The following is a 72089-nucleotide window of genomic DNA, read 5'->3' on the forward strand; positions in this document are numbered from 1 at the left end:
GGCGGATTTCTGAGTTCGAGGCCAGCCTGATCTACAAAGTGAGTTCCAGGACAGCCAGGGCTACACAGAGAACCCCTGTCTCGAACACCCGCCCCCTAAAAAATAAGTTTTTACAATTTTAAATTTAATTTTTTTACTTCAGGGCACAGGGTTCATGTACCAACGTGTTTCTGGGGAGATTAGTAGACAACCTTTAGGAGTTAATTTTCTCCTTCCATCCTGTGGGTCCCGGTTTTCCTCATAAGGCTTCTTAACAAACACCTTTGCAAATCACTGAGCTATCTGGAAGCCCAGAAATTATTTCTATTAGTAAAAAATGATTAAAAGAAATTATTAATTGGAAATAGCAGCAGGGTAGCATACATTGGTATAAAACTGGTTTTCTGTATTAATAAGTAATACTGTTAATGGAGAAGATTGACAACCTCTAAAAACCTTTGGAGGTTTTACTCTGATGAACCATCCCATTGACTAATTCTCTAATTTGGATTCAGGGGTTATCGAAAAATTATTTCTATGAGCAAAGTAAGTAATACAATGGGTGAGAAATTTGCTTTCAACAAACAACTAGGGAGGGAGAATAAAGAAGATGAATCCCAACACGGAAAGATGTATACAAGGTTTAGTAGTTAGCCAGCATCATAATTAGCCTTGCTTTATTTTTTCTTACCCTTTTGTTCTCATTGTTGTGATGAAGTATCTGAGAAAAGCAACTTCAGAAAGGAAGGAGTTGTTTTGTGCCACAGTTTGAGGGTTGTCTTTTGCTGTGATAGGCACCATTACCATAAATCATAACTTAGGGATACATGGTTTATTTCAGCTCACAACTTGAAGCTCCATTAATAAGGGGAGTCGAGGTAGGAACTCAAACAGTGCAGGAACCTGGCGTCAGAGCTGATAGAGAGGTTGTGCAGGAGTGCTGCTTACTGGCTTCTACCCCATGGCTTGCTCATTTTGCTTTCTTACAGTACTGAGGCACACCATCCCAGGGATAGCACCACTCATGAGGAGCTGGGTCTACCTATACTGAACAGCGTTCAAGAAAATGCAGCACAGGCTTGCCCACAGGCCGGTCTGGTGGGCACGTTTCACAGTTGAATTTCTCTGCAAATGGTTGTGCCTTGTGTAGTTGACAAAGCGAGCCAGCACAAGGGCATAATGCATCTTAGCAGGAGAAGTATGTCAGAAAGAACCTGAGGGAGCTGGTCGCATCCCGTTAGTCCATAGTCCAGGAAGCAGGGAGGTGAATACAGATGTTCAGTTAAGTGTGTTCTTTTTATTTAGTCTGAGACCCCAGTTCATGGTATACCCTACATTCAGGATGATTTTCTCCTCAGGCAACCTGCCTGCCAACATCCTCACGAGCCAACCCAAGCATGTGTTCTCCATCTGACTTCAAATGCAGGCAAAACAATTAACTACCATCCTACTCTACATCAGTTTTTCACCTACAAATCAACCCCAGGAATAACAGGTACTTATGTATCACAGGGGAGAATGGGGTAATATCATTCCGTGAGGACCACATACTAAACAGCCAACAATATGGCAATAATCAGATCACTAATTGAGAGGAAGAAGTGAAATTCAGAATGGCAACTCCTCTGTTGTAAACTGTCTACCAGACTGCAGCACATCTGATTCTGTCTCCACCTCCCTCAATTGTGGGTTCAAAGATGAAGCCCAGGTTGGCAGAAAAAAAAAATCTCTCTTTTCAGTTTTCTTTAAATGAGCTCCAGAGGGCTTTATTTCCCCCTGACCATGATTATTTATTCTGGCACTAAGAGTCAGCAGCAAGAACTATGAGCAAAAACCTCCAAATCACATGGATATCAAAAGAACAGAGCCTTCCAAACTTCCCTATGCTGCTTCTGCCTCCAATCCAGAAACATGCCCTGACCTCCTTTTAACACTGACTGATGACGATGCAGATCTTCCGGGCTGCAACCATTTGCTCACTACAGCCTGTCTGGGTTTGTTTTGCCCCAGGACTATTTTTGCTCACATGGTTGTTCTCAGCCGCAGACATTCAGTGGAAACCAGAGAGATCCAAATACTTGGGAGGAACCCATAAACAAATGCAGGAAGAAGTATCCAGTCTGACCATGGCGCCCGCAAAAGCTTCTGAGACAGAATTGAAGGGGTTGGGAATCTGATCCCTACTACTTGAGAACTTGTCTAAATCTTTCTTTAGCTGGTTTACAATATTCCCATGGGATAGTAAGATGGATACCTAGAACAGGAGGTTTGAGAAGAGTTTATTAGTAGTGTTTGCCTAAATATCTACATAGCTAAGGGGTTTTCTTTCTAGAGTCTATGCAAATCATCACCTCCTGCCATGATGCTTGGAGAAATGACAAATTATATTTTTGGTTTTTCTACTTTAAAGATCAAGCGAAAAGAAAAGAAAAGAGGTCCTCAGTTTAGAAACTACAGGAAACTATCAACCCAACTTAACGTATATGGTAATCAAGAAAGAAAGTGTGTGTGCATTTATGTCTATTTACATGTATATAGATTCAAGACACCTGTGCATGTGCCCATGGAGGCTAGAAGTCAATGTAGAGTGTCTTACTCAATTCTTTCCATCTTATTTTTTTGAAACAGTGTTATTCATTGATCACCAGTAGCTCCCCAGTTCATCTAGACTATCTAGACAGACAGCCCCAAGGAGTCTCTTGTTTCAATGTCCCCAGTGCTGGGATTAAAGATGCTGTCTACCACACCCAGCCTTTTATATGCATACTGGGAATTAAAACAGAGTCCCCGTGTTTGTGAGGTAAGCATTTTATAAACTGAGGTGTTTTCTCAGGCCAGAACATGGCTTTTCCAAATATCTCTACACTGCATGTGCTAGTACAGGCCTGTAATTTCACCACTGGGGACACTGAGGCAGGGAAATATCCAGGTCAATACCAGCCTGGGGTGGATAGTATGACACTGTCTAAAACAAATTAAACCAAAATTATAAATATTACATAATTAGCATCTATTGGAAGATCGATGAATAGTCCAAACTCCAGCTTATAATATCCAAACACTAATTATAGAATTAAATTTATAGATTGCAGAAACAGGAGAGTAGGCATGGTGGAGCCATCCATTTATCTCTTTTCTCTCCTAAAGTATTGATTTTTCTCTTTTTTTCTTCCCCACTCTAAAGCTCTCTAAACAAGAATAGCTAAAACAAGTGGAGATATCAAATAAAAGAAGTAGTGAATACAAAAACCAGAGTGTTAAAAGTCTTTCTGGAAATATAAAGTGAAGTTCTCACTAGCTTCATTCATTCCAACTCTGGCTCATTATCTTTGAAGGATGTCCAGCCGTAACCCTCCAATTCTTGCAGCTTAAAAAGAAAATCCCAGTGGTGAAATTGGGCAATCTCCTTTCCCTCCCTTAATGAGAAAGCAGAGTAACAAAAGTGTAATCAAGTAATTTTTTTTTAAAGGTGAGAAAACTAAAAGAAATCGTCACTGTTGCAAAGTCAAATCTTTAGATGTGTGCCTATTCAGTATACCTTTTACGGTGATGAGAAAATAGCAGAACAAAATCAAGTTATAGAACATTGTCACCTTTTCGCCTTCCACGGATGACTTGTTTCCCCATCTGAACAATCACCTCATTGTTTGCCCTGAAGTACAGTACATGACTCGTCATGCTAGGAAGTGGATGGATTGTTGTGCTGTCAACTTAATTTTTTCCCACATACCCATTATATCTAAGAATTCCTTCCAAAGTTAGAAACTAAAGAAAATTCACATCACTTTTATTTGCTTTCATTACAGAGTTCGGATGGCACTGAGACCAGGAATATTTAGTAATGCGAAATTATTATATCCCTTTTATTTTCCAAAGTGTTTGAACCTTTGGCAAAAATTAAAAAAAAATATGATCTGTTATACGTTGGAGGTTATATTTGAGGGTCTGTAACAGTTGAGAATATTTGCTTGTTTAAAAGTGTGTGAAGAAATCAGAAATCTTTAAGCCTGAAATGAAATATTTGCAAGTCTTCCTCTTCTTTACCTTCCTCACAGTTCTTAGCTTCTCAGGGACAAAGGGAGCGACCAGACACCAGATATATTTTATCTACAATAACGTTTTTTAAAAATGTAAACTTGAATAAACAAAAAGAAATCGGACAACTTAATTATAAATTAGGGTCGATTCATGTCCATTTGGCAACAATGGACCTGAAGTGATGATTGTGTATTCTGTCAAGTATGGCACAGAGACATTCTTGTGTTCTGTTCATCGATGACCACATAGAACACATAACAGTGAGAGAATGTAGGAGTGCAAACCCAATCCAAGCCTTGGCCAAGACCATGCCCACATACCAACACCTTGATACTCTCACAGACTCAACCTCAGTGCTTACAGAACTCTCTCCCTGTGGACAACCCACGTAGCCTTCAACCTAGGCTTTCTGTATCACCGTTTCTCTTTAGTTTCTTTGAATTTTTAAGGGATAAGGCAACATAAAAATAAAACCTATCTTTAGGTCTTTGGATTGCTTACAATTATAAAGCCAGATTAGATTTTTGTTAAGTCTGCCACGTACACGTATAAATATGTCTTCTTGAGCTGTTGCCAATATCTATACATACATAATGAGTAAGGATTCTTGGAGGGAAATAAAAACCTGTCAATCTGATTATTTCTTCTCCTACGTGAGAGACAGGAATGCACAGAGGTTGAGTGTTCTTCTCCACCTCATTCATTCCAGGCTAGCCAGGGCATGTTCTCAAAGCAGAGGCAGGGTTGTATCATTAGAAATGGAAATACACAGGCAGAGTTGGTTTTCAGCATCTCATTGGCCAGTATTAGTCTGAATGACTACTGTCAGAATCAAGAAACCAATACTCAGCTTCATTACCTTATATGTCAAAGGATATAGACACAGAGAAGGCAAAGATTTAGGGACACTAATCTGCTACTAATCAGCTTGCTAAAGGCTCTTTTACTCTATCTGAATAGAAATCATATGTAGGCAAGAAATCCATCAAATTGTGAACTGGGGCAGTTCTTGTTTTCTGATTGCTTGGCAGCTGCAAGCAGTAGATGCAGAGTGCTATAGTCCTCATGTAGGTAGGCCTTGGATAAGTGGACCTTGGCTTTACCAGGCTATCAGTCTCTGTGTAGGTCTTATGTAATAAGACATTTGGCTTTTGGCCTTTGACATCACTTCTTTGGCCTCTTATACTTTCAATCACCTCTCTGCTTTCTTCTTGTCTTTGTTTTGCTGTTTCCTCCCAGAGCTGTTGTGCTTCGTCAACTGGGTGGTGGTACCTCCGAATCAATCACACACAGGTGTTTGCTGCAGGTTGGCATGCCAGAAGATAGGATTTCTACAAGTTGGGCAACTCACAACCTCCCAGGTGTTAATGAGTGATCAATGGCTACTTGGAAATTCAGGATCAGCAGCCAAGTGGCACCGGATGCAGACATTGCTGGGCATTATTTGACCCCTGTAATGCCCACAGTATCTTCACATGTCAAGTTTCACCTCAAAGCTTTCCCTTATATAATTGCCAATATTTCTTGTCCTTGGGATCCTTCTGTTGCCTGTTAAATCTCCAGTGCTGAAAGCAAGCATGAATGTCTCCTTGAGAAAAGGTTTCCTTTGACTAACTGTTGCACAGGAGACTATTTCCAACCTGACTCCTTCATAGAGTCTAAGGACCCTGTGTGTCTAGGAGGAGGTGGCTTTGGAGCATTCAGCTATTATCTGAACCAATCACAGTCCTTTGGTTTGTCCAACCACAACCATTTGATTAGGACAATCATTCATTTTCTTTACCCATAGCACCAATCAAAACTATTAAATGTTTGTATTTTTTTAAGCCAATCACATCTGTGACCCTTAGCACTCGTCATAGTAGTTCCATAAAAATGAAAAAGGTAATAATCTCCTTTCTAGGCATGGTGGACACAGGCATCCAGGCTTGTGATGGGAAAAAAAAGTCAGCTATAAATTGCTTCAAACAGCCCAGTTTAGGACTGTGCCTGCTGGACCTAAGCTATAATGTTTACATAGTGTCTCAAGAAGTCCTTGGAGTGTTTAAGATGACTTCTGCTCGCCTGAGGGCAGTTCAGCTGTCTGTCTGATAGAACTTTGGCTCAGACAAGTTCAGGTAGTAAGAGATAGTCCAATAGCTACCAAGTAAGGAGTTAGATTACCCTATGCCTAGTGGTTTCACTTACTTGTAGAAAAATTAGTGTTATATTAAGCTTAACAGAGTCCATCCTAAATAGAAATAATGACTTTAGCAGTACCTTAGCACTGCAGCATACCTGACCAGTACGGGAGGAGTTCCTATGGTAAGTCTTGAATGCGGTGAATGCCAGTCACAGACGTACATTCAGTCACAGATGATAACACTGAGAATCAGCAATAGTACTGAAGATAAAATTAGACCACAGGTCTCCAGATATATAGTTAAATCCTTTCGTATGATATCTGCGGCATTTATTTGACTAAAGACTAATGAAGTGACTGATAAGGTAGTCAAAGACCTATTTTGGGATTGCAAAATATAACCTTTACTCTATAAAACAGGATCCAAGAATACTACATAAAATACATTTGGACAGCTTTGAACCTAACATGAAAAACTTGATTCTCTTCAGATGTTTTAAGAGTTAAGATTTTATGGTATTAAAGAATCGAATGCAGGCCAGGCAAGGTCTGGAAGGAGAGAGGCATAAACTGTAATATCTAGGCATTCAACGTGGCCAGATTTAGCAAATAAAAACACAAGATACCCAATTAAATCTGGATTTTAAAACCAAAGACTAAATATTTGATGTAAGCCTGCCCTGTGCCTTTAGGGGAATACATTTATATAATAACTCATAATGTGTCAAAATTTAATTATATCCTTTATTTTATCTGGCAACCCTGAATCTGCTAGGATATTTAAGATGCTCACAAATCATTACTAACAAAGAGTGACTTGTGTAAATATGTGTAAAAATAATAATGAGAACACATTACAAATGATGATTTCCAGAGAATTGCTGTATTAAGAAAAGTTATCAGTCGTTATATGAATAGTAAGTATATTAATACCTTCAAAAAAACTTTCCCACAGTGTTACATAAAAATGGAAATACAGTAGAAATTTCCTTGATATGCATAGTAGGCAATTAATTATTTCGCTGACTAGGATTTGAATTTGTAAATGTCAGTGGAATAACTCAAATTCTGCAACTTTTATGAGCATCCATACATTTGGAAAGTGACCATGGAATTAAAACTCAGTTTCTCATAGCTCTCATGGCTGCCTTATATTCAGAGTGTGACAGAGACCTACAGACTGTGGTCTCAACCATTTCTTCTCAATTCTTTTAGAATGTTATACTGGCAAGAAAAGGATACTTAGTAAATTCAGTTTTATGAACTCTCTGGGACCTCTAGCTAAGACTCTGAGGACTCCTATATCTGAGCCTGGTATTAGAAGGCAAAATGAATGACTGAATGAATAGATGGATGAATGGATGAATGAATTCATTAATTGTGAATATAATTTAAAGTTACATTAACAATTGTTGTAAGTTGAATTGCAGACAAGATAAAGAGTTAATGTTTATATGGTTCTGTCGACAGCTATCAGTTCACAAAAAAAAAAAAAAAAAAAAAAGCAAAGCATTAGCAACAAAAAACACTTCCTCTTAAATCTGGCCAAGCTATTTGTTAAAGCTGGTTCGCATTAAATGTTTGTTAATTCAATTTATAAAAGTCAAAGCGCAATGGCCACTGTCTGCTGCACACAAAGAGGGCTATATATGCACAGGCGGGCACACAGCCAGCATGCAGTGGCATATACACTGGTATCTTGTATATAAACATTGTTTGAGTCTCTAATAATCAAAAAAAAATTTTAAACTCTTTATGGTTCTAATATCCTTACAATGCAAAACAAATATTGAATTTCCTGTGTTCAGTTCCTGTGTTCGGGCTGTGGGCCCTCTTGTTGGCAACCAGCTGGATAAGAGTGGGGTTTGGTTTAACATTTTCTGAAGGTCAAAGTTTCCACTTGCACTAGGAACAGAGAAGAAGTTCCCTGTGAAGTAGAAGGAGAAATTTTATGTTGTAATTTCTCTTCTAAATGATTAGGATGCTGCATTTCATACAGTTTCTCAGTTAGATGCTTATTTCTAATTTGAAAATACATATGTACAAGTGAAACAAATATGTCTCATGAATACTTTGAATGACTTTTCACTCATAATATAATTTTATGCAAAGAGTAATAAATCAAAATAATGTTAAAATATTCGGGATCAGTTATATCCCAAGGCAGATATCACTTGATATATGTATTAACATATGGTATAAGAAAAGTCACTAAAGGGGAGAAGATGAGAAAAAATCTTCTTTTGTTCTTATGGTTTCTGTTTATTTGTGAAATTCTACTGTACAATCTTGTTACCATTCCTTGTACATAAGTCTTCAGGAAAATGATATAAATTTATGTTAACCTTCTCACATACCCCTGTCAGAGAGTCTTTATGTGTATCTTCCAGACATCCTACTCTATGATATGGAAAGTGAGCAATAAATAATATTTGCAAAGTCGTCATCAGACGACAGTCCACAGATCATGCATACATAACGGTTTTTCCATGGTTTTAACCATTTGAAAAAAGAAAAAGAGAGCATTCTACTGAACAATGGTCAGTAGTCAGTATATGTCTAAAGGTGGTCTAGATGAAAGCTACTCTTCCTTTTCTTCAAGAATCATTTAACAGGTATTTATTTTATGGATATCCTACAGCAATTTTTGGTGTGTGTGTGTGTGTGTGTGTGTGTGTATGACAGACAGACAGACAGACAGACAGACAGACAGACAGAAAAACACAGACAGACAGAGAGACAGACAGAGAGACAGAGACAGACTGTAGATTATAATGTCAATTTAACTTAAATAGATCCCACTGGAATGTCACTCTAAATGGCCCACAACTTGGCACTTATTCAAAAAAACAGAAGAGGACAATTAAGAGATTAAAAATCAAAGTAGATGTCTGATATAATGTGATACAAAGAGCAGGTTAATGGACTGTTTGCTGCTGGTGATGGTTCCACTGTGTTATTTTCCATTGTTAACTGGGTTGCCATAATATTCTATGAATGTCATTTAGTTTTCAGTCCAGAACGTCACTTAGGCATGGGAAGAATGTGTTTTGTTGATGAAAAACTTATCTGTATGTAATACTCATATGGACTTCATTGCTATTAAACTAAGATGCTTTATTTAGCCAACAATCTGGAATTAAAAAAAAAAATTCCTTTGCACTAAACGCATCCCTGTATCTCATGTTAAGACCAACCCAAATATCTTAGAACAAAGGAGAAGCATTCAATCAGTGCTTTGGCAACCTCTGACATGTTGTTTTCTTAAAATAAGCATGTTTTTCTTTGCTTTCTTATGCCTACCTTTCATGTACTTTTATTTGAACAAGTACTTTTCCATTTGAACAGACAGCAGAGCCACAAGCTGTGATAAACTTCATACCTCTCTTATATCTTCCAGTGATCAAAAGATGAGGACCAGATTTCACAGAGGGGGGAGTGGGCATTGTGGATTTGGTCATCTGAAGATCACATTTTAGAGCCAGATTCACTTCTGCCTTGATTCACACTGGGCAAGCCATTAGATGTCTTTGGCCTCAGTTTTCAGTCTTTAAGGTGAAGAGAGTTTGGATCTTAGATTATCCTGAGGAAGGTGGAAACAACAAGCATCTGCAGCAAGACAATCACTGCCAGAAAACTTAGATAAAGCATCTCAGAGTCCATGACATGGGGAGAATTTCACAAGAGTCTCAGGAAGATGAACTCTCAGAGAGAGTTATTCAAACGCAATAATGTCTGAGTGTATTTCCAATTTAAAAAAAATCCTAAGAGGGTATCAATGGTTAAAAGTATTTAGATCACAAATGAAAATCAGCAATGTATATACTCTACTAATTTTAGTAATATAAGGTTCTTTGTTTTAAATCATATACATAATAAGAAATTAATTTGAAAACTGAAATTAAATGGAATAGGAAATGTGGAAATACTAGCATATGTGCTGAACAATGAGACTAATACAGGTCACTATGTTTCAGCATTTAATTTTGTTCTAATATCAACAATCATGCTAAAATTTTAATAATAAAATAATGTAATTTCTATTATAAAATACCTCAATACAAAAATTCTGTAAGAAATCTTTTTTTTTTCTGTATAAAGTTATAAAGGGGGTTTCCTCTTTATTTGGAAGATCATAATCAAGAGATAAGGCTATTTTTCTCAAGCCACAGAATAACTATCCCCAGGAGAATGATAATAAGTCAACATGTACATAAGTCACTGATGACTTAAAAGATTGAGTTAACCATTTCTTGAAATTTTTACATATGTTTACATGTTTATATTGACGCCACACATATATTATGAAATATCAAATATGTGTTTACTCTTATAGTAAACCATGTTAGGAAATATTCTATTCTGATAAGCCTAGACCTGGAATTACAGGAGCAAAGTTTTACTTCTCTGCCAATAAGTTCCTGTAGAGTGTTTTCTGTTCTGACTAATGACAATATTTTCAATAACATTAGAAGCAAAAATACTGACTTTCCCATGCAACCATATATATTCTTCATTCACGACTGGAATAGAATACTAAAATAGGACTTGAAAATACAGATTTAGAAAGCCAAGTCGTTGGCTGTTACATTACCCTAAAACAAAATTCATTCTCAAATATGGACCTTGGAACACCTGCCTTGTTAAGTCCCGAGAATGCTTATTAGAATAAAGACACTTGCTTACAATTCAAAGAGTGGTCACTTCTGAAATGGAATCTTCATGAGAACTCATTAAAGAATTGTTACATGGACATGTTACCATAGTGAATGTAGCCAATAATTTAGGATGGTTGAGGAGTCTGTATTCCTACACAGCATATTTATAAAGAGCTATTTTATTCTTTAAGAATTTCACACAATGTGTTTGGGCCATATTCCCCTGCAGTGCTTCCATACATGCCACTTTTAATGGAAGCCTAGTTATGACTAAACTACTAAGGAAGTTTAGATCCAATTGATGTTCGCAGTATGTTTGGAATATAGAAGAGCCTGGTGGATGTACTGTCCTAACAGGACTGTTGAGCATTCTACTTAGAATCTTGGTCATCTGGAAAATGTGAGACATTCTGGGTTGCTAGAATCACTATAAAGAGGGTCAAACATGTTTCCAAAAACACTTCTTATGTCTGCTTAAACATGTGAATCGCTTTTTGACTGGACACAAAACATTGTCCTGTTCACTCATGAGAAATCAAAATTCCCAGGCTTTAAGGGATGGCATATTGTATGACCTTTTCATATTAAACCAGCCTCCATCATACAAAGCCTTCCAAGATTGTCAACTTATTCAAAAGTAGGATTTCAAATGGGAAGATAAAATGCAGATGTAATTTAAAATTATGTTTTCCTTAGGCATAAAGGCCCAGAGAATGCCTATCTTAGATAGCATCTTAGGCGACAAGCTTCTGCACCTCCTGGTCTAAAGTATTCAGTGATCAAGACTGACAAGAATCTTCAACCTCCTAAGAGCACAACACAAAGAAAAAAAAATCAGCATCAAGTCCAGCCTCAAGGAGGAGTCTACATTCAGTGTAACAAATCCCCCAGGTGATTCGTATGCATGGTAACATCTTATAAGCAATGCTGTAAAATACATTTTGAAAACCAGAGCCAAGAACAGTGACAGGAATAATTTTAACCTGGAAAATTTCAAGTATCAGTCTTACAGTTCAATCACCTTGACCCATGAAAGACTTCAGTGGTTCTCCCCTCTGCCCCCAAGAACATCTGCTCTGGGTCAGGATTTATTTTCTCAAGAAAACCTCACATCTGAAAACGGTATGTAAAACAGTACATTTTTGAATCGAGAAGAAGCAGAGATCAGTGTTGCAGTTTGTAGCTTTCTTGTCCCATGAATAAATTTTATTTATACTAAACCTGTCCCACAGAATCAGAACTTTGTCTGCCATTTTAATGGACTCTCCCACAGAGGACTAGCCTATTTCCCAGCTCCACCAGGAAATGCATCATCTCATCTTAGCTGACAAAGAGTCAGAGACTTCCCAAATTACTATTCCCAAGCCACTCAGAGACCCAAGCACAGATTCTGAATCAGGTGCGTGTGAACCACGAGCAGGGCTTGTGTTGTGAAGGAAAAGATGAATCCCAAGCCTCTACAAGCAAAATCCTCAAGTTAATAAAAGCCATGCACAGCCTCAAGTCCATGTAAGGTAGGGATCAGCCCGCAGGAACAGGGTTCCCATCGGAACCTTCCCAGCACAGTCATGACTCATGCCCAGAGCCATCTTGTCCCTGCAAGAAAAGCATAAATCATCGCCCATTCTGAAAAATGATGCCAAAAGTGCATTTTATTCAAATGCATTCCTTAAAATAATTGCTGAGAAAAGAATACAAGTGTATTCGACCGACAGCCGACTCTTCAGCCTGTGCATCTGGAGGGAAAATATGTCATGCAGTAACTAAGTGGATTCTAGAGATGTTGGGAATTCCTCTGTGTACTAAAGTCCAGGAACTATGGAGCCTGCTTCATTCTTTTTAAGAAAAACAACAACAAAAAAAAACCCTTTTGCTCTTTCTGTACATCCAGAAAGTACTTTCTGAGTATTCTACTGTAAACCCTACTATATTTCCTTCATATTTATTATTTATTTTCCTTTTAACCAACAGCTCTGAAAATTACATAAATAAGATTTCTATTTAAAAAATCTTTTTTCCTTTTACTCTCCTAAATCTTCCATCAGCATGAACAGAGCTCCAGTATATTTCATAAATTCATAACACTGCTCTCCTCCTGATACCCCTCATTAGCTAATCCTCTTTAAATGCACATTTATTGCCTCACATTACCTAAGCTCTTATATATTTCTTGTTACCCAGAAGCAGCCGCTGAGGCAAGGACACAAAGGTGAGTGACTGTTCTAAGGGATTCTGTGAAATGCTAAGGGACCTGTGCTAAGGACGAGCAGAAAGTTCGTGAGAAGTCTATTAGCAAACAAGTCCATCCCTCTGATGTAAGATCCTAAATTTTGTTCTGTCGGCTGAGAGCCAAGCATCTGGGGTATTCAGTTATCAAATCCCTGACAGCCATTATTTGAGGGCTAGTTCTGGGAACACTTTCTTATTGTGGCTTGACCTGTGCTTAGACTGAGTGTGGTAAAAACATTAAAAAAAATAATCCCACAACAAAACAATAAAATCCTTTTGAGGAACAGTTACTCATAATGATCATTCTTAGGGATATGAACACAGCAGTCAAAGGGAAAAGAGCAAGAAATCCATAGCATCTTCTCCATCTCAGTTTCAGTTCACCAATCCAGCCCCAAAAGGAGCTCCTACTGAGCACTGATACAGCCAACACTTAGTCGTCTCTAGAAATTGCTGTATGGTTTTGTTCGAAGGCTATTAGCCATGACTTGCCTCCTACATGAACTCTTCTCTTTCAGGCTTTGATGACAATAAATCCTGCGGGCCTACTCCTTTTTCTGCTTGCCACTCCTTTTCATTGTGCTGGGGCATCTTCCTGCAGCCAACCTAGAAAGGTTAGAATCCTCCATTGTACAGAGTCGGTGCTAGATGAGCTCATCTGTTGTTATAGCTCAAGTTACTTTCTAACCATATCAAACCATGTACGAACTTGTGTCTCCAAGGGCCCAGATCTCTTGACAAGTGAGGTAGATGGCTCATGTGACACAGGTTATCACATAATTGCTTCAAATTCACCTAGTGGAGCTAAATATGAATTTCTTCTCATAGAATTAAAAAATGGCTTAATGTTACCTATCTCTATGAATAACATCACATTCCATTCAGTTAGTCAGACTAAAAAACTGTAGTCAACCTTGACATAATCTCCTTATTTCCTGCCTCCATATTTTCCATCTTAATTGAACTTTATCAATTGTGTCCTATCAGTAACCTTTCTTTAGTAGACCTTTCTTTAGTCCAAATTCCTTTCCATTGTCCATATTTTCCTATATGATTTCTTTAAATGAGTTTTTCTCCATCATTTAGAATGAAATTGAGCTCTAAGGATATCACCTTCTGCAACATTTGTCCCTTCTTGGCTTCTGCCTCATCAACACTACTCTCTTACTCTCTGCCTTACTTTCTCTACTCTGCCTGCACTTCCCTCTTCCTGGTTCTGGAAAGTATAGTCATCCTTGGGCCTTTGGATCTTAATATCTTCTATCTAGTTTACATCAATTACTTCTCTTAGCACAAGCCTCACTTCACTATCTTCTAACTCATCTTTTTGAAGGAAGTTTAGTATAATTTTCTCAAGGAAGATCTCCCTGGTTTCTTTTTTGATCCCTTAAACTAAAGAATACATTCTCCTTGATTCCTATTTAAGACATGAACATATTCTCTTAGCTCCTACTGTAATTAATTGTTTGGGTAATTAGTTGCCTGCTTCCGTGTAAGCTCCCTGAGAACAGGCAGTATGTCAATTTAATTCCCTTCTAAATACTCAGCAATTCCTGGCACCTGGTAAGATTCCTTCCTGTATTGTGCAAATGCAACAATTCCCAACATGCAAGATTACAATAGTTACTCAATGGTTTTTTTTCTAAGCTCATTCACAATTCCAAAAATCTAATTTTGCTTAGATTAGGTTATATGTCTTCTTCCTTTTATATTCTACTATGTTTCCAGAACATAGGAAGTATAGAGCATCATCCTAATAAGAATAGAATCTGTAGTAATTTGTTAGTTTGATTCAACAAAAGCCAACAGATTTGAGTCGCTTAAGCAACAGAAATTGTCTCATAATTTAGGGGCCATGAGTCTGAAATCAAGGTACTTGTAAGACTCATTCCTTCTAAGAGACAGAAAAGAAAGATATGCTACTCTGCAGGGAGTACTCTTAGAGGCTTGCCTTCTTTATTTTCACATGGCATTCTCCTAAAATATGTCTCTATGTTTGAAACTTTCTTTTTATGAGATCAGTCATATTGGATTGGGTCCTGTATTAAGGATCTCCTCTCATTAAACATATCTATAATGACTTAATTGGAAAGTAAGTTACTGAGGGTAAAGTATTTTGATATAGGAATTTGGGGAACATAGTTCAATCATAAGAGGAGCCAATGATTTTTTAAGTAGGTGATGGATAGAGTGTGTTGGATCAAGGCTGAAGAAAATACTGGCAGAATAAAGAATGAGGGTGTAGAAAACTATCAGCTCTTCTAATGGTCAGGGCAGTGCCAGTGAATGCAGTTAGTCAGACTAAAAAATTGTAGTCAACCTTGACATAATCTCCTTATTTCCTGCCTCCATATTTTCCATCTTAATTGAACTTTATCAATTTTGTCCTATCAGTAGACCTTTCTTTAGTAGACCTTTCTTGTCAAGAGTCAAAACTTGGCTCTGTTGAATTTCAAGAAGCATGAAGTTCACTCCATGGGGGTCATTTCTTCTCATTGATAGGATGGCATATTTTTAGAATCAAGAAATATATAATACCGGAAGAAAGATCCAAAACTAATTTATCTGTTGTCTAATTATAAACTTGTATCCTCCCCATTCTCAGTATCTCATCATACTATTCAGAAGTAGAGAGCAAGACTTGTCCAAGTGTTGAGAGAAATTCATCGACAAAATGAATTACTATATAATTTTGTTCTAAGAATGTTTTTACATAATAATTAACATAGGTATTATTCCATATTTACTTCTTGCTAAAGTATAGGCATTTTAAGCATCATATAGGGAAGTCAAGCAGAAAAAGAGATTCTCCATCTTTATAAATATGAGGAGTGTATATTGCAGGAGCCATCAAAGAGTCATCACATTTAGCTTACTATCTTTTCCACGTCTGTTCTACTTCACTCCATCTTTCTCCTTTTAATTGTATGCCCACCCAGTTCTCATCACTCCAGACCACGTAACTCTGGGCTTCATCCCAAGAGGAAAGTTGTCCAATTTATTTTTTCCCTCCCTCCCAGCCCTTGGCAAGTCTGTTGGGTGACCCACTCAGACACCTCAGAGGGCGGCGGCACCTCCCACCCCCTTAAGCCACAAGCAACAAAGCCTTAGTCATTTCATGCTCTTGGCTTTGTCATCATTTTGATTTCTTGAACATTGCTTTAGCATTAACTCATTTCACTTATGTAAGAACAGGCAGAGATAGTTAAGGGTGTCTCTTGCTCAGGAACAACAACAATATAAAAGCTAGCATTGCAATTTCCCAATGTCCACAAGACAATGGTCACTTTGCCAAAGTAATTGTGAATCAAAGGACTATTTGATTAGTTACTAAACATATCTTTTCTGTGCTTAAGTGTATGTAGTAAGCCAAATCAAATCATTCTTTAATCTAATATTTTAATAATTTTAACGCTCAACTATCACCTATCATCTAGAAAAAAAGAGAAGATAGATTATTAACAAATGAAAAAGGCATACCAGAAAGAGCTGGGATAAAGAACAAGCTCCACATTAAGTGTTAATCACCCACATAACCACTTTCACTTTCCACCAGTCTGATAAAAAAAATGTATATCTCTAAACTTGTACACATAAATATTAATGAGATTCACATGCTGCATTTTTAGCTTTAATCTATTTATTTCTGAGGTTACCCCACACACACAAAAGAGGTTATATTTTAATTAGGCATTTCTCTCTTCCTTTTCCTCCCTCCAAACCCTCTCACCATACCCTTTTCGGTCCTTCTTCCAATTCATGGCCTTTTAAAAAATTAATTGCCAATGTATGCATACATGTTCTCAAATATAATCTGTTCAGTCTGTATAATGTTATGTTGTATGCATATTTTCAAGGCTGACCATTTGGCACTGGGCAACTCATTGGTGTGCCCTTCCCTGAGGAAGGTCTCTTTTTTCCTGCTCCCAGCTTTCCTCAGTTGCCTATATCACTTCGTGTAGAGTTGAGGCCTGTGGGCTTTCCCTCTCATCCAGTTTTTCATGTTCTGTATTCCTTGCTCAACTCACCTTTGGGCAATCATGTTAGTGAGATGTTAGGGGTGTAGCTTCCGGCATCACTGGTACGCACAATATCACAGCAAACTCCCTGATTTCAGAGGTCTTAAAAATTCTTATGGTGCTGTTTCCACAATATTCCCCAACCTTATATGGGGGAGTGTTTTGTAGATTATCCACTGGGAAAAGTATCCACAGCTCAGTGTTTTGACTGGCTGTGGATTTCTATAATGGTCTCCATCTGTTTCAAAGAAAAGTTTCCTTGACAAGGGGTAAAGATTACACTTATTTGCGGGTGTAAGTATAAGTGTTTACGTTTTTACAGATTGTTGTTAGGAATTATGCTGGTTTAGTAAATTAGTGGTTGTAGATTCTTCCCCAATAACTATGACTCACTAGCACTAAGTAGTTAACCAGATTTCCGGTACCACGGATTATCTCCCTCTTCTTGAGTAGGTCTTAAGCCCAATTAGAAAGTGGTTGGTTATCACCAAGGCATGTGTTCTGCTGTTGAATCCTAACAGTCATTGTACCAAGTTGGTTATTGGTGTGGTTCACAGGTGTCATAGATGGGTAAGATAGTTGCCCACTCCCCCCCTTCTTTAGAAGCTTGGACGATAGCTTCTGGTTCTATGAAATATTCTTCAGTGAGGGGAATCCTGTGGTGAATTTTTATGAGAATTACTTCACATTTTACATATTCAGATCTAAGTAGCAGCATGAAAAATGGGATAGCTACATCATAGGTATGCTAAAGAGAAAAGAAGTATAATAACACAATTTCATTAGAGTTGGGAAAGATTATTCTGCCATATAAAGGAATAGAAGAGAACTCTTCCTCCTCCAGAGAAGGTTCATTTTATCAATGGCAAATATTTGTCTAGAAGGACATATTCTCACTCTACTACAAGGCAGATGACTATGAAGGACTGACGGATAGGGGGAGTACAAAGAAGCCAGCATCTTAGGGTAAGAGTAACTCTGGAGTGTAACTCACTCTCTAGATGTCTTCATGGGATTATGCACGGTTGTGTCCATAGTAAGGGAGCATCCTAACCTCACCCTGCTCCCTCTACTTATTGCACTCCTATTACGTTTGAGATCTCTCTTCCAATAAATCTCATTTATATGAATTTCTTTCTCAGGTCCAACTCCTAGGGCCAAGTACCATATGTTTTAGCTACACACACACACACACACACACACACACACAGAGTGTATATTATTAATGGAGAGAACTACCCCATTGGAGAAGCCATAAAATTACAAGTAGCAGAGAGTGGGACTGAACCTAGGGTCTTTATTTAAATTACATTTACCTGCAATGTACTATACAAAACTATTTCCTTACCTTGAGATGTTTGCTTACATTTTATATTTTTCCTATTAGTCCTTGGCAGTAATCTGCCCTGGAGTAGGGAGAAAATATGACCTAATGGGCAAATTTCTCCCATCAAGCCAAAGAAAGTTCTCTGGAGAAACAAACAAACAAGCAAAAAAAAAAAAAAAGTCATTTGCATAATACTTTCAACACATGTCACTGATCATGATAATAAATCAGTTATAAAGGAGATGTGCTACAGTGTGTTCTTAACATAAAATACAGTTTTCTATTGGGATTAAAGAAAGAGAAGGAAATAATATGAGAAAGGAAAAACAGGAAGAAAAAATAAGAAGGAGTACAAAAGAATGGTAATGGGGGGGTCAGAACCAAAAAGGTTTCAACAGATTTTTGTTTTAGTAGGATTTGGTCTTCTAGGTGACCTCTAGTTTTGCACCCTGGCTGGTCATTTTTCCTTGCTAATTCCTTTCAGTGTGGAACAGTTGGAAATGTTTTAATCATGGGCTGAGCCTCATTGCTGGAGTTGGCTGAAAAATGACTTTTCTCCTCAGAAGTCTGAGCAGTTTCCAGGGAGGGCTTGTAAACTAAGTTATCTCTGGTGATGACCACATCTGTGTGCACATCTGTGGTGCAGAAACAAGCCATGTAATAAAGCGTATCTTGTGCTCCATGACTTTCTGCCATGTGGGCTGGCCTTTCCCACCACATTCAACCCACCCTTCTGTTATAAAAAAGAATTTGAATATAGAGGAGCAACACCCCACCCACGGGGTGAGAAGGAATCTTTTCTGTTTTTCATTTTGTGTTCACACAAGGCAAACATCACAGAATTCATTTAATATTTCTAAAAGGAGTCCTCCCTTAAGAGATGTAGCTTGTCTACTGTATGCCAGCCCTGACTGAATGTTTGTATCATGTAAGTGGATTCTTAGAGGAAACACTGGGCCAGGCCTCTTACTGCCCATTCCACAGGTGGGGAAACTTAATTAGTAGGGTAATATGATTTTTCAAAATCAGAGACAAATATTCAAAATTATGTCTGAAGGACTTCCAAGTTTAGGTCTGACAGACTAGTGGTGAGACACTTAGATTCTCAAATTCTTAACCCCATCTAAGTAAGAAAACACTCTGCTTCTCAAAGAAATGGTTTACACAGAAGACCCTTGCCCTTGAAGGAGCCCTTTGTCCCTTTCATCCAAATCTGAAACAACAGAGTGTTCAGTGTGTCTTAGTAAATACTCCAAACAATAAGGCTGGGACTTTTTTTTTAATTGGGTGTTTATTTCATTTACATTTCCAATGCTATCCCAAAATTCCCCCAAATGCTCCCCAACCCACTCCCCTACCCACCCACTCTGACTTCTTGGCCCTGGCGTTCCCCTGTACTGAGGCATATAAAGTTTGCACGACCGATGGGCCTCTCTTTCCACTGACGGCTGACTAGGCCATCTTCTGATTCATATGCAGCTAGAGACACGAGTTCGGGGGTGGGGGGGTTGGTTAGTTCATATTGTTGTTCCATCTATAGGATTGCAGATCCCTTCAGCTCCTTGGGTACTTTCTCTAGCTCCTCCATTGGGGGCCCTGTGATATATCCAATAGCTGACTGTGAGCATCCACTTATGTGTTTGCCAGGCCCCGACATAGTCTCACAAGAGACAGCTATATCTGGGTACTTTCAGCAAAATCTTGCTAGTGTATGCAATGGTGTCAGCGTTTGGAAGCTGATTATTCAATGGATCCCCGGATATGGCAGTCTCTAGATGGTCCATCCTTTCGTCTCAACTCCAAGGCTGGGACTTTTTAATCTCAAGCAATTTTATATATTGAGGAAAGAAAAGAAAAGAAGAGAAGAGAAGGGAAGGGAAGGGAAGGGAAGGGAAGGGAAGGGAAGGGAAGGGAAGGGAAGGGAAGGGAAGGGAAGGGAAGGGAAGGGAAGGGAAGGGAAGGGAAGGGAAGGGAAGGGAAGGGAAGGGAAGGGAAGGGAAGGGAAGGGAAGGGAAGGGAAGGGAAGGGAAGGGAAGGGAAGGGAAGGGAAGGGAAGGGAAGGGAAGGGAAGGGAAGGGAAGGGAAGGGAAGGGAAGGGAAGGGAAGGGAAGGGAAGGGAAGGGAAGGGAAGGGAAGGGAAGGGAAGGGAAGGGAAGGGAAGGGAAGGGAAGGGAAGGGAAGGGAAGGGAAGGGAAGGGAAGGGAAGAGAAGAGAAGAGAAGAGAAGAGAAGAGAAGAGAAGAGAAGAGAAGAGAAGAGAAGAGAAGAGAAGAGAAGAGAAGAGAAGAGAAGAGAAGAGAAGAGAAGAGAAGAGAAGAGAAGAGAAGAGAAGAGAAGAGAAGAGAAAAAAAAGCATGAAGACTGACCCAATCTCAGGGTTTCTGAGGAGAACTATGTGTAAAAGACAGTTTTTTCCTGAAGCAAAGGAACTGGAAATGAGTGTGATCGTTCCTGTGGAATTTGGATCCCAAAGTTGTGCTTGGTATCATTGGTCATTTGATATCTACAAGCATCTATCCAAAGTTGACCTTGAACTTTGACTTTACTATTGGTTTTAGTCAATATAAGAAAATGACTTAAGGGGACTGGAGCAATGGCTCAGTGGGTAAGAGCACTGTCTGCTCTTCCAGAGGACCTGAGTTCAATTCCCAGCAACCACATGGTGGCTCACAACCATCTGTAATGGGATCCGATGCCCTCTTCTGGTGTGTCTGATGACAGCTACAGTGTACTCATATAAATAATAATAAAATCTTAAAAAAAAAAAAGAAAATGACTTAAAAGAAATTGAAAAAAATCCCTGTTTATAAAACAGCAGAAAGCACATCAACCAACCAACTAAATATGAATATATTTTGAACTTATCTGAAAATACTCAAACATCAGGATTTTTGCCCATGTAGACTAATAAATGTGCCAAATAGACAATATCCGATTGTACAAGGCTGCCAATATTGGCAAACAAATTTGATGGCCATCTACACATAGAATGTTGGCTTGTTCTTTTATGCTAGTTTTTGGAAAATAGGGTTTTTTTTAATTACCTGAAAATAATTTTCTTTTAAGTAACCCATCTTCTAGAACAAAATGTGATACATGATTGATGGGCCAAAATTCCCTAGAAAATATGTTAATGGAAATAAAAAGCAGTGAATAAAAACGGTTTCAAGATGTTTAAAACTAGTATTGTAACTCTTGCAAAGCTGAGAGATGGTCATATTGTCTGTGTTGGCTTAAAATCCTCCAATCTTGGCAACTACTAATGCCAGAAGACTGAACATTGAACATGTGTCCCCTGCTACATTCTGGTAGCAGATGACTTGTCTGATACTGGAATGCCAATATGCCATGCCTGCTATTCAAAATAAAAAACTAAACTAAATTAAACTAAAAACTAAAGAACAGAAGGAAGGAAGGAAGGAAGGAAGGAAGGAAGGAAGGAAGGAAGGAAGGAAGGAAGGAAGGAAGGAAGGAAGGAAAAGAAACAGACAAAGAAAGTTGCAAGATCTCTTGGTCCTTGGCTTCCTGGCTCTAAGTCCAATTCCTAATTTTAAGTAGTGGAGAAATACTTACATTTATTTAATATCCAAAACCTCTCTCCATCGGTCAGAATGACAGAAAAATTTACACTTGAAATGTTAGCAGCTACTTGTGAACTCTGGCTTAATCTCATGACTAACATCTATGAACTGTCACAAATGCCACTAAAATAAAGGATATGAAGCTTGGGGACAATAGACTGCATCTTCAAGAGAAATTTCTAAGGTTTTCCTTGGCTTTTTTCTGAGACCATCCTTGACACTACAAATACACCACTAGGCTTCGAAGTACATAGTAGGGTTGCAGCTTTCACAGCTGCTGCCAAGAAAATACTAGTATTTTCTCTGTTTTGCTGAGAGGGGATTAAGACACAAAAGTACTAGTGTTTTAACCTATGATGAAAAGGTAGTGAGCTGACATAACTATGATTTGAGTCAACCTGTATAACTTCATAGCTTACAATTTATAGACTTGAGCATTTCCAAGATATTGTATGCAACTTATGTGGAATGTCAGGGAGTAAAGCATCTTCTTATTGAATGACATCATTTGTTCACTACAGGAAAGATTTTCAGTTTCTCCTGTAAAGGACACTTTAAGATTCTAGCCAGACCAAATTGAATCAGTGTTCAAAGGAGAGTTCAAAGCGCCTTCTTTCCAACATATTCAGGACAACTAGTATGAACCACATTCAAAAAAAAAAAGATGAATATTTTGAAGATGCTTGCATCTTTTTGAAACTATATGCTTGTATTACTCAGTAATACAAAGGAAGATGGTTACAACTCGATTCAGAGGTGACAATCAGTACCTTTAGATAAAATTGCAAAAGCCAAAATATCATTGGGAATGATTTTTTTCTTTTTTATCAGGATGTCATTTGTATCAGTTGAGAAAGAGAAGATAAGTAAGTTTCCTCATCACCACTGCTTCCAACTGGGCACTGGTTAGCATCATCTCCATGGCACAGTTCTTACAGCATCAGGAGGAAAGATGTAAGGATATTAGCTGTTGAACTTGAGGCATTGATACTAGGGGGAAAACTTAACTCTGTTGATAAGACTTAGGTGGAGTGTTTCTATAATGAAAGTTTCTAGTTTTCTCCATGAAAACTGAGTGTTGAATTATTACACATATAAAATTACTATAGATCCAGTGTGTCTGCCCTGTCCCTTGTCAATCTATTTACTCATTCATTTAGAAGAATCAGTAAAATAATCTTAGGGTAGAAAAACGATAGGGGTATTCCTCTAGTTCTCTCACTGCCTTTACCCTTACTTCTGCATATCAGAGAAGAGACCTGGCATCAATATAAAACATGAAATGCTGAAACTGCTATACGGCAAGGGAGGAAATGTGCTATAATCATAACCACAGATAAACACTTTATTAACTGGAATCTGATAGCTCTGGAAACAAAACAGATAATTGACAAATGTGCATTTATGAAACTAAAAAGTTTCTGTTTAGCAAAAGAAACATCCAGTGTGTAAAGAGGTAGTCTAAATAATAGGAAAAATATTTTACAAATATATATCAAACAGATTAATATTTAGAATATACAAAGGACAAAAAAAAACCTCAAACATAAAAAACCCTGAAAACTCAATACAAAAAATAAAGCTACAGATATGAATAGATAGTTCCAAAAATAAGAAGTATAAATGGCTAATAAAAATTATTTTTAAAGTCACCACTGCCATTAGTATCAGGACACTAAAATTTAAAACTACTTTTCTATCCCGTCTCACCCCAAATCAAAGGGCAATCATCAAAAACTCAAATGACAACAAACATAAACAGGAGGGTGGGGATTGGTGAACCCTAATTTCTGCTGATGGAAGTGAAAAATGGTATAGTCATCATGGACATCAGTGTGAAGCTTCCCCAAAAGGTAAAACCAGAATTATTGTATGTTCAAGCTATTCTGCTTCTCACTACAAAGATATCTGCCTATCCATATTTATTCGTGCTATATTCACAATAATTAAGAAATAGGGTCAGCTGGAGCCATGGGTCCCTCCATGTGTACTCTTTGGTAGTTTAGGCCTTGGGAGCTCTGGGGTTCTGGTTGGTTGACATTGTTGTTCTTCCTATGGGGTTGCAAACCCTTTCAGCTCCTTCACTCTTTTCTCTAACTCCTCCATTGGGGTTCCTGTGGGAGTGGTGGGGGAGCACCCTCATAGCTGCAGGGGGGAGGGAATACAGGATAGGTGGTTTGTGGAGCAGAAACCATGAACGGGGATAACATTTAAATGAAATAAATAAAATAACCAATAAAAAAGAAGGCAGCAAGAAAAAAAAAGAAATAGCATAAGCATGAATGTTATTCAACAATGGAACTTATTAAATGCTAAAGAAAAATAAAGCTGATAGGAAAATGAATGAAACTTGAAAACTTTATACAGAGTGAGATAGCACAGGCACAGAAAAACTTGTATCAAATGTTCTCCTGTATATGTGGATTTTAATATCACATGTTCAACTTAGAGTTTCTATAGAGTTTCTAAATCTAGAACCCAGACATTCAGAGGGTGAAGAGATCTCAGGTAGTACAGAAAGGATGGACACTGTAGGAGAAAGTTTAGGCAGGTGAATAGGAGGAAAAAAGTGAAAAAGTTCTGGGAGGGTTAACCAACATGAAGATAACATGAAGAAACCTTATGGAAACTACCAATCATGTAACACGTTTGTTTTAAGTTGGGAGGGGGCTGCTTTACATGACTGGAAAAGTGTCTTCTTGAAACCATAGTTTATTGAACTAAAACTCTAGTGTCTAACATGGGTAACCCCCTCTCCCACAATGAGTGTTCGTCAGGAGTATCTTAAAGACACTCTAAATAATGTAGACTCTTGGCATTCTTCTTGGTACCAGAACTAAATGAGAAGCCTTGTTTCTAAAGACACCACAGAACATCATTACGTGATGCAGAGAAATGAATCTGAAACAGAACTGAAAGGCTCCTCATCTGTGAACTTGCATTACACTGGAAGCTGTGGCACTGGCTTCTGAAAGAGAAAAAAGTATTAGTGGTTTTATCCAGTAATAAACCTTACAAATTATGACACTAAGCTGCCTGAGATGATAAGCCCACTTCATTAATAGTTAATTAATAGTGACTTTTAGGGGAGTATCCAACTACTCAATGATTGCATTTCAGGTTCATTCCACAGGAAGGGAAACAATACCTGGTAAAGTTAACCAACTCAAAATCCCCTGATGAGATAAGTCATGGACTCTTTAGGGGAACTTAATTATGTTTTCAGAAATAATATTGACCTTCCTTCTAAATATATATTTATGCCCATAGACAATTACCAACCTCATCTTTAATCAGAGAATCTCTTTTGTCAATAATAATAATAATAATAATAATAATAATAATAATAATAATTGTGGTTGCTCACAATTCTGAGAATAGGTGGTAGCAGAATGTTCAGCCCTAAACAAAATGTTTATGAAATATTCTCCAAAGCTCAAGGAACACCATAGAACAGTTACCAGCAAGATTTTAACATCTGGGTGAGATGAAAGAAGGCTAGAAAAATGTCATTTTTCTTGGCAATATACAGCCACTGCAAAAATGAGCTTTCAACAACTAGAATAATTGCACTGGATGTGTCCTAGTGAACCCACCAACAGTCAGTTAAGGGTAGAAGGAATTGGGGACCCCTCCCCTTCACTGCTGACCTATTTCTTGTGGCCAGGAAAGGGTTGGGGGAGAGGAGCTGATACAGGCTTTAGTTCTGTGCCCTGGTGACTTTACCAGGCTCCAGTGGATAGTACTATCCAACCCTCAAACAGATAGCCCAGTTAAAGTGGGTTCACACAACTAAACAAACAAACAAAAAATCTTCAGTTGGAAAACAGACTCATAGGGAGGAGGCAAAGTCCAAAGAAATAGGAGGAAGTTAAAAGAACCTATGGAAAGAGAGTAACTGGGATGCTTTATAAACATATGTAATATTGCCAAAAATCCTAACTTATTCTTTAAAAAAAGAAAAATTCATCACCTTTAAAAAAAAAAAAACAAGAATTCTGAAAATGCTATCCAAACACCAAAGTACAAAATTTTATTTTCTTATTAATAATAACCTATTCCTTCTTTGTATTTCCTTCTTTCCCTCATTCTCTTCTTCTCGGTCTGGTCTTCATTTTCTTATTTTTGTTTGAATTTTTCAAATCAGAACACTTATATAACCAGTTAAAAAAAATCCACACTCATTGTCTCTCAGGTTCAACTTCCTTATACATAAATAACAAAATAACAAAAATCTCACAGGGATGGGAATAATTCCATTATCTCCAAACAATTTCACTGTGGTATTATTACACTTTTCTTTTCTTTTTTTTAATATATTTTATTACGTATTTTCCTCAATTACATTTCCAATGCTATCCCAAAAGTTCCCCATACCCTCCTCCCTCTCCCCCATTTCCCTACCCATCCATTCCCATTTTTTTTTATTTTTATTTTTATTTTTTTATTTTTTTGCCCTGGCGTTCCCCTGTACTGGGGCATATAAAGTTTGTGTTTCCAATGGGCCTTTCTTTTCAGTGATGGCCGACTAGGCCATCTTTTGATACATATGCAGCTAGAGTCAAGAGCTCCAGGGTACTGGTTAGTTCATAATGTTGTACCACCTATATGGTTGCAGGTCCCTTTAGCTCCTTGGGTACTTTCTCCAGCTCCTCCATTGGGAGCCCTGTGATCCATCCACTAGCTGACTGTGAGCATCCACTTATGTGTTTGCTAGGCCCCAGCATAGTCTCACAAGAGACAGCTATATCAGGGTCCTTTCAGCAAAATCTTGCTAGTGTATGCAATGGTGTCAGCGTTTGGAAGCTGATTATTCAATGGATCCCCGGATATGGCAGTCTCTAGATGGTCCATCCTTTCATCACAGCTCCAATCTTTGTTTCTGTAACTCCTTCCATGGATGTTTTGTTCCCAATTCTAAGAAGGGGTACAGTGACCCCACTTTGGTCTTCATTCTTCTTGAGTTTCATGTGCTTAGCAGATTGTATTATATATCTTGGGTATCCTAAGTTTTGGGCTAATATCCACTTATCAGTGAGTATATATTGTGTGAGTTCCTTTGTGATTGTGTTACCTCACTCAGGATGATGCCCTCCAGGTCCATCCATTTGCCTAGGAATTTCATAAATTCATTCTTTTTAATAGCTGAGTAGTACTCCATTGTGTAAATGTACCACATTTTCTGTATCCATTCCTCTGTTGAGGGGCATCTGGGTTCTTTCCAGCTTCTGGCTATTATAAATAAGGCTGCTATGAACATAGTGGAGCATGTGTCCTTCTTACCGGTTGGAACATCTTCTGGATATATGCCCAGGAGAGGTATTGCTGGATCCTCCAGTAGTTCTATGTCCAATTTTCTAAGGAACCGCCAGACTGATTTCCAGAGTGGTTGTACAAGCTTTAATCCCACCAACAATGGAGGAGCGTTCCTCTTTCTCCACATCCTCGCCAGCATCTGCTGTCACCTGAATTTTTGATCTTAGCCATTCTGACTGGTGTGAGGTGGAATCTCAGGGTTGTTTTGATTTGCATTTCCCTGATGATTAAGGATGTTGAACATTTTTTCAGGTGCTTCTCAGCCATTCGGTATTCCTCAGGTGAGAATTCTTTGTTCAGTTCTGAGCCCCATTTTTTAATGGGGTTATTTGATTTTCTGGAGTCCACCTTCTTGAGTTCTTTATATATATATTGGATATTAGTCCCCTATCTGATTACAGTTTTCAAAGGTCCAGAAGTTATCTGTCAATGGGCAACTGTATAGTTAGAATTCTTTAGTTGTCTGCATTAATGTACTTTTTTTCTCTTTGCCCCATTTTCTAAACAGTTGATTTAGAGAACACAGAATCCATCAAGTCTTTACTCATCACATATGTCAGCAAAGAAATAGTGTTTCCTAGCTTCTTTCATCCTTCACTGACTAGTAAGCTTGTGGATTATTAAAATTTGTAATTAGTGTTGTTGCCATTATAGGTTTTCTTATGTTTTTTATTATCACTTCCTATTTAGGTTGTCTGTATTTGTTGATCCATTTTATAGATGACATTTAAATGTTTGACAATGACAGAAGGTGGCAGTAATTTGAATTGTCCAGTTCATATCAAAGTATAGACACTACTCACAGAAGCTAATAAAGTGTGTTCCATAATTCATTACTTTGTACATAAAACAAATCAACCTTCAAATCCACTAATAATGATCACTGGTCCCCGAGGATCCATTCTCATTGTACTGAAAAATGTTATGAAATAATACAAGCAAAGGGTTTACTAGTTTTCCTAGAGTATCATATGGTTTTCTTGCAGGTTAAAAAAACACTGCCAAAAGTGTAATACAATTAATTTCCATACATTTACCCACTGAGCTAAGGCTTCCACATTGTTTTTCAATTATGAAATAAAAACTTACACTAATATTCCTCAAATTGTTCTAGGAATAGAAATGGAAGGAACATTTCCAAATTACTTTTATGAATCTTGTATTAACTTGATGTCAAGTAAGACTAAGATTTAAGCAGAAAATTATAGGGCAATATCTTTTGATGAACATGGACTCAAAAATTCTCAATAAAATACCTGCAAACACAATTCAAGAAGACATCAAAAATGTTATTAAGCATCAATTTTGGTATGTCCAAGAAATGTAGAATATACAAAAATCAACAAATATAACCTACCTTATAAAGAGATTCAAGGACAGAAACTTCATGATTGTGTCATTGTGAAAATTCCAGAGAATCTAGAAACATGGAGAACATATCTCAACATAATAAGTACAAGATACTGCAAGCCCATAGTCAATATCTTGCTATATGAAGAAATATTCACAACATTTCAACTCAGATCAGTAACAAGGTAAGATGTCCACTCTCTTCCCTCCTGTTCAATATTTGAAATTTTATAGAAAGCAATAATACAGATGAAGCAGCTAGAGCAGACTAAAATAAAAAGGAAAAGAAGACATCCACAAAGTATCTTTAGTTGAAGATGAATAATTCTATACAAAAAACACACTAATGACTCCACCAGAAAACTCTTACAGTTGATTAAACTCCTTCATCAAAGAAATAGGCTACAAAATTAACACACAAAAATCAGTAGCCTTCCTATATACACTCTATGCACATACTGAGAAATAAATCAGGGTAGTGATACTACTCACATAGCCATATATGTATGCTCATGGACTGGTAGGAACAATAGCCTGAAAATGGCTAAAGTAATCTACAGATTCAACGTCATCCCCATTAAAAACTTGAACTCAATTCTTCATAAAAATTGAAACCATGATCTTAGATTTTAGAAGAGATTTGGGATATCCAAATCCATGCTAAATAATAAAAATCCGCTGGAACTATAGTAGTAAAATAGCATGATATTGGCATAAAAGCCAGCATCTTGATCAATGAGGTAGAATTGAAGACCCACATATAAGCTCCTAGAGCCTCCTGATTTTTAGCAAAGAGGCTAAAAGATACATTGGATAAAAAAAGAATATCTTCAATAAAGGATACTAGTCAAATTGGATACATATGTAAAGAAGAACGAAATGCATCTAAATCTCTCATCCTGAATAAAACTCAACTCCAAATGGATTAGGCACTTTAGCCTAAGACCTAATGATAAATAAAAACTGGAGAAAACATTTAAACTCACTGACATAGAAAATCAGTTTGTGAACACCACCTTGATAGCACAGGCATTGGGGCCAACAACTAACAAAAGAAAAATGTTTCTGTACAGCATAGGACAGCACAGCTCTGGTGAAGAGGCAGTCTAAAGGATGGGATAAAGATTGAGTAGCTATACATTTGACACAAGATCAATATCTGGAATATACACATAACTCAAAAATGTAAAATCCTTAAACATCAAGAAAATAATCCCATTAGAAACAGGGCATGGTATTAAATAGAGATTTCTCAAAAGATGAAATACAAATGGCTTAGAAGTGCTTAGAAAAATGTTCAACATCCTTAGTCATCAAGGAAATGCAAATTAAAATTCCTCTGAGAGTTCATGTTACATCTGTCAGAATGGCTAAATTTTGAGGCCCGTGCAAGAGGAACAGCAAATGGCTTTAGAACTCATGGAATGCAGCCCACCAGTTAGCACAACCACATTGGCTGTGCCTTGGAGAGGCAGAGCCTGAGGACTTTGTGCTATTATGGAGCATCGTTCTGCTTGTTTTTCTTGCAGTCCCCATGTCCTTCCTAATCTGTGTGCTGTGTAAAAGCTCTGTAGGGGTTTCCAGGCCCTCACTGAGCAGTATCATTGGCACCATAATAACAGGACTTGATCTTTTTCATGTATTGCTGCTGGTGCAGATTAATGATACATCCACCACCCTTGGACTCTACTTAGAGATGCAGATTGTTAGCAATGACCACCACCCTTCCTTACAAAGAATCTGGAGATGTAGATTGTTAGTAAAGTTAGACTAAGATGTTTTTGCTAGTGGCTTTGGCATAGAAAATCCTAGGGAACAATTTGTGGCTCAGAAAGGCACACTCTTAATAGCTGAGCTAGTGATTTTCTTTTAAGGCCAGGGAACAAGAACAATGATAGCCCCACCAGCACTGTTGATGTGCTTTTCTTGCAGAAGTTGGGCTTTTGATTTCTTGTGCCCTTCTTTGCCCTCAGCTTCTAATATGATTTAATGAAAAATTGTTAATGAGTCAATATAAACCCTGAGGATTTATAGTAAAAATGACTGATTGTGTTTTTATATAAAAGCAGATTAATGAGTCACCCACCACCCTTAGATTTTAATATTTTTATAAGATTACTTTTTAACATAAATAATAAAATAATTGATCCTTTTTTGTAACCACAAATTTCAGCCTGTCAGCAAGAGAAACTGGCTGAGAAATTTACCTTGTGTGCTTACACTTGGTTAATCAATAAAAAGTTGCTTAGTTACAAATGTGAGCTCTTAGGAATAATTTTTTTATTTATACTAAATAAAGCATTTGATCATGTGAGAGTATTGAGGAACATGTTTTTTTCTAATGTATATTCATTGTATTCATTCATTTAAAGAAAAATAGAATGTAATCATACTGCCATTTTTATATGGCTTGAAAATTTTTGGTGGGATAGTTAATCTGTGGGAGAAAAAAATTAAAGTCATTGGAATTTGCTTGTGAGAGCTGTGCATGTATGTGTATGCATGTAGAGTGAATGGAGCTTCACTGCATCCACCCAATGTATGAATGTGTGTGTGTGTGTGTGTGTGTGTGTGTGTGTACCTATGTATTTATGTATATAGATATCTATATGTGGGAAGTTGTTGGAGCTAGCTTCATCCATGTGTGATTGTATGCCTGCTTTACACTGTCGCCAACCTCACATCCCCTCTTTGGATCTCTGAGCACATTATCAGAGAGGGTTTACAACAGCTGATCTTTTAAAAATAAAGACAAATGCTGGCATGAATATGAAGGAAGGAGAAGAATTATTCATTTCTAGTAAGAATGTAACCATTATGCAAATCTGTGTGGAGGTTTCTCAAAAAGCTAGATGCAGATCTTTCACATTATCCATCTATGTCACATCTGCGTACACACTTAAAGACTTGTCTAATCTATGATAGAGATACCTTGATATTCATGTTCATTCCCTTGCTGCTTTGTCCACAATATTCAAGAAAGGGGAACTGCCTAGATGTCCATCAACTCGAAGATAATAAAAATGTGATATATTTCTACAACTGAATATTATTCAGCTCTAAAAAAACAGTATTATAAATTTCAAAAGTATATGAATGGAGCTAGAAAAATAAGTCCTTCTGAGTGAGGTCACCCAGATCCAGAAAGATAACTGCCATGTGTTTTCCTTCATTTGTGGATATTAGCTTCAGATCTTCAGGTATGTGCTTTGTGGGAAGCCACATGTGCCATTGCAGGGTGGTGCTGGCTACCACTGGCCACCATGCATACATAGGCAGTAAAGTTTTTTTTTTTGCCAAGATGAGGTTTTGAGAATTAACCAATCAGATGAGAGACAAGTTAACCAATCAGATGAGAGACAAGTTAACCAATCAGATATGAGACATGCAAATTAGGTGGTAAGCATAACCCATGCACAACCAATCTGGGTGTGAGACATGCCTCTCCTAGGCCTATATAAGCAGCACCAGTTCTGGGCTTGGGGTCTCTTTGCCTCTGCAATCAAGCTCTCTCAATAAACGTGTGCAGAAGGATCCTGTTGCAGCGTCATTCTTACTGGTGAGCCAGGGCGCTCACAAGAGTGCTTCATTTAGATTGTCCACAGAGATCACAAGATTAGCAAGGAATTATGGCTGTGGTAAAGGGGCCAGTCAAGAGAAGGTACATACAACATGGTAGTATAAAAAATTAAATGGGAATAATGGAAAGGGAAGGGTTAAATTGGGTGAGAAGGCAGGACAGAGAAGGGATTATGAGAAGGGAAAAATAACACTACAATACTCAAGTTTTTGTTTTGTTTTGTTTTGTTTTGTTTTGTTTTGTTTTGTTTTGAAGTCATATGGAGCACTGGCCACAGGATCTCCATGACTCACAGCAGCAGCAGGATATCCAAGAGGAGTCTTGCTGAGGGTTCAGTATTGATCATGTAGCAGAAGCCTGAGACCTTGAACCAGACGTTGACTCATTGCAATGAACATTTGCAAGTAAAGCTATTTGGTCAAAAGGGTAAACTGTGTGACAAACTGTGGCTTCCAGTGCCACTATGGCAAAAAAGTATATGATGGGAAGGCAGGAAAGACCCAGGAGTGGATTGGGACAAGTATGGCAAGACACAACAGCTGTGACTGGTTCAAGAGAAAGCTGAGATGGATAGAGGAGCAGGTTGTTTGCCCAGAAGGGCCAGTGACATGTTTTGTTTTGTTTTTTTCTTTTAAATTTTTTTTGTTTTCTTTTAGGGGGAAGTTACAGGGGTGGAGAGCAGATATGGAGGGAGTGAGAAATGAGTGTTATTCGGGTACATGGTGTGAAGTTTCCAAAGAATCAATTAAAAAATGTTTAAAAAGTCATTTGTAAACTTATTACTATGAAAGTATCAATAAATGATAGATAGATAGATAGATAGATGATAGATAGATAGATGATAGATAGATATATAGATAGATAGATAGATAGATAGATAGATAGATAGATAGATAGATAGATTTTCATATTGCTAAAATATGCTATGTACACTGTGTAATAATCAAAAAAGTAATCATCAAAAATCTCACCCACCTGTGAACCCTATATGTACAGTTAAGAATTAACGTGACAAGACACTCACACTGATTCAGTAGTGGTTAAGCATCATGAGAGTAACAAACAACTTCTTTTTTTGTTGTTGTTGGGTTTTTTTTTTTTTGTTTGTTTGTTTGGTTTTTTTTGTTTTTGTTTTTGTTTTTGTTTTTTGGTTTTTCGAGACAGGGTTCCTCTGTATAGCCCTGGCTGTCCTAGAACTCACTCTGTAGACTAGGCTGGCCTCAAACTCAAAAATCTTCCTGCCTCTGCCTCCCGAGTGCTGGGATTAAAGGCTTGCGCCACCACGCCTGGCAACTTTTTTATTGTATGTGAGGTATACTCCACAGGATGAAACCCAAACCAGACACTATTTTTGAATCAAGAACCAACAGCTGTATATGTTATAGATCCTAGCAGAGAATCTCCTATTATCATTGTGATAAGTGGTAGTAAAGGTCTTTCTGTCAACAGGGCTCCTCCTAACATTGAGTACTTCCAACAATGGTTATAGATTCCTTTTCATGCTATTCAGACTTCTATTAGATTATTTATGATCATCTTGTCCAAAACTCAATTTACTGATATCCCATTCAGTTAGTTTTTCAAGGAAAAAAGTATCTTCTAGCTGCCTGGATGTGAGATCGCTCTTGAGGACAGAAATGGCAAAATTGTCCAAAGCTCTAGGAATAGAATGTCTGTAAAGTGAACAAGGAAGGAAAGAAAAGTCCAACTTTCTGATTATAGCTAAAAGCCCTGGGATTCGTGGACATACTAAGTTCATCACCTGCTTGAAATTCTAGGGCACCATTGTAAGTTCAAACAACATGATTTACAACATGATCTGAACATTTTCACTCAAGTTGGATATGGCCCTTCTAGATCATACCACTGTAGAATCTCTAATCTGTTTTATTCATGCCATCATTCATACAAAATCGAGAGGATTAAAAGGAAGTGAAATATATTTTATGACTAACCTTCCTCTCTCCTGAGGTATCTCCTTAAAGTAGTCCCCTGTTACCAGCATGCAATTTCCGGACGCCCTGAGTAGAAGCATGTCATGTGTCTTATTTCCACCTCGTCTCCGGAAGCACAGTCACAGTCACTTGGCTCACACCAAATCCTGCTGGAAATCCCCAGGTACACCTTTTGCAAAACTAAAAATATAAAGAGGAAATCAAGATGATTTTATTTCACGATAAATAACATCATTGTTTTGCTTTGTTGTCACAGGTTGTATCAAACTCTACCTACCTCTGATCATTCATACAGCTCAACCGCCCTGTCCCCTAAAAAGTCTGTAAGCAGGGTTAGTGATGCTTTCCTGAGGCACCCCCTATCAAATGTCTCTAGTACTCCCACTGTCTTACTATGAAACTATCAGGTTTTCATCGAATAACAACAGTCATATAGATAGACTGTAAGTTTTTTCCATAAAATACTCCTATCCAAGTCTTTTTCCTATAAGGCTTGTAAGTTTTTAAATTTTTGATATATATAAACAGAGTTATGAGACCTTAATGGATATTATTTCCTTTTTCTGCAAAGTATAGAGTCCCCTCATTATATAGTACTGGGGATTGAAACTAGGACATGGTGTTTCTCTTCCACCGAGAAATAACCAACACTTAGTTTTTTTATTTATTTTACTAATTTCAAGAGAAGGCATCATCAAGTTTCCCAGGCTGCCTCGAACTTGTGATTCTCTTGCCTCATTCTCATAAGTCCCTGAGAAATACAGGCTTCTATCACCAAGATCAGCTTCCCTGACTCTTTTAAGGAAATAGAATTTTGTGTAAATTAATCTTGGTCCTCATCTTACTCCATGAACCTTTAAGAAGAAATTTGTCTTATGTCTTGACAATTAGCATCACCCACACAAACCACCCTAAACTAGCTCAGGAAAATGTGGCTGAGGTTAGTTCCACTACAGTGAGTCTCTCACTAGTTTTGTTGAGAATTCCCAAGGTATGGGGAGAAGCACTCTATGAGCTTGATTAAAGCATGAGATAGCAGAGATGTTAGCATCCATTTGCCGCTACGGAAGACTAGTCTTTGAGAGAATGGAACCACCAGAGAAGAAAACAGAAGCGCAGGGGGAGACTGAACATTGCTGCCTTTGCTTCATACCTCAGCTCCAGCCATGTCTGGAGCCAAACTTCCTGAGATCATTTAAGTTCTAAACTGGTACATCCTTTTTCTTGACTTCAATGTTTTGAATTACAATTTCAGCCACTCTAGATATCCTGTCATTTGCCACCAACTTCATCCTGTTTAAAAAGCTCTCACTAGGTGCCAAAGCATCCCTCCATCCAATCTTTATCAGGAGTGTTCTCACCATGTCACTTAAGAAAAGTCTCCCTGTAAACCAGGTGATAGTAATGAGAGTGGCTTACACCCCAGGGATTCATTGCTATTTGAATTTGAGCTTCCAACAAGTACAGAGAGTTGGCTCACAATCAAAACACAACGAAAAGCATTTCCAATGTGAATAATAATCTCTGGGACAACTTCATTCTTCTTCACTCTGGAGACAGACAAGAGTCTCTTCTCATTTGCTCTGATGGATTAGCCAAAATTCAACAAAAAAAGACTATGTGGTTGAGACTACTACAGAAAATAATTCCAGTCTATGAGTAGAACAATAAATTAATATTTTCTGGATCTCTGCAAATCACTCCTTGAGTGTTTATTAAGTGTTGGAGTTAAGTTTGATTATAATGTGCAAAGAATTTCCATGCGGTAAAAAGTGAGTCTAGGGTAGCCAAGGGGCAGTTGGAAGTCACACAGGGCTGATCTTGGCTTTCCGATGGATGTGGAAAGAAAAGACAGAACTAAAAACACAATTGGAACCCTGGCCCAGTTCCTAAATATTAACATAAAGGAGTGTGTAATCAGGATAAAGGGGTGTCATCAAGTACTGATAATAATAACAATAATAATAATAATAAACAACTTGGGAAAGAAATGAGGATGGGAAATTAGGTCCTTTCCCTGTAGTCCTCTCCAGTGTCAGGGTTGGCTGAAGACCAAGAACGATCCTCTAAGAATGCTTCAATTTCTTGGACTCCAGCCATTTATTCAGAGCAGATGTGAAATGTTTAGTATGATCAGGAAATATTTTACATGTGAGAATGTGGATGCTATAGTACTCAACGCAGCCAAGACGATTTAATAAATGGAGAGATTTTACATTGTTAGGGAGGAGCAACATATTTTTTTTAAAGTGTTGGTTAAAATAAACACAGAATTCCCAAAGAAAGACTGAACTCTGATGATGTGCAGCCCAGATCATTTTATTACTGTGGAAAAATGGACTCAGACAGCACAGCCCACGTCATCCTTTTGTTAATGTTCTCATCTCCCATTATAAAAGGCATGTGTGCTCTCACCCTCCACTATCTCCCTTTTCTTCTGATGAGTCAAAAGCTGACAAACAAGATGTTTCTTTGTTAATATATAGGAAATGGAGAAATGACTTTAAGTCACTCAAAAACTGACAACCCTTTTATTTTACAAATGAAATTATGTGCAAATTGGTTAGATGGTGTTTATTATAACTAGCTAGAATATTATAACAATATTCTTTCATTCTCTGTATCATGATAGCTAGTTGTCTGACCCTCAATGACTATTTCTGTGGCTACCATTCACTTGTAAAAGAAACAGAGAATTGTATTGAACTTGCACTTCTGAGACATTCACCACAGATATTATCTGTTACATATTAGCAAATTAGGTGATTAAAGCAAAGATAGGAATTCATCGAGGAATCCAGAAAACTAAAGGCACTTTAAGATTGAAGACATACTGTGTATGAAAACAGATGTGTGAAAACCTATAAAGTAATCAGTTCAACAAATACTACTTGCCTACTTTCTGTGTGCCCAGACCCTACCTGTTCTAAGTTGGAGATTCAAAAGTAAGTAGAGGAGAAAATAAAGATTCCTCTGAAGAGCTTCTGTTTCTTCAGGGTAGGCCTGTGATTAAATAAGAAATTAAAATGAGGTAAAGTATTATGAACATTATGAGAAATAGTAAAGATTCCTCAGGGTATGAGAGTAAGAGGCAAATGTATCCTGGGGGAAGAACTTCTATCTAAACCAAATCCCAAGGTGAGGTAGATGTGATTTATACAAGCAATAAAGAATGAACACTCAGATAAAATGATCAGTATGTATAAAAGCATGCAGGCAGGAAAGAGAGAGAGAGAGAGAGAGAGAGAGAGAGAGAGAGAGAGAGAGAGAGAGAGAGAGAGAGAGAGAGAGAGAGAGAGAGAGAGACCTTGAAGACATTCACCTTGAAATGGCAAAGAAAGAAAGAGGAAGAACATGGGCTTTGGGGAGGAAATGTCCATGAAGTACCATGATGGTCAGTGATGCTGAACAATGGATACTCGTTCAACTTCATCCCCACAGCAGCAGCAGTTAATCAGTTTTAAGCAGCTGAGCGAAATGGACATCTGTAATTTTCAGGGGACAGTGGTAGTGATAACATTTTATTATATAGTATCAAAATTATGAGATCACACTAATTGAGAAACTCCTGTCTTCCCGGTGTAAAGAAAGTGGGGAGTTCATGAAATTAGATGAGGCAGCATTGAAAGTATTATTCCTAGTTAGATGTAGGTTATGAGCAGAATGCAGAATCCTAGCTGGCAGCATGCACATCAGCCTGAGTCATCAGGTGGATGATGGTTCCAGCAGTTACAGAAAGACTAAAGGGACAGAGAGAAGGAGACAGACCAAAGTGAAAAAATGAAGTCTCGGTCTTTTTGTGGCATAATTACCTTTTAAAACACATTGAACATTTAAATTAAAGTATTTGAGTGCATAGTTTGAAATATGGGGAGGATACTCTCCAGACCTGTATAGAATAAAATATAGGCATGAAGCTGAAGCTAACACTGAGGGAGCAAGGAGACGAAATAATGAAGTCTAGAAAGAAGAAATGCCCATAGAGGTATTGTTAGTGATGGTAATCTATGGATGATATTACAGAGCTGCTCAAATGAGATAGACAAAATTACATGTTAATCAAAGTGAGCTACAGTCCCATGCAGCTGTTGTGACAATGGAAAGAAACCACTATCTAAACTCTACTCTCTGAGATACGGAAACTATTTCCTATCTCTTAGAACTCCACTGAAGTTTGTGGTGAAAATAATCTTAATGCCTTTTTAAAGAAGAAAAAAATTAACTCTTTAAAAATATTAGCTTTATAAAAGTAGCCTTAAAAGTAGATTTGTATGATGTGTATGTCAGGTAACGGTGAACACATTTTCCACCTTTTTAATGTTTTGTGATATTAAAAGATAATTACATTATTTTATGCTTCCCTTACTCTTTTTTAATAAATTCACAGATTCTTTGTATTATATATATAATTATTGTATAATATATTATGAATTTTATATAAATACATAAATGTGCATATATATGTTTTAAAAACCTGCTTTATCTGAATAATGTTGCTTGTATGTTTTTAAGACTGATTGGTATTGGATAAGCAGTTAGTATGTTTTTCTCTGGAAAAGACTATTTTTCTCACTCTCAGAATTCCTTAGTTGCCAAAAGTTCTTTGTTTAGGGTTGGGGGTCTCCTGAGCTTTCCCCTGTCCACGTTAGCATATTAATTGCTAATGTGCTTGTTCAGCTAATGCTTAGGCAGCCATATTGGTGAAATGTTTTGTGTGTAGCTTGTCACATTACTAGAAGACACATAACAGTCTCACAGCAAACTCTCTAATCCCCTGACTTATAATCTTTCTACTCTTTCTTCCACAATATTTCCTAAGTCTTAGATGTAAAGATGTTTTATAGATATAACCATTGAGACTGGGGTTCTACAACTTGGCATTATGATTGGTTGTAGTTTTCTATGTGGCATCTATCTCTTTCAAAGAGAAGTTTCCTTGATGAGGAGTAAAGCCTATCCTTATGTATGGGCATATGGACAAAAGCTTGGATTGTTGTTAGGAATGTTGCTGTTCTGGTAAAGTGATGGTTGTGGGTTCTCCTCCAAGATCCCTGAATTCACTAGTTCTGAATAGTAGGCAAGGTTTCCAGTACCAGTCATGGCTTTGCTCTTATTGAGGGGATTTTAAGTCCAACTAGAGAGCTGTAGGCCACTGCCAAGGAATGTGTGCCATTAGTGTACCCTTAGAGTTAGTGTGCCATACTAGTTATCCTTGTGGTTCATAGATATAGCTGTGTAGGTAATTGCAATTGGCTGTGTATTTGGGGATTCTCTTAGGCAACCCTGACAAACAGCTCAAAAGAGCCTCTCAAGTCTGGTTTTGGAGATTTTGTTAAGTGCTCTTTAGCACTTGGAGGGAGCATTGTCCTTTCAGAAGAGAAGATTTCCCTTAAACTATATGTATATACATAAAATTATATGTATCTATATTTAGTGGTCTGGTTTCTTATGACTTTTTCAACACCCTTACTGTTATTTTACCTTCTACCAACCATGTCTTTCTTAAAGATTATTTTGTTTCAAATTCTTGATTGCAATGACAGACATGGGCAGCACATTTTTATATTTGTGATAAGTATCCATATCTTATTTCTGTCACTATAGGACAAGTGAATAGTTAGATCACCTTCAAACTCTCCTACCCCATTCTGCAGAAATCTAATTACACATGCCTCTTGTCCACAGACAGTCATCCTTCTCTGCTATAACCTAGTCCCTTTACCAGTTGGATCTATGAAAAACCTGGAAGCTAAACGAACAACTAAAGAACTGAGTAAAATAATATCAGTTAACTGGAATAACAAGCCAATGCATCTTGAAAGCGAATAACACATGTAAGAGAACTGAAGTGGTGTTCTTTAGTGGAACTGAGCACACACATTTAGTTTTAAAGGAGCTGCTAGAGTGAGGTTCTGACTTGGGAAACCATGATGCCCTTAGTCCAGCTGAGTCTCTGACTAAGCTGCAGTCTTCTGGAGTTGATTTCATCAGTGGCTGCTGAAGCATGACTCTGTTTTTATTATAAGCTTTTCTTCTTAAAACAACATTTTGATGAGCTAAGCATAAATTAATCAGAAACATATGGGTTAAATTGACTTCAAAATACATATGAGTCTAAAAAACAAGAAAAGAACTTGGGGGAAAAAACACACTTAGGGTTTTATAAGCCCAATATGTTTAAGGAAAAAAAAAAAACTGTAGCAAGCAAATTCTAAAATGTGACCTCTCTTTATCTCTCTCCTGGTCAGCAAAACGTTTTTTCTATCTTCTCACAGAAAAAGGAAGTAAAAAATCAGATGAGTGCTGTGAGTCTGCTGGCCTTCATGATACACAATCATTGTGCCAGACATTGTGGTTTCAGTCTGTCTCCATGCTGAGTTGGGAGGAGGGGGCAGTTCTCAGCTCCCAGGATAGTGGTGCCAATCACCACATTTCTAGCATCATCTTCTTTGAAGATCAAATTGCCCCATTTTCCACTTCTTACAGTGCAATTCTACTCTGGTCCAAGTTTCTTCTCCTCACAAGCCAACAGGTAAATGTGGCAGAGGCATGGCATCTATTCTTCTCCACCTACCAGTTTTCGAGGAATAAAACCTCAGGACATGCTTGACTCATTTGTCCTTCTAATACTTTATATCCTGTCATTATCAATTCCTGACCAGCTGTCTCTGAAATTCATACCTGGTTCATACCTGTCCTGGTTGTCATCAGCCTAGGCTAGCCCAGGTCACATCATACCTGGATCACAGAGCAGGCTCTAAGATGACCTTACCAGTCCAAGCATTCATCCTAAACTTAAGGCTACCCCACATACTAACAGCTAATCTTCTTTAACCTGTGCTTCCATCTTGTTACTTTTTCTTACCCCATCTATAGGTTAAATTTTAACATGTGCCTCCGCTCAAGTCCCTTAAGGAGTTAACTGTACCAGCCCTCTCTCAAGATGACTTGCCCTGTTGTTAGCTATTGGCTCCTCCCACACCAAATCAGGACTGTCTTCAGAGCTATGTTTACTCCAACTCATACCCTCCCCAAAGTACTACTTGCCTACTAATTTCCCTCAATTTTCTTCTGTATTTCTATGCCAGGATATTAATAGGACACAATGTGAGAAATTTGAATAATGTCTTATTTAGGTGACTACCATAAGGGCAAAAGTGACTCAGCTCAGGAGAAAAGAACAGAAAGAAGAACGGCTTCTAGAGACAGACTCCAACGTATCGTATGTGAGGAGGATCCCCTATAAGAAATTGTAAAGAAATAAATCATATTTAAGAAAAGAAGCATGGCCATGGCGGCTGGCAGTGGAGCAAATAAGTCCACTGAATTAGTATGGACCAGATGAATTAGTACATATCACCAATCCCAATGTCGGTGACATGAAAACGAGAGCACGGAATGTTTAAATCCAGAATGGGCTAAACGGCAAGATCTTGTCTCCAAAACAAAACAATTAAGCACACAGCAAAAGGAATAACAGCATAGGGTCAGGGATGGTGGCACAAGCGTGAAATCTCATCTGCTCCACAGGCTAGGTAGTATGATAGTAAATGTGAGACCTGTCGGGGAAATTAGGAAGATCCTGCCCCTAATACGAGTATAAGGCTAGGTGGCAGAGTTTTTAGTTAGCACAAGGCCCAACCTTGAGCATTGAAAGAAATAAAATAAATCCAATAAGCAAAAGGAAGAAAAATTAAAAACAACAACAACAAAATATGTGCTTGGTATGAGAAAAAGTTGAACAACAACCTAAGCCTAGATCAAGGAAACTCCTGAAATCCAGGCTAAGGAATAGATTTCATTGTGATTTTGAATTGGAATTATTCCCTGGAAACTCACAGATGATAAATAATGTCACCCTACCAATCTCCTAGAATTTCAATCAACTTTGAGCTGAATTTATATTACCGAAATCTGGTAAAGTGCCTAACACATAGTGAGCTTTGATTTCTTGCAGAGTCAACCTCATATATCAGTGAGCAGAGAATGTAAGTTGAGGAGCCTTAAAGACAGCCAATATGAACTCAAAACAAAAAAATCTAAAATCAAATTATGTTTTAACATGTAATGTCATTACAGATTTTACCAAATATTGAACAAAACAAAACTAATCACATTTTCACTGCCAGAAGTAATAAGTATATTATCCCATACTGAGCTAACTGACCTTGAAGTTCATGGTCTGCCAACTTATGAGATAGGTTACTATAGTTTTACTTAAACTGTTGAGAATTCTTTCAAACCCTGATTTTTTTTCAGAGCCAGCATGCATTTTTAACTTGAGATTGACTGCCATTATTTCTATCTCCACCCAGACTCATGAGCCAGCTCTTTCCATAGTTACCAAAAAGAGACATGGAAAGATGTGAAATAGTCCATAAAACTTAACACAATTAGATACATGAACAAGAATAAAATTGGCAATAGAAGGATTAGCATACATTTCAATAGCACGTCTTTTGGATGGCTTGCACTGCTCTACCATAGCCTTGCCGCTTGTGGATGATGTAGTCAGTGCTGGGCTGTGGCTTTTCAATAGGCTTCATAGCGCCCAAGTACCATCCGAGGTTTTATATTTACCTTACACTTGCCAACAACCCATGTTCTCGCATTTTCTGTGCAAAAGAGCTCCATGTGAGTCAGATTTAATTTAATGCAGAAATACTACTTGTCACTTCCAATAAAAGGGAAAAAAAGAAATAGAGATTTACACACTAGCATATCAAGGATGGCTGCTCATTCTGTCATTTGGAATAGTTGGGAGGTATTGTTTTGCTTACTGGACTGTCACATTCAAAGCAAGGTGAACTTGCTAGATTGAAATGATGGCCTTATAGTCCTATATTTTTTTTTCAAATAGAAAACATATGCTCCTATAAGCTTGTCCATAACATCTCCGAGTGAATCTGAAAACAGCTTGACTTTAAGAAAGAGAAAGCAGTATGCAGTCTTTTCTTACACATATTATTCTGAACGAAATCCCATAGAAATGTCTGATGGCCAAGGTAAAACACATACCAAAAGGGACTACAGACTTTTATCTAATATTCCTGACAATGAGAGCCTTGTATATCACCATGGTCAATCCCCCATAGATTCCTCTAGATGTAGATTCTGATGCCTACAAAGATTATGTGATTAGAATGAACATCACACAGCAAATCCATGTCCAAGCGAAAGCACTGATTCTGGCCTCCTGATTCATGCTTCAGCTCTCCATATTACATCATACTGGATATCAGAATACACTTTCAAACTGCATTTGGAGAAGACACAAGGGAAAAATAAACCATCAAACTCAAGAGTAATAAGATTGGGACAGTGTATAGAGAAGTAATTTTCTACTCAACTGAGAGAAAAATCCTTATATGTGAGTCAAATTAATATTTTTTCTATGATTCATATAAGGCTCCAGGTGCAGGTAACAACTTGCCTCTGGTTTCCCATTAGAGCACTTTCATTCTTTTCCATGTAAGCATGTGGGGAGTGATTTAAAATTAACTGAATTGTTTTAGCTAACTGTGGAATTATCACCTTATATAAGTATTACTGTAAATACTAAAATATGAAATAAAATAGCTTGCTATTGTTTGCATTTTGAATGAAATGAACTTACACAAAATGATAGTTCTTTCTTTTTTTGTTTTTGTTTTGTTTGTTTTGTTTTGTTTTGTTTTGTTTTTTCGAGAGACAGGGTTTCTCTGTATAGCTCTGACTGTCCTGAAACTCACTCTGTAGACCAGGCTGGCCTCGAACTCGGAAATCTGCCTCCCTCTGCCCCACAAGTGCTAGGATTAAAGACATGTGCCACGATTGCCCGGCTATGATAGTGCTTTCTTTATGAGATGTGGAGTTTTGTATAATAAACAATAATGTGAAGAAGTTTAAATGTTTTAATCCTAAAAAAAAAGGTATTCAACTCTAGGCATTAGAAACTTAGAAATTGTGTGCTACCTTCACTGCTGTGAGACTCCTTCTAGCCCATATCCTTATAAGAATAAAAAGGACCCAAATACCTCTCTCTCTCTAGATCTGTGAAACTTTTGTAGTATGCTGACAAATATGTTAAGATTCTTTTTATTGTATCATTATTTTAAAATTGAGGGCCAAGAAGACATTTGAAATAAAGATTTGTTGCTACAAACAGTCTCCTTCCTTATTCTGAGTAATGTTTGCCTCTCTTCAGCTCAGCAGCTCAGAGTAATAGACAAAGACATGCCAGATGAGAAACATCACACTTTGAAAGTATACCCAACCAATGGGACCCAGAAATAGCTTCACCCAAAGTTTAGCTTCCAAAAATTTGAAAAGAGGGAAAATTATTTAATTTCAAAAATTTTCTCTCATTTTAAAATTTGTATAAAAACACTTTTATTTCAAAAAATACTTATAAATTCATCAATATTTGACTTGTTTAGCATAGGCAGCCTGGGCTCTCCCCAGTTCAGATCCTGCAGAGATTAGAGTTGACTCAAAAGCCAACTTTCCTTGGTACTTCCCTGACTGGCTTCAGTCTTTGTCTCTGCCAGTACCCCCTAGCCCACACTAATGACCTCACAGTGAGTCATGCCTAGGCTGTACCTACATCGCTCAGACACAATAATGATGCTGCTGATGACAGCAGCATTGTAATACTAGGAAGTGTTACCTAGCTCTGTACTTTAATCCTAAAAGGTATTTGTTTCTTCCTTCCAGCAAACCATCTAGAACTAGAACCCGTGGGCTTTCAGTTTCTTTGTTCCAACTCTTTTTATACATTCCTGGCAATGTTGGATAAGAACATCTGTGGGTGGCCGGGCAGCACTTGGGAGGCAGAGACAGGTTGATTTTTGAGTTCGAGGCAAGCCTGGTCTACAAAGTGAGTTCCAGGACAGCTAGGGCTACACAGAAAAACCCTGTCTAAAAAACAAAAACAAAAACAAACACACAAACAATAATGTCTGTGAGTATCTTCTAACCTTTGACTGCTTTCTTTTGACTAACTGAACATGCCTGGGGCATACATAGCTTCTGTTTGCTTCAGTCTGTTTCCCCTCTAGGCAGCAAGGATGGCAAGAGATAAGCAAACCCTATCTTGAAAAGGCTTCAGTCCTCAATGTGTACTAAATTTATGTTTAACTTTCCCTAATAATCCCAATGCTACAACGTTTTGTTGAGAAACTCCAGAAAGTGTTTATGATGTCTCCATTTTGCATGCTCACCTACCTCCAATTTTTAAACGACACTGATATTTTCTAAAACTCTGCTGCTGAATGGATAGAGGGTGACATATGGTGCTTGCCAAAACTCTAATGCAGCAATATTGCACTAACTAAATGCAAAAGCACAACTTATTCTTGAAAGCATAGTAGGAAAACAAAGCATTCAAGTACATCCAATCAACTCATGTCTGTGTCTGCTGAAAAGTCAAGTCGGTGACTAACATAAAGCAAGTCACCAGAATTGCCTTGGGAGTCAGCTGATATCAGCCGTCAAAGCTCTGTAGCTGGGTCTCAGTTCATAGACCTCATTATTCAGAAGAACTAATACTGCTATAATAAAAATAGGTAAACTTCATGTATTTTGGCATATATAATAATTGATAAATATATACATGTATATGTATATATTTATCAATTACATATATACATGTATATATGTAATTTCAAAATGTAAGGCTTGAAAAGTTTAATCAGTTCAAAAAATTGAAAATGTCAAATAATGCTAAGAGGCATAAAAACATTCATCTTTATTGATCTTTAAAAATGTGTCTACCTGTATTATACACACACACACACATATCACTCTGATAAGCATATATAATAAAATAAACCACCCACTAAATCTACATGTTTGTTATTGTGGGCTGAAGAAAGAAAATGAAGTGATATAAATTATTATATGAATTATTTATTAAAACAATGTAAGAGAATCCTTTCCTTTTCTGGTATTTAGAAAGAGTGATTATCATGTGGGAATATGTGGGTGACATGCAAGGCATGTGTGGGCTTCATGTGACCTCTGAAGATGTCTTCAAAGTAAAGATAAGTAAAGAGATAACTGTAATATAAAACATTAAGAATTTTCAACTTTGATTTTTAAGCAAAATCCTCCATAGGGAGATCAAGACAGAGTTGCAGAAAAATAATCTCTGATCCTAGCCTTTAACAGCCTTTAGCCCTCTATCCATTCAGCAGCAGAGTTTTAGAAAATATCAGTATCGTTTAAAAATTGGAGGTAGGTGAGCATGCAAAATGGAGACATCATAAACACTTTCTGAAGTTTCTCAGCAAAACCTTATAGGAGAAAACTTACAAGTTCATAACTGAGTGTTTGGAAGTCTGGGGGATGGGGCAAAGCTCAGACAGAGGAAAAAGCAAAGGGATTTAACAGCCATCAAAGGACATGCTTGCTATCAATTGTTTTAGGACAAAAAGGAACATAAAGAAATGACCCTTGTTATGGTCACCTCTGGAGGCAGTTTTGAGGACAGAATGCCTCATGAGGAAGATGAAAGAGGTACCAGTAGGAAAGCACAGAGCAACAAGGATAAGAAGCTTGACTTTGGCAGTCAGAAAGGATGGAAAGGATGCAGAAATTGGCCGTGCATGGCCATGGAAACATCAATTAAGCTTCAAGTAGCCAATGAAATGTGGGAGGTAAAAATAATAAGGAATCAAATTCAGTAGGTTTTGGATTTAGACATAAATTAATAATATTTTCAGTAACTAGGACAGACAATATAGCAAGAAAAATGGAATCATGGGGAGTGTATAATTAATTCCATTCAGGACATCTGGTCTTCAGATGCTATCAAAACAAGCAACATGGAGGCTGACACTGACAAGTAGTAAATATCCCTGTTTACACAGAACAAAAACGTGAATCACAGACATCTTAAAGACTTCTGTTATGTGTAAAATATCAGAAAGGGTTTTGTGGGGTGGATTAAGGAGGATAGGTTCTCCCAACACAGGACTTGACACTCTAGATAAAAGTGCAACATAAATACATGGTGATAAACTACAGTTGTTTAAATAAGTGATGTGGGAGGAAAACAAACGAAACTAAGGTCTGAAGGATAGACAGGATCAAAGAGGAGACCAGAGAAGAGTTTCTAATGAAACACCCGGAGGGGTCATTGAAAAAGATGCTTCATGCGGCCAGGCCTGGGAGGACTGACTGAAACCTTAAACATGAGATGGAATCCGCACTGGCTACTGAGGTAATAATATCTGAGAGTTTTCAGTGTTACACATTCAGGGTTGCCTGGATTTGAATGAAGTAGCAGAAAGAATCCTTTGAAGAGTTCCTAACTATAAATAAATGGAGTGGGCTCAGTTCGACACTCATTCTGCCTCTCTATTCTCCAAACAGACATGTTTCATGAGTGACTATGGAATATAGGGTGATGGGGACAAATTCAAAACACGATGAAAATTCGTACTCATCCAAGACATCACATGGGAGTAAGAAATCATGTCACATCAGAGAGATGCAGAGGAGTTTGGGATGAAATAAATTGTTCTTTGTACTCAAACTCTTGTCATTTTATAGCAACAAAACTGTCAGGAATTGATTTTGTTGTTGTTGTTATTTTTTTATTAGATATTTTCTTTATTCACATTTTAAATGTTATCCCCTTTCCTGGTTTCCCCTCTGAAAACCTCCTATCCTCCTGCTCACCAACCCACCCACTCGCGCTTCCTGGTCCTGGCCACAACTTTCATTAATCCCTTTCTGAAATGGATATTGACAAATTTCTGCATACCTTGGTTTGTCTTTTTTTTTCCCCTCAGAAAATAATTATTGAATTTTCCTTTATGATAAAATCAGGTAGCATTTTATGTTATGCTCCTCTCTGTTTGGACTTTTTATGTTTATGTCAAACTTGCAATAAAGGCCCTTGTTCATTTACCTCTATTCTGTAATATTCCTTCCTATGTATGTATTTATAGAGCCCAAAGTCTTAGACATTGTAATGCTATTTTAAATAAAGTTCTTCTTTTCATTTTGTCAGCTTTTTTTTTTTTTTTCTAAAACCCTGAAATAACTCCCAGGCTTCTCCCAAGCAGAAGTCCTCATGTGGATAATGTTATAACACCCTGGAGAGGATGTTAAAATACACTTTCCTAGATGTCATCTCTAGAAAGCTCTAATGTGCTCAACTCCATTCAGTGATAAAGCAATTTTCATTATGGGCAGTGGAAAAGATAAGAGTCATCTTGTGCTTTTATTTGAATGGTGTTAACTACTAGTAACTGCCATTCTAGGGGTTTGTGGGTCTCTTCATCTTGTTTCACACACTTTTTTTCTACTTAATTTTACCATATAGCTCTTATTTTGCTCTGAGTTTAGTTTTCCACAGAACATCCATGCTTCTCTAGACCTACTCATACGTACAAAAAGGTGATGGTTAGTCAACTTTCCTACCAGAAGGGAATTTCTCCAAAATTACCACTTCAGACAGAGAAAAGGCAAAGAGTCTAGAAATGAGTTTCAAACCTTGAAAATGGATCATGTTTTGCTTTATCTTTGGAGCCATGTAAGAACATGTAAGTTTAAATGGTGTGGGTCAAGGTCCCCTATCGTTATGATGCCCCCCATTGCATAAAATGGTCATTATATAACAAGAACATAATTTATATTTGGAAGCTTTCAGGAGTTGATTGCACAAAGGTCCAGTCACTGAGCGCAGAAGTGTCCAAACGTCTGGGGAATTGTGGTCAGTATGACATTCACTTGCCAGTATTTCCTTAAAATGCTTATATTTTGAGACAGATTGCTAAGCTCCACAGTCACACTCCTGGTATAGAAGTGTCCATATTCTGTGTAGGTCTGTATTTACTTTCAAAAATCTGGGAATGAATTTAAGGTCGCATAGGAAAATACTTCAAGATAAATGCTTACAAACAGTAGTAGACTGAAACAAATAAAAATACTATTTAATTGTTCCTTTCTGAGCTGGAGTCTGTTTCCACACTTTGACTCGCAGTTCATCTTTGTCAGTTGTCTTTGGTAATACAAAAGAAATAGTGTAGCTCAATTATCACAGCAATAGCAAGAGGCCAGGAGCTTCGATAGGATGATGAAGCTATTTGCTGAAGCATGGGTTTGCGGAGAAATGTCTGTTGCCCTATAGGACAGACGTCCAAGTCCAGAAACACAGCTACCTTACAAAATGACCACAACTAAGTGAGCCCAGGCAAGATCAACAGGTTTGTCCAATTATGCCAATCAAATTACTGACCTTACTATGTTGAGTTAATCTAATAGTCACTACTAAGCCTATATTTAAGTCAATTAAGCATAAAGTTTAATGCAGTTTCTCATGTAACAAGAGCTAACTGATATGCAAGTGTATGTACACATACACACACACACACACACACACACACACGCACACAACCCAACAACTCAGAGAAAACTAGATTGTTGGGTACTATGGAAAATTAAAAAACCTTAAATAAATCTTAAATCAATAAACCAGCTTGAAGAAACTCTATGTCCCTATGTCCCACTTGAACTATCACGGGAAGCTGCTTACTAGGCGACTGTTTGCCTGCTGAACCACCCAGTCCTCTCATGAGTACAAGGAGGAGATTGGTCCAGAGAGTGATTCTGCACTGGCTTTCTTAATTGATGCCAAACCAGAAATAGGGCAGTGCCTTCTGATGCCTATATGAGACTTTTTATTCAACAACAGCCTGGCATTTTCTACCTGAAACAGGCAGCACTTGGAGACCAGGAAAGACAGACAAAAGATAAGATTGGAAATGTTTGTTTTTTTTTAATTGGGGAGTCTGCAAAAATTCTCCAGGGCAATTGCTTCAGTGGACAAGAATGAATCTTATGATTTAATTTTGACAACAAATATATATTCTTAGAAATGTTTTATTTTCAGTCTAAAATTCTGTCCAGTGTACACATTGCCCATGCTCATTAATTATATTTTCTGTACATTCTGGAACCCAGAGAGAATAATGAAGTTCCAAAAGTCTTAAAACAGAGGGAAAAATGGCCCTGTTTCATAACTCTCTGAGAAATTAACTCCTGTTGAGTTATGTAAGAGGATAATGAAACCCATATTTTAGGTCCTCTGAACACTTAATGCCACCTTTTATAGATGTGCAAATTACTAGCTTTAAAAAAAATGGGTTTCATCACTGATGATATCCACCATTTTATACAGGATAAACAGATGTTTTGACAGGTATCAGGCCTTCATTCAGACACACAAGAAAAATGTGTTACAGAGTCAATTTTCATTCAGTCCTGTTTCTGTGATGTTAATGTAGACCAAGTGATTTCTTACGCTTTGTGTTTACGTGGCCTCTCTATATGGAAGTTTACATATAATAAAAGTCTGTTTATAAAAGCCCATCAAATGACAAGATAGTATTATGCTCAATACAACAGAGTCAAACAATTAATATAAAAAATGTAAAATTCATTGTGATGCTACTATCCCAGGAGCTTTGCATCCACACATTGCTGAAATATTTACAGATGCCTTTTGGAAGTCAAGTGTAAGCAGCAGCACACCTATGTGCATGCCGGTAACCTGGGCAGAGCTGTGAAGGAAAAAATGGGGTGGCAGCCATGCGGCAGAGAAAGGGAACACAATCCAATTCCCATTACTTAATAGAACATTGTGAGGCCAGAGCCTCGTGGGAGCCAATCACCAGCTGACAAAATTAGATTCTGAATCATGCTTTGTAATTCTTTCTAATGCCAGCCAGAGATGAGAGGCTTGCCTGGGAACAAGTCCCTCCCAGGACCTGCCTCCCCACCCGGCATTCCTTATCAGTCCCCAGCCAGCCGCCAACTCTTAAGGTTGCTAGTCAGAGCATTTCATTCTCAAGGTTGTGAATTAATATTCAAATTCCTTCTTATCCAGAGACTGGGAGTTAAGCCTGAACCTTTATTTTCCATCCCCACCCTCTTTCCTGCATGAATTTCCTTCCATAGATTTGTTTTAACACAGAACCCTTTGAATTGAGCAGAATTTAAAAGGAGCGCCGTTTATCAAAAGTGTCCTCAGTTCTGCAGCAAGGATGCATTTTCAGATCTATGCCCCTGACTCTTAACTACAGAACACGTCTTATTTTACACTTTTAAAAAAAGATATTTTCACCAAGTCTTTTCCCACCCTGAACTGATGTTTCCAGTTGTTGGCACAGCAACTGGAATTTCTCACAGTGGAAATAGTTATCAGAATGCAGCCAGATGCCTCATGTTGCTTAGGATGGCCCTGGTTTTCACATGGCTGCCTTGAACAATATAAAGATTAAGGGATTTACCAAGAGAATTTTCTCCAAAGATGTCTCCAATGGAAACATACCTGTGTGCTCCTTAAGACCATACAACTGAAAAAAATGTGCATTGTGAGAAGACATAGGAAAGGAGCCCATGTGATTTCATGGCGGAAGGAAAGCAGTTTAGACCAAGCCATCAGACTCACTGAGTGGAAACATGGTGAAGTTTTAGTTTGCTCTTGGTTAACACTAGTGCTTCTTACTGTGTGAAGAATCATAATGGTCCACTTCCATTTGCCTTTGTCAGACAAATCACACAAGCCCAACAATGAAATTCCTCTAACTGGTGGCTGTAAATGCATTTCTGGAATAAACTTTATGTTCAAAAATCCAAAGATATAAGGAGATTACTGCATTCATGAATCTTGTTATAGTCAGGAGGATGATTTTCTAAATTTATGCCTAGATGATTCACTAGTTTTATGGGTTTTAGTAAGTTATTTAAACTTCCTATGACTCGGTTTCCTCATGTAAAAAGCATTTACTTCAAATGGTATTGTAAGACTTAAAAAAAAAAAAAAAGACCCAAACCAGTATAACTACAGAAATGCCACCATGCTGTCTCAATGCAACAAGCAAAAAATAAATGAACTTTATCTCATTAGCTATTTTGGTAGAGAAAGAAATATGTCTTCTAGAAAACTACATTACACCAGATACTAGAGCTACAGCAGCTCTTAGACATAGAACAAAGCTAATATGCAGCGTCTTCTGCTTGCCCACACATGTCTTTAAATAGATCTTTTTTCTTGACTAAGAGCTGAAACCCAGACGACCATGTCTTCTGGGAAACAGATCCCAACATTGCATACTGTGGGAAACACATTCATATCCATTTATTTATCTATTTATTTAATCAAAACTCACATGACATATGTGCCAGACCTGTTTGCTGATTGATAACCCAAGTGATGACAGCTACTGCTACTAACGATAAAGAACTGCTGTTGGGTTACATATATATAAAGTCAGGAAATGGGACAGGGGACATCCAGAGCTTCCAAATCGCTTCCTTTCAAGGAGACTGCAGAACATGTATAAGGCAACCATTGAGAAGTAAGCTTTGCATTGCCTGTGCCAACATTAGTGCATACAACTGTAGAGTCTCTTTTCTTCTTCTGTGTTCTTAAGAATAAACATGTGGAAAACAAAATTTAAAATTATGTTTTAAAGAGATTATTTTAACATAAACTACGTTTAGAATATAATTAAGAACACATACACATCCTCACACTCATGGTAGATATGAAGGAGTTCTTTATCTTTCTTGGTCACAAAGCAGATATGGCAGATATGGGTTCTGAAGACTGAAGTGCTCCCTTGCCATGAAAATGTTTCACCAAACAAAGTCATCTATGCTAAGACAAGGACAATATTGTATAAGGATATTTTTTTAGATATAGATGAGGCTAAGACCGTTGATAGTCCCAATTCCGTTAAAATTTCATACCAAAACAGGCAACTGAGTAAACAAAAATATCTACAATATTCCTGAAAATGTTACAAAAGTATGCAACTATCAAATCATATGAAATACAGAGATGTATTCCAATACAGATGCTTAATTCATATCTGGATTGTCACAACAACAACAAATGGGTGTCAATGAAAAATATCAGACTGTTAAATATAAAGTATCCATTGCAGTAATTTGACATGATATTTAGTATCTGGTATGTAGTTTTAGCAAGGTAAATATTTCATTCCCTTTCCTACCAAGATAGGAATCTTTGTCCCAAGGCTAAGAAAACCTTCATATTCTTTAAAATGAGAGTCAAAATTTTTCAACTGATGTCTACTTATTCCAATGAGACAAACAATATTTGGGACATTTCTTTGGCTTTTAGAGGCAAAATATAGAACATTTAAATGTGCAGTGTTGTACCATTTACTCATATAGCCAATTTCCAATGGACTTAAAGCACAAGGAAAAATTATGTAAATAATTAAGGCTTTGGATAAACTTCTGTTCTACTGAAGCATATGTCACAGCAAAAAATTGACTAGCCTGTGGAAGAGTTGCTGAGCCTAAGGGTGCTAGAGTACAGATATGTATTCTTTTTCTGACACCAACTTCTACTTAAATGTTATAGCTAGATGATAGATAGCTGCATTTGGAAGACATAAAGGCCATGATTTTTTCCCCCAAAGCATACCTGTATACTTTCATGCTAAGCATGGTCAACCACCAAACTCTAATGTCCCACTATGTTCTAAACTATTGGCACCTGCTACAAGAAAAACAACATCAGTGGAATGGACATATATTCAAGACGCTGACTTGCTTTGTCTGCCTTTCAGAACTGCACCCACTAGTATTTATGGAATTGCTATGTGGCATATCTGTTTCCATGACATTATGAAAAATATTTCCCTCAATGAGACACTCATCTTGCAGCAAAGATAATAAGACAATGTGTTCACTTCCATGAAATCAACAGATGGCCTGTCACATGAGGTAGTCAGCTTTATGAAAGCAGGAGCTGGACAGCTGAAAGAATAACAATTTTTTAAAAACAGTTGAAATCAATACCTTGAATTTTTAATGCTATATCATAGTCGAAGTATGTCTTGGGCATCTAAACAACACATTTTGCAATTTATTTAAACTTAGTTCTAATATATATATTATATATATATGTATGTATATATATTTGTAATATATATGTGTGTGTATAGATATATATGTGTGTATAGTATATATATTAGTTCTAATATATATTATATATATGTATGTATATATATTTGTAATATATATATGTATATATATTTGTAATCACAATTGTCTCTCCTCTGCTTATTTCTCTTGCACTTGGATAACACCATAAATTAGTGGTTTTTATTGCATATTATTACATAGAATGATATATATATATATATACTGAGTTGAAAATATTTCTTCTAGTTCCTCATAACCTAAGGCTCAGTAAGTTTAGAAGTCCTGCTGTTTAGAGAATGCATCCAAGAAAGGCTGGACCAAGGATGCAGTGAATTACAAACTGAAATTGCATCCTGGTCTGTTGTGGATAGCCCTTGAGCTAATTATATTTGATGTTAATTCTGTTCTCCTGTGAGCGGTTGTGAACAAGGAATGAGTCAGCACTCAGGTGATTTCCTGTAAACTTGCCTCCCACCTTAATTTGTAAAATAAAGGAGAGCTGATGATTGGGCAGATTAAAGGGAAGGTGGAGCAGAAGGTGGGAGAGAGAAGAAGGAGAAAATGGAAGAGGGAGAAGGCTCAGAGGAGGAGGAAAAAGGAGAAAAGCGGAGCAGAAGCACATGGCCTGGAGAAACAGCAAGTTCTAAGGGGTCTCATAAGCTGTGGAAGATGGTAGTGTAACGGTAGATCTGCCCAATCTAGGCGCACAGCATGTAATCATATTAACTGAGTTATGCTTTCATTGCCCTGGCATATTTGGGTTGGAGAGATTTACCACAACACTGGCCAGTTGAGTCTTTACATCAGTGAGCCAATAAGCAGAGAATGGAGACCCTCCAGTATCCACGGTGATTAGACTATACCTAATCACAGGAAAGGAAATAAGATGTTACTATACAATGGGCACAATAGGATTGCCTTAAGAACATATGCATCTACTGGAGTACATGTTAGTATATCACTGACCTAATATCATTAAGCAGTGCAAAACTGTGGCAAACTTCAGAACACAAAACCACCTTAGGTCCACATCTACCACAAGGAAAGTTTAGTATCTATATAATAATGAACACCTAACTTGTGGTGTTAGCCAAGTGTAAGGGAAATAAGCAGAGGCAATTGTGATTATAAATCTCAGTACATGTTAGAAACAGAAGCAAAGACTGCCTTATCTGTGCTGTATTGTTGGGCCCTATTTTGGCCTTGGTTTGGGCCTTGAGGACAAACTCAAGCCTGGTTCAAGTTTCTGTGGTCTTGTAGGAAAGCCTAAACCTGGCTTGAGTTTTGTGACCTATCTCAGGTGACTCAGCAAGACCTATTTGGCCCTGCCTCTGAGAGAGAGGCCCCACTGTTGCTGATGTAGAGCTTTGCCATTGGCCCTGTCAGTCATTCCATACCCTCTGTCACCCTTCCTTGCCTCCTATATCCCCGTATCCCACTAAAAATCCCCCACCCTATGTTCCAAATTTATTTAAGTGAGAGGCTGAAGCCATGAAGTTGAGTTCCTGCTTTGACAGACTCTCAGCCCCGGTGTGTTTCTTTTGGTCTATTGACACTCACCATCCCACTCAGCCCTGGAGAGACCCCAGCAGGACTGGGACCTCTCTCCTCTCTTGTCTGGACCTGCTGGCAAGGAGCAGACACTGTAAGATGTAGGTCTTTATTTACATCTAAACTTTTTCTGTTTGATTTTTTTATTTTCATTTTCCCCTCCTTCAATTCCTCCCACAGCCTCCCTATCTCCCTATCTACCCATGTTTATATTATCTGTTTCTCTCAATAAAAAGTCCAAGAAAAAAACAAAAAAATGAAATTAAAACAAGGAACCACAAGAAAATCAAGAAGACCAACTCTTGGATACTTCATTCCTCCCTAGAATAGGGAATAAAATATCCAAAGAAGGAGTTGCAGAGACAAAGTTTGGAGCTAAGAGGAAAGGATGGACCATCCAGAGACTGCCCTACCTGGGGGTCCATCCCATAATCAGCCACTAAACACAGACACTATTGCATATGCCAGCAAGATTTTGCTTAAAGGACCCTGATATAGCTGTCTCCTGTGAGGCTTTGTCAGTGCCTGGCAAACACAGAAGTGGATGCTCACAGTCAGCTATTGGATGGAACACAGGGTCCCCAATGTAGGAGCTAGAGAAAGTACCCAAGAGCTGAAGGGGTCTGTAACCCTGTAGGTGGAACAACAATATGAACTAATCAGTACCCCCAGAGCTTGTGTCTCTAGCTGCATTTTTAGCAGAAGATGTCCTAGTTGGCCATCATTGGGAAGAGAGGCCCCTTGGTCTTGCAAACTTTATATGCCCCAGTACAGGGGAACGCCAGAGCCAAGAAGTGGGAGTGGGTGGATAGGGGAGAAGGGCAGGGGGGAGGGTATAGGGGACTTTTGGGATAGCATTTGAAATATAATGAAGAAAATACCTAATTAAAACAATGTGGAAAAAAAACAAGGAACCAATACTTTCTTTAAAATAGAAGAACACAAAACAAACAAACAAAAAAATAGAAAAATCATGGAGTTTATTGGAGCATGGAGCCTGTTCTGAAGTGTGGTTGATATACCTGTGTGAAAGATACAAGGTTTTCACTCAGTGAAAGGAAAGAGAAAACAAGGAGGTAAAGGAGGCAATCATGATTCTCTTGCCTCTGGCTCTTGTTAGGGTTGGGCAGCGGGGAGTTTGACTATGATGGGAGTAAGGATGGGAGGAGAAAACTGTTGAAGTCATAGTGTCAAGTGTTGGGATCACTCTCTGAGGTCATCTGAGATGTTGTGTCCCTGCTCATCTCAAGGGAATGTCTCTACATAGCTTTGTCCTTCAGTCAAGTTCTGGAACTCCAGCCTTCTCTAATCCTTTGACTCTAAGCAAGCGTTACTCACCCTGGATTACTCCAGCATCCCTTGTGCTTCCTCTATTCTCCACCCACACTTTGAAATTAACTTTATATTAAAAAACCTTACTTCTCAAAAATTTTAATCAGCAACATATTCGCTACTGAGACCTTGACTAATACTTTTTACTAGTCTCACCCACTATCCTTTCTACAAGTATTGTTGTGGTTGCTTCATAACTGTTTTTATTTCTATTGTTCCTATCTACCTGCAGACCAATTTCAATATTGCAGTTATAGTATTTGCTTTAAGTCATCAATAATAAAATAGCAACTTTCTTTTAAAGCTCTTCCAAAAGCGACTTCATGTACTCAGAGTAAGAGTCGAAGTCCTCTCAAGGCTGAACATGACCTGTGTCACCCACACCGCATCCTGCTCTCGTTAGCTTTTCCCACTCTGCTTTGCCTGCTTTGCCAATGTAGTTCTGCATTGTGCCAGTGCTATGTGAGCGGGTTTTCTCCCTTACCTTTCTTCCCCAAGTCCTCACTCAACTGTCTTCTCTGAGTGTTCTCCCTTGACCATGCTATCTAAAATGATAATCTATCCTTCAAAGGACCTATGGTTCCTGCCTACTTAATTTTTCTCATCTACGCTTTATCTTCTGTATTTATCCTATTTGTCTTGTTTCCTCTTTCTCTCCTCTTGGACTAAAACCAGGAGAGTTGTTTAGAAGTGTAGCCCAAAGTTCAGAACTGAGCTTGTCATGTACTTGGTACTCATTCAATATTGATTGAATTCATTTCCCATGTAAGGTAAAAGTTAATGCTTTTTTTGTCTCAAATACTAGGTGAACATATAATCACTCAATCAAAGTTCAAGAATGGCTTACGGCTTAAGGAGTTTTCTATCTTTGTATAAGTCTTGGTTTGTATTCCCAGCACCTACATAGTGGATCACAATCCATGGCACTCCAGTTCCAGGAGATCAAATGCCTTTTTCTGACCTCTGTGAGATCCTGGTGTGCATGTGCATACACACACACACTATTTTAAATTAAAAATATCAATTTTCCCATTCAATTTCATTTATGAGGGACCAGGCTTTTCATTAAGTCACCTGTTTTTGAAAGACCAATCTTCCCTTCCAGCATAATCTGCACCTAAATTTGTAACAGTCAGGTGATTAAAACCTTAATCAAAACATAATTTTATAAATGAAGTCATAAATTTTAGACAATGCTAGCATGCTTTAAGTTTGTGTAACTGATGACTTGTATGGAAACATAAGTATAGAAGGAAAACATAAAACAGTCCCATTCTCTTTTAATATTATGATATAAATGTCCAAATATTTTTAAATACAGGTCAAAGTGGATATTTCTACCTTATTTTTGAAGTATATCTGAAGTCTTTAAAGGGAGAGAAAATCTCCTACTATCAAGACTACTTCCTTTATTCTGTAAGAAAAACTGTTAGACAGGCTTGAATAATTAAATCCATAGCTACAGTTGTATATTTCATAAACAACTTCAATGTTCTTGCAGTCTATTCTATAGCACCAATACCCAAAGGTCTGTTGCACTGAGAGAGAACTTTGAACCAGAGATCACACTGGCTGTGGGGACTGATGAGAAGTGCAGGTCGCTTATAATTTCAAGTTTGGATTTGACTGTATTCACACTCCTGTTAGGAAAACTAGAAAGCTAGGTAGTTGATCAGGACTCCGTGGAAGTGTCAAATTTCGGGACAGAGACAGCAATTTTGCCCCTCACTTTCATTCACTTTGACTGAATTCATATCATTGGGATTGTATAAATGTTGATTAGTTCTTTGAGAATTCCATGTGTTTTAATTATATACCCTTCTTCTTCCCTAACCGACCATACCTCTGTCTTTTTTTGATCCATTAAGTACAACTTGTGCTACCCATACATTCTTTGACATGTGGCCTTCCACTGGAGCTTGGTCAACATATATCAAAGGCTGCATTCTTAGAGAAAAGCAACCCTACCTCCCACAGCAGATGTCCATTGCCAATACCTCCCCATGTTTGAGCAACACACCATGCTCACCTTCTTTCTTCATGATGGAATTTTGTCTGGCTTGAGTTGCACAGGTCTTGTGTGTGCTGTCATAACTGTTGGCAATTCATATGTACAGTTGTCCTCTACGTGAAAACACACTGGTGCCTGGTGGGCATTCATATCCTCTGGCCTTTGCACTGTACTCTTTATGCCTCCTCTTTTACAGTGATCTCTGAGCCTTGAAAGGAGTACATATGAAATACATGTTTCATTTAGGCCTGAGCAGTCCCCAATCTCTTACTCTTTGTACCATGACTAATTGTGTGTCTTTGTTAATCACCAACCACTGCTAATAAAAGCTTCTGCAGATTTTTTAATTAAAAAATAAATTAATATTCTTTATTCTCAGAGGAAAACTATGAAGTAAATGTGTCAATCCATCAAACACTTCCAGAAATTATGATGTATCAGTTACAGTGGCTGATTTATACCTTGGACTTAGCATTGACTCAGTTGTGTGTGTATGCCATTTTGCTATTTATTGTCTTTCTGGTAATGAGATATAATGAATAACGATGAGAGAGTGATGGTATTTTCAATGACCCCATTCAACCAAAATATTCTATTCATAAAGCAACATTTAGAATAAGAAAGTGAATAGATTGCATATTTACCTGTCACACAGAGCTTTGGAGAATTGACCATTATTAGAGCTCTAAGAGAGGATTTCAATCTAGAAAGTAAAAATGTAGTTTTATTTACCAAAAGCATACCAGAGCACAAGTCAAAAATTTTCTTAAAAATAAAATATGAAATGGTACTTTCTAATACACTGTATAATTTACAACAGATGTCCAGCTTAAAATTGTACCAATCAGAACTAAACATAGCTGGTATCACTACGCCAGGGCCTAGCAAACACGTAAGTGGATGCTCAAAGTCAGCTATTGGACAGATCACTGGGCCCCCAATGGAGGAGCTAGAGAAAATACCCAAGGAGCTAAAGGGATCTGCAACCCTATAGGTGGAACAACAATATACTAACCAGTACCCCGGAGCTCTTGACTCTAGCTGCATATGTATCAGAAGATAGCCTAGTCGGCCATCACTGGAAAGAGAGGCCCATTGGACTTGCAAACTTTATATGCCCTAGTACAGGGGAACGCCAGGGCCAAAAAGTGGGAGTAGGTGGGTAGGGGAGTCGGGGGGAGGGTATGGGGGACTTTTGGGATAGCATTGGAAATGTAAATGAGGAAAATACCTAATTAAAAAAAAGTGAAAAAAAAAGAAAAAAAATCATTGAAATGAGTTTTAATGCTATTCTGCCATACTCATAGATGGATGCATTGTCTAGTAATCAGTAGTGAAGCTTCCTCCTGCAGCATATGGGAGAGGCTGCAGAGACCCACAACCAGACATTTTGCAGATAGAGAGTCTAAATTGGAGAAGGTCTTCATCAGGACCCAAACCTTGGAGAACAGAAAATTCCATGAAACAGTGGGAAAAAACATTGCAGGAGTCAGAGTTGCACAGAGGAAACCAGGAGAACATGACCTGCTGAATCAGGCTAGTAGGGCACGCATGGTCTCACAGAGACTTAAGTGGCAAGCGCAGGGTCTGCGTGGGTCTGCACCAGGTCATTTGCATTTATGCTATGGCTATTGGCTTGATGATTTTGCTAGACTGTTAACTGGATGTGGGTGTTTCTGACTCCTTTGCCTGTTCTTGAGACCCTTTTTCTCTTATTGGGTTGCCTTGTCCATCCTTCATAAGAGGGCTTTTACCTTGCCTCCTTGTGTTATTTTGTCATGTTTGGCTGTCATCTCATGGAGGCCTGCTTTCTTCTGAGGAAGAAACAGAAGGGGAGTAGGTCTGTGGGAAAGGGAGATGGGGAGGCAGCTGGAAGGAGTGGATATATTGTCTGAGAGAAGGTCAGGATATATTGTCTGAGAGAAGATTCTATCTTTAATAAAAGTTTTAAATTTTTATTTATTTAATTAACTAAAAATAAAATTGTACATATCATCCATGAAATGTTCTTTCAATATAAAAAAAAAATCTGATTTTTGCGGTTCAAAAGTAATGACTTTGTGTAAAATGGCTTTCTTAAGTCTAGGATCCATGATCTAATTCCATGCTTTCAGCCCAATCTCACTGTGAAACTGCTGAGATTTCTGAGATGCTGCTATGAAGGAGATGAACATCTAACACTGCTGTTGAAGGCATGGTGGATGTCACTCTGATAGGTGGATGGTCACGGTGATAGGCCTCAGAGCTACTTGTACAGCTTGAACATGTAATACTGTGGTGACAGGCCAAGAAACAGCACATTCTTCAGTGACAAGTTTAGCACTCTCCCTCTTACGTCACATCCCTAGTTATCATCACAGTTATTGGAATGACAAAAGTTATCTGCAGTCCTTCAGAAGCACAGGGTGTTAGTCTGCCTTTTTATCCACATTCTCCAAAACATTGTAAATTTAAGAATTTTAGATATGCCTTTCATATCCTGGTAGCTCTTTTATGTCCATCTTTGTAGCAAGTTGTTTCAAAATAGGAACACAGAAGGAGGTGTGTGTGTGTCTGTGTGTGTGTATGTGTGTGTGCATGCACATGTGCCCATGTGTGTGTATGACCTTGCAGAAGATCTTATTGTGAACTTTTCCCAGAAAAGTTAGAAAAGAAAAAGTAGTGCTTCCATTGAAAACCAATGGTAAGCTTGATGCTTGTGGTGACAGGGAACTTTGTTTTAAAATATCTACTGCGGATACCATGCACAATGATGAGGCAATACCTAGGCATTGTCTGGAAGCTGGATAAAGGGGCTTATCCAACCCCAGCCCCACCTAAGTCCCTGCCTTGTGCTTACATGTTAGTAATACTCTGGTTTCTAAGATTCAAAGTCAAGACCTAATATTCGTTTTATTTACTATCGATATTTGGTTCAAAGGTCTTTTTAACTTTCTCATTTAAAAATTCTCAAAGGATTTCAGAGGTTATTAAATGGCTCTTTAAAATGGTACTTTTATTAGGTTTGTGGAAAGAAATCAAAAACAGATGAGTTAATTTTTCCCTTCAAATATATATGGTTTAAAAGTACTATACAGGGCTAGCAATGCAGAGCAGCTAAATAGTATATGGGAGATTTTGGGTTTTATCTCCCACATAAATATATATGCTCACACAAATGTAAACACACATGTATGTACACATTACATATATTCTTCTCCTATACATACATGCAAATATGAATATATATACACACATAAACACATGCACATATACATATACACAAATATTCACACATAAACATATACATACACACAAAGATAAACCAAGGCCTACTTATAACAGTTAATTATTCTCCTATAGAATATAGTTTTTGAAAGATGTAAAGAAAATGCTACTAATTAGCAAATAAATATACATTTAAATCAAACATCTTGTATATATGTTACAATAAATATTAGCAATAATCATGCATTTGATATAAATCCACTGAGGTACAGTATCAATGTGCATGGAGTTTCAAGCCTGCCTCTAAGACAATTTCAATTTTACAAAGTTTTAAAACATAACCTCCTGTTAAAATGTTATCCATTTTCTAACACAGAATCATTAGATGCAAATGAAAGCCACTTATTACATTTTTTTTGGTATGTGATTGCTTGTTATTTTAAAGTGGAAAATCCATTAGCATAACTCAGGGAAGTTGTTAATATGAAGAGAAAAGCTTTATGCATACAGTAGATAATTGAGTTCCAGAATCTTCGTGTCTATTAGTATGCCCCAACAACTAAGGTGCACATGGTGTTTCTGTGTGTGTCTAGGCTCTAAATCATCTGAATGCTGGTCTTACCCATCCAACTGCACGGAGTAGTTTGTAGGAGCTAAAATAAATTGAAATCTGGAGGCACTATTGAGAAAAATAAACCTCAGGCTAGTTAAATTTAACACAGTTTACTTGAGCAAGAACAGTTCTCAAATGGTACAGTATTTCAAAATGTGAATGCCTCACAGTACCCACTTCCAATATGGTAAGCCATATTTATAAGCAGAAAACAGAAAAGGCTGTGCAGAGATTCTCTGGGTACAGTTGCATGTTTGCATCAGGTTTGCCTATTTTGGCAGGCTTTAACCCAGTATTAGCTGAGGGTTAGCAGCTATGATTAGCAAGGATTCAGTTGCTTGGGAACAAGGTAGATGCTCTTAGCTAGTTTACAGTTTGTTTACACATAAAGTTAGGATACAATATTGTATATATGGAGGACACTTAGGGCCAAACTTTATTACCCAATTACAAAATAAGTTTAGAAAAAATTAAGTCAATTTTACAGCATTGCAAGCAGTAGTCCCAACCTTTAGTGAATAATAAAATTACCTAAATATCTAATATGGATGGCAACAGTCCAGATTTCTCACCATAGGGTGAAGTTTGGGCTGTCTTGAGAATTGGTAACTTGAAGTGGATATTGGATGCACTTTGAAATTAAGTTGGCATATTTTATACTGTGTCTATTTTATACTATATCTGGAAATTTTTCTATTTCTTTTAGATTTTTCAGTTTAGTGGTACAGAATTTTTTTTATTTATTCATTCACTTTACATACAACCCTGTCACAACCCAGTTCCCCCATGCCCCATGTCTATGTCCCCACCCCTTCTCCTCTGAGAAGGGAGATGCCCCTCTGGGTACCAGTCCACCATGGCACATTAAGCCACTGCTGGACTAATCAGCTCCTTTGCGTTCCTTCAGCGTAGCTAATGATTTGTCAACCTTGTTTATCATTTCAAAGAACCAACTTTTGTTTCACCCAATCTTTGATTTATTCATTGTGTGTTGTATTTTCATTTTAATTCTTGTTTAGGATTTGAAAATATTGTCTTTATTTTTTTAATGACCCAACTATCTTCGACTAGTGTGCAATATAGTCACTAGGAGTTTGTATATTTTCTGTCTCTTTAACTGTTCTACTCCACTGCGGTCATTATTTCAACTTTCCTATATTTTTGGAAGGGATTTGCTTTTTATTCTACTATATGGTCCGTTTTGGAGCAAATTCCATAGTCTGATGAAAATCACATGTATTTTTTAGTGTTTGGGTGAAATGTTACAAAGCTATTCTGTTAGGTCTATTTGATTTATTTAATTCAGATATTTCCCTGATTAGTTTCTGTGCAAATGACTTTTCTAGTAGTGAGAGTTGAGTATTGAAGTGAATCACTATCTCTCTGTTAGATTGTTATGTGGTTTCATATATAGTACAAGGTGTTTGTTTATTTATTTTGTTTTTGTTTTAAATGAAACTGGGTGCACCTGTGTTGCCTATAGGTTTAGAATTAAAATATTTTCTAAGTGGATTGTTTCTTTAATGAGTATGGCATGATCTTTAATCCTAGAAGAATACTTTATTTCTTCTGATGAGTTTTGGTTTGTAGTCTATATTGTCAGATATTAAACAGCTATATCTCCTTGCTTTCTAGTTCTATTTGCTTAGAATACCTTTATCCATTTGTTCTAATGTGTTGTCTACTATGAATGGTGAGGAATGTTTCCTGAGGCTAGCAAAAAGAAGTATACTATTTTGTAATAAAATCTACTACTTTGTACAATTTTATTAGGACATTGAGACTGTTATTCAATTATTGTTGAAAGATATTTAAAATAATGATTCCTGTCATTTTGCCAATTTTTCTTAGACCTGTTTGAACTGTGCTGATATTGTATATTTATCACATTTGTCTACCTTAGAGATGTTTATCCTTCTTTTCGGTCTGAAATATATTTTCCAGCATTCGTTGTAGAGCAGCTTTCTTATACAAATTTATTGAAAGTATATTCTATGCTTTTGGAATAGTCTTTTCCTTTTGGTATGACTAAAATGTAAACCTTAGATCTTTTCATCATGTTTCATACTTCTCTCATGGCCCAGTTTTTTAATTTTACTATTGACTTTTCCTTTCTTTCTTTCTTTCTTTCTTTCTTTCTTTCTTTCTTTCTTTCTTTCTTTCTTTCTTTCTTTCTTTTTTGAATTGGAGTGATTTTGATTTGTTTTTCTATTTATTTATTCACTTTACATATCGATCACAGCCTGCTCCCACTCCTTCAAATCCTACCATCACCAATTATTCCTTCTACTACCCACTCTCTTGTGTACCACCCCTCCTTGGAACATCAAGTAGCAGCAGGATTTGTCAAACACCCACCAAAGAGTACACATGGTGGGACTCATGGTTCCAGCTGCATATGTAGCAGAGGATGACCGACTAGTAGGTCATCAATGGGAAGAGAGGCCCTTGGTCCTGTGAAGGTTATATGCCCCAGTGTAGGGGAATGCCAGGGCCAGGAATCTGGAGTGGGTGCATTGGTGAGCAGGGGGAGGGAGGAGGGGATAGAGGTTTTGTTTTGTTTTGTTTTGTTTTGTTTTGTTTTGTTTTGTTTTGTTTTTCGAGACAGGGTTTATCTGTGTAGCCCTGGCTATCCTGGAACTCACTATGTAGACCAGGCTGGCCTTGAACTCAGAAATCCGCCTGCCTCTGCCTCCCAAGTGCTGGGACTAAAGGCGTGCGCCACCACACCTGGCTGATAGAGGGTTTTCTGAGAAGAAACCAGGAAAGGGAATAACATTTGAAATGTAAATAAAGAAAATATCTAATAATAAAAAAAGTAGCAGCAGGATTAACCGCATCCCACAGAGGCCTGACCAGGCAGTCAAGCTAGAGAAAGGGGATCCATAGGCAGGTAACAGAATCAGAGACAGTCTCTGCTCTAATTGCTAGGGGACCCACAGGAAGACCAAGCTATACTTTGGCTACAAAGGTATATGGGGCTTAGCATCTGTATGCACTTTGGTTAGTGGTGTAGTGTCTGTGAAGCCCCATGCGACCAAGTTAGTTGACCCTGTAATTCTTCTTGTGTGGTCCTTGACCACTATGGCTCGCTCAGTACACCCCCCCCCTTCCCCCTAGTCTCCAGAGCTGTAGTTCCATCTGATGTTTGGCTGTGTGTCTTTGCATTTGCTTCCATCTGCTGCTGGATGAAGCATCTCAGGAGACAGTTATACTAGGTTCCTGTCTGAAAGCATAGCCAAGTATCATTAATAGTGTCAGAGGTTAACTATTTTCCATGGGATGGGGCTCAAGTTGGGCTAGGCATCAGTTGGCCATTCCCTCAATCTCTTCTCCATCTTTATCCCTGTAGACAGGACAAATTTGTGGTCAAAGGTTTTGTGAGCAAATTGAACCTCCCCTCACTTCACTGGGAGGCCTGCCTGACTACAGGATGTAGCCACTTCAATCTCTATATCCCCAGCTACGAGGAATTTCAGGTCGGGTCACCTCCAAAGACTTCCTGGATCCTCTGTAGCAGGTCTTCAGCTAGTCACAGAGATGGCCCCCACTGATTTCCATTCTCTCTCCCAGCCCTTTCCCAACCCCACACCTGATTCCCATCGCTGTTCCCCTTCTCACTCCTCTCCATCCAGTTCCCTCCCTCCTTCCTCTGGCCACCTCTGATGTCTATTTTATTTCCCCTCAGATCTATACATTCACCTACACACATGTGCATATGTACACACACACTCATACAAAATATGCATGCCATATACACACACATGAAAATGAATAAAGGAAAATATCTCAATTGGCCATGTGCCAGTATAAAGGGCAGACAATGTTTATAATAATTTAGTATATGATCATGGTAGTAGCATCCATAACATTGTAACTTATAGATAAACACAAGCTGAGAGAACTGGCTTTGAAGGGTGGAGAATATATCAACTTATAGCCAGTGTTAGCCCCTTATTTTTCAAATAAATTATAGACATATTTTTACAAAACATTTTGAAGGAAGTTAAAAGTAATTCACAATAACAGAAAAAATATAAACATGGGTAATAAGTTTCCTACAAAATATTATCACAGGGGATGGAGAGAGAGAGGCCTTAGTGGTCAGAGTTCCTACTGAACAACCAAGAGAATCTGAATTTATATCACAAAACCTATTTAAGGAACTGGATGTGGTTTCACAAATGCCTAAATTCCAGTGCTCTGGAGGACAGACAGATATTGCTGTCATATGCTACTTGCCAGTCAAGCAAGATACCAAACCAAAAAACAAACAAATAAAACATGCAAGCACACAAACAAACACACAAACAAATGAAAAATCACAAGTTCCAGGTTTAGGTTCTCAAATTTAATCTAGAGCAGAATTTCATAGAAGGCTTCAAAAACATGGACTGTGGAGTCCTGTTCCTGAGTGTTCAACTTGATAAATCTGCAGGGGCCTGGGAATCCTATCCTTCTAACAAGCTCTTGGGCCATGTTAATGTGCAAACCACCTTCAGAAGAGCATGGTGCCATAGGACCTTCAGTTTCTGCAACGGCAGAGCCTTATGCACTGGCACATCCATTTTTCAGCCCCAGTAGTTCTATTCTGCTCATTTCATCAACATCATTTTTCAGACATTTCCACTCTTCCTATTTGAGGTTTCTCTCTGGGATTTTAGGTCTTATGCTTGCAGCTAAATACTTTCAGTTACATGCTTGGAATATGTTCTGTTTGGACCTAGCCATACTTAATTGTAGAACTCAGCTTTTATCACTTTCCCTCCTCTGTTTTATGCAGCATCTTAACTGGCTTGCCTCCACATCCCTACTATGGACCACCCACTTAACTTCTGTTCTTTTGCATAGGTTATTCCTCTCCCAACCTCCCACCCCTACCCACCTGCCTGATGCATTAGCTGTTTACTCTTCAAAACTTGGCTTAAATACTAGGGCTTTATCGAGAAAAATCTTGCTGAATGAAGTTAGGTCTCTTTGACTTTTCCCCAAAATTTTAAATGACATATTATAGATCCCATGACATTTAAGCCTAATTAGCTTGTTTATGTGTCATTCCCATTAAAAAAAAATTTATCACAAGACTATTTTCTATTCAAGGTCCAGGAACAGGCTTGACTACTGGTAGCTGTGAACGTTTAATGAAGGAATCAATAGGCCAAAATTAGCAAGCAGAATCACTGAGTCCCACAGTTTATATCCAAAGCTTGGAACAGATCTGTCCCCAGACATCTGTTTCACAAAGCACATTTATTTTATTTTATTTTATTTTATTTTATTTTATTTTATTTTATTTTCACTCCGGATTTTATCCCCTCTCCCTGGTCCACCTCCAAATATTCCACGTCCCATACCTCCTCCTTAACCTCCTGTCTCCATGAATATGTCCCCATTACCCACCACCCACACCACCTGACCTCTAAACTCCCTGGGTCCTCCAGTCTCTTGAAGCTTAGGTGCATCATCTCTGATTGAACCCAGAGTCCTCTGCTGTATATGTGTTGGGGGCCTCACATCAGCTGGTTTATGCTGCCTGTTTGGTGGTCCAGTGTTTGAGAGATCACAGGGGTCCAGATAAATTGAGACTGCTGGTCCTCTTACTGGGTCACCCTCTTCCTCAGCTTCTTTCAGTCTTTCTCTAATACAACCACATGGTTCAGCAACTTCTGTCCATTAGTTGGGTGCAAATATCTGTATCTGACTCTTTCAGCTGCCCCATAGCCTCAGTAATAGTGTAAGGCCTTGGGACCTCCCCTTGACCTGGACCCTACTTTGGGCCTGCCGATGGACATTCTTTTCCTCGGGTTCCTCTCCATTTCTATCCATCTAGTTCTTTCAGACAGGAACAATTATGGGTCAGACTTTTGACTGTGGGATGGCAACGCCCTCCCTCATTTGATGCCCTGACTTCCTGTTGAAGGTGGGCTCTGTAAGTTCCCTCTCCCTACTGTTGAGCCTTTCATCTAATGTCCCTCACTTTGAGTCCTGAGACTCTTACCTCCCAGGTCTCTGGTGAATTCTGGAGGGTCCCCACAACCTCCTACCTCCTAAGGTTGCCTGTTTCCATTCTTTCTGCTGACCACCAGAGTTTCAGTGCTTTTCCCTCACCCAATACCAGATCAGGTTCCCCTCTCCCCACCCACAAGCCCCCATCCATTTTTCCTCCCAGGTCTCTTCCTCTCTCCCTACTTGTGATTGCTTTCTTCTCCTTCCCAAGTGGGACTGAGGCATCCTCACTTGGGCCCTTCAGCTTGTTGACCTTTTTGAGTTCTGTAAATTGTATCTTGGGTATTCTTTATTATTTTTTTTGGCTAATATCTACTTATTAATGAGTACATAGCACGCATGTCCTTTTGAGTCTGAGTTACCTCACTCAGGATGATATTTTCTAGTTCCATCAATTTGCCTGCAAAACTCTGGATGTCCTCATTCTTAATAGCAGAGTAGTATTCCATTGTGTGAATGAACCACATTTTCTGCATCCATTCTTCTGTCATGAGACATCTAGGTTTTTTCCTGCTTCTGGCTATGAAAAATAAGGCTGCTATGAACATAATGGAACATGTGCCCCTGTGGCATGGTGGTGCATCTTTTGGGTATATTCCCAAGAGTGGTACTGCTGAGTCTTCAGGTAGATCTATTTTCAATTTTCTGAAGAACCTCCAGACTGATTTCCAGAGTGGTTGTACCAGTTGTCATTTTGACCTTAGCTATTCTGATTGGTATAAGGTGGAATCTCAGGTTTGTTTTGATTTGCATTTTTCTGATCATTTAGGACTTTGAACATTTCTTTAGATGTTTCTCAGCCATTTGAGATTCCTTTGTTGTGAATTCTTGGTTTATTTCTATACCCCAGTTTTTGATTGGGTTGTTTGGGTTTAGGTGGTTAGCTTGTTGAGTTCTTTATATATTTTGGATATTAGCCCTCTATCGTATGTGGGGTTAGTGAAGATGTTTTTCCAATCTGTAGGTGGCTGATTTCTCTTATTGGCTATGTCTTTTGCCTTACAAAAGCTTTCTAGTTTCATGAGGTCCTATTAATCAATTCTTGATCTTAGGGTGTAAGCCATTAGAGTTCTGACTAGGAAATTTCCCCCTGTGTCAATGAGTTCAAGGCTCTTTCCCACTTTCTCTTCTATTAGATTCAGTGTATTGGGTTTTGTGTTGAGGTCCTTGATACACTTGGACTTGAGATTTTTGCAAGATGACAAATATGGATCTATTTTCATTCTTTTACATACAGCCAGTTAGACCAGCACCATTTATTGAAGATGCTTTCTTTTTTCCACTGTCTATTTTTGGCATCTTTGTCAAGGATCAAGTGTCCATTAAAAAAAAAAACAGCATTTAGTAAATTCATATTGGATGACAATAAGTCAGGTAACATTTTTACACTAATATAAACATTATGTTTGTATTGATCAGAATTTCAGCAGGCCAAACTAAGAAATCGGAACAGTAAAATTAAGAGATATTTATACTTTGGCTATTGTATGCACTTTTTTAAAGTACATTATTTTGATGGGATTTTCTAGAAAAACAATTCAGGTGAAGTTTATTTACATATTATTTTGTAAATTTTATTTAGTATTTCTATGTGTATTTTTTTGCCTATATGTATACCTAAGCATATGAATATCTGATACCCTGGAATAGGGCATCAAATCTTTTGGGATTTGTCTGAAATTACAGACCACTGAGAGCTTCCATGTAGAAACCAGGAATGAAACCCAGGCCTTTTGGAAGACCAGTCAGTGTTCTTAGCCATTAAGTCATCTCTCTAGCCCCCTTTCCTTACTTTTTTTTTTCAAATTGGTTATTTTATTTATTTACATTTCAAGTGTTATCCCCTGGTCTCCCCTTCACAAGCTCCCCCATCCCATTCCCTTTCCCCTTTGCTCTAAGAGGGTGCTCCTCTACCCACCTACCTCCTCCTGCTTCACTGCCCTAGTGTCCCCTACCTGGTGCATAAAGCCTCTATAAGACCAAAGGCTTCTCCTCCCATTGATGCCAGATGAGGTAATCCTCTCCCACAAAGGCTCAAAAAGTCTTAACTTTCCAGGAAATTTAGATATATTTCATAGTTTTATATAAGTAAGTAAAATGACAATATTCTAAAATTTACCCACCATTGCTCTCTATATATTAAAAACAAATTTCATATAAATGTCTTCTTAATAAACGAAATTTATGATAATAGTCTCACTGGAAATAAATTTGTGCTCTCTCAAAAGCAATAAAAATATTTTACATTTATTTTGATGGCATTTAAATAATGGATGTCTTCTAAGTGTAGAGAAAAGGTGTTTACAAATGCAAGACTTCCGTCTAGGAGAGTGAGAAAACACTATCTTATTAGCATGTTAGGAGGAGCTGATTTAATTGGAGAAATTCAATTATTTATATTTTCAGAAGAGCATATTTGTGCATACAAAATAGGAGTTTGAAAGGCATCCAACAGATTGCTAGTACAAGATTTTGCAAATGGTTATAGCTGTTTAATTTGTTAATTTTCAGTAGTGGTGTTTTAACGTTTATTTTTATTATCTTTAAATTTTATTGGTCTGAAGTTTGCTAGTGAGTCCAGGTGCTGGGACTGAACGTGGGTTCTCTGGAGGAACGCTTCACTGCTAAGCTCTCACTTCTATCCAGACTGATTCTTCATGGCCTCTACTGCTCTTTCGAACACTTCCTACCCCTCATTTCACTTGCCCATCTTCTAAGTGTATTTGATTAACAACATAAAATGTACCAAGCAAGCAAGAATAAAAACTGAATTATCTTAGATTCACTTCTTTGAATGAATGCCTTCTGGTCTCACTTGAAGAGGATTCACCTAGTCCTGCAGAGACTTGAGGTGCCAGGGTAGGTTGGTAGCTGAGGGGACCCCTCTCCCTTCTCCAAAGTAGGGACTATGTCAGGGGCTCCTGGGAGATGCATTGCTATTGGGATGTAAATTGAATAAATTAATTAATTAATAGAAGGGGATAATAAAACAATTCCCAAATTCCCAAAGAAAACCAATTCTTCAAATAAGGTTGTCCTTTTCCCATTAAAAAATAAAAATGAAGGAGTTCTATTAATTTCCTATTTCCTGCTAGTTCTTTTCTGATATCATAGATCCACTGGGTCTGTTTCTCTCAATATCAGAGAGACAACTAGAGATATATGAGTGTCCCTTGTCCCATCATGCTCAGAATTTACTGATTGGTATCAGCTAACCCTGAAACCGGAGAAGACAAAAAGGCGGTACTCTATGCAGTATC

The sequence above is a fragment of the Mus caroli genome, unplaced genomic scaffold, assembly GCF_978045245.1.
Source record: "Mus caroli unplaced genomic scaffold, Mus_caroli_1 scaffold_2, whole genome shotgun sequence".
NCBI lineage: Eukaryota > Metazoa > Chordata > Mammalia > Rodentia > Muridae > Mus > Mus caroli.